At 40.5% G+C, this 72,089-nt stretch overlaps 2 protein-coding genes across 6 annotated transcripts in view; both read right to left on the bottom strand.

Annotated features, from left to right (window-relative positions):
* LOC121727820 (serine protease gd-like) overlaps positions 1-12,971 on the bottom strand; it is a 21,507-nt gene extending 8,536 nt beyond the window's left edge. For 4 of the 5 annotated variants that reach the window (XM_042115834.1, XM_042115836.1, XM_042115835.1 and 1 more), the window contains exons 1-5: positions 12,850-12,971; positions 6,690-6,893; positions 4,981-5,441; positions 3,585-3,686; positions 2,950-3,052 (exon numbers count right to left, since the gene is read on the bottom strand). In XM_042115834.1, coding sequence (XP_041971768.1) covers positions 2,950-3,052; positions 3,585-3,686; positions 4,981-5,441; positions 6,690-6,893; positions 12,850-12,852 — 873 coding nt within the window. In that variant the 5' untranslated portion in view covers positions 12,853-12,971. The remainder of the gene's footprint in view (positions 1-2,949; positions 3,053-3,584; positions 3,687-4,980; positions 5,442-6,689; positions 6,894-12,849) is intronic. The other variant, XM_042115838.1, reaches the window with a different exon arrangement.
* Positions 12,972-36,480: 23,509 nt separating this feature from the next.
* Positions 36,481-57,693, bottom strand: LOC121727830. The gene is made up of 6 exons (XM_042115859.1): positions 57,457-57,693; positions 56,541-56,625; positions 54,058-54,155; positions 45,751-45,841; positions 39,532-39,609; positions 36,481-36,596 (listed from the first exon to the last, which is right to left on the bottom strand). The coding sequence occupies exons 1-6, from the start codon at positions 57,616-57,618 to the stop codon at positions 36,502-36,504; spliced, it is 609 nt and encodes a 202-aa protein (XP_041971793.1). The 5' UTR covers positions 57,619-57,693; the 3' UTR covers positions 36,481-36,501.
* Between the last annotated feature and the right edge of the window lie 14,396 nt (positions 57,694-72,089).

Here is a 72,089-nt window from a genome sequence, read left to right as displayed (position 1 = left end):
CCGTCCGCTCTGTTGTGAATTTTAATACGAATAGAAAATGAAAAGTACGAGTTATGGCCGCAGAGATATCGTGTTATAGCTCCCTGATGCTGAGTTTAAGGGCGAGATATCCTTAATAATGCTTGAGGGGCATATTAAGCACGCAGCCCAAGGCTAACAAAACTTATCTTCATTTAAAGCTAGCCCTACAACATTATGATCAAGAGATTCCCATTAATATGGATAATGACTTCTTATTTTTGATTCTTATCTTGTTGTCGGTGCGAATTGTTTGGATTTCTTAATTCCGAATTGGGATTCTATTAAAATTTAACCATATAAATCGGAAATTTAAGGTTTGCTTGTTTGTACTTTGTCTCTTCTGTCTTAAGACATGAGCCGGTAATCAGATTTGCATGTTTGGTATGGTCTATGGACATTGGACATGCTTTGAAGACAAGTCCCGGAAGTGATAAAAGAATCCAGGCGCAACAAATTTGCGGGACTGACTTGTTAAAATTAGGTACAATATAAAAATACATTACAGCTTTCTAAAGAATAACTGAGTGCTTATTATATAATCTACCTACTGCTGACCAATGTATTGTCATAAAACCATGTATTTTATCGAACAAGAAAAGCAAAACAGTCATAAATGTTGTTTCAAACTCGTTAATACCTAGTAGGTATGATTCCGGGTGAGGTACATAAATATTCAACGAATATTATATTTGAGAAGTCGCATCGTTCAATGACAAATATAATTTGGAATTGATTGTATATAGGTACTTAACTCAGGTTATAAAACCTTTTAAGTTTTATTTTGTAATGAGATATATACTTAATATATAACTCGGATTATAAAACCTTTTATTTTGAGCTGTTGCGAAGACACAAAATAATAAACTATAGTAGGTAAGTATAATTAGTAAGGTTGGTACTTGGTACTGACAAGTGGCAAGTGGGCTTATTGTGAAAAAAGTTTCTCGAGAAATTTAGAGCGACATAGAGAAAGGTATAGAAAAAAGGTACAGCAAGTGAGGGACAAACATTTGGACTAAACTTAAGTCTTATGCCCGGGCCGCACCTGTGTAGTGCTTCTATGATTAAAACGATATCATTGGACGATCTGCGTGTATCGTCCAATGGTATCGTCTCAACTCTCATAGCACGAAGCTTCGTACGATAGACGTATGTGCGGCCGCGGCATAAGTAGATCTAACCCAAAAACCTGGTAAAACTATGTAATGTAGATACCACGGTTTTCGTTTCTTTTAGAGATCAAGAGAAAGCGATTGACGAGAGAAAATCTCTCTGAATCATCGCGTAGATCGCATTATTCTAAAACTTTCCAGAAGCTTGGATTATAAATTGGCTGTATTGGCTCGTTGAGAACAGATTTATTATGTTATTTTACAACTTTTTGCGACATTTATGAAGCCGAAAAGAACTCGTAATTTGAGTTTCGACTTTCAACTCGATTGTCAGAACTCGTATCGTCGGGACTACAAAATCCGTATTCCAGAACGGAATGACAAAATTGAGAACATTGGAAATATAATGTTCTGCTCAAACAATAGAGCTAAAATTAAATACTTAAGTGTCGAATTCTCAGATTTGGTATTGTCATTTGACTTTACACCGATTTCTTTTCTCACTGCTCTGAATTTATCGGGCGGTTGCGATTCCGGAATCCGGATTTTATAGTTTTTTACACTTGGGGATGAAAATCTAATTTAAAGTAAAAAAGAGAAAATACAATTGAAATGAGATACTTACATAGAATCAGACCAGCGTTGCCAGATTTTTTTTGTGCCAAGTCGGAACTTTGGAACTTTTTGAGTGAAAAAGCGGGATTCTTCAGTCAAAAGCGGGACAAAGTAAAAAAAGGTATAAAATCAAAAGTTTTTTGAATTTTTATCTTTTTATTTGTGTTACAATTACGTTTACGTGACAATACATAGCAAAGGTAGCCAAAGAAAATCCACTCCTCTACCTCCCACACTCTTATCTTCATTACGCACCTTTCTTTCTCAGCAGTCAGCACGCTAGTCGCTGCACTTATACGTTCGGGCTTTCCCCGAAAAGCGGGACTGAGCCTGTCCCGCGCGGGACAATTAATTTTGATGAAAAAATCGGGACGTCTGGCAACGCTGAATCAGACATAAGTAGGTATTATAAATTATTTGCTGTAGATTGTGTAATGTGTAATGTCATTAGGGAATGCAATCTCGTTCTCGCGAGATCTCGGCCTTTTTAGTGAGATTGATCTCGAACGAAAAAAAGGCGAGATCTCGCGAGTTTGACGAGATTGCACTTGAGCATAAAAACGTCTTATTTGAACCGCGGATGACACAGACGGAGTTGCGATCACGGAGTCAAAGCAAAGAGGAGCTGGCCTAAACAACTGTGCACTGTGATTCTCAACTAGGTCCTGAATTTTGACTTTTCGTTGTTTTGTTAGTTATAAAAGAACTATTTTATTACTAAAAGATTTGTGTTTGATAGTATGCGCTTTTATAATTCTGGACGTCGCGTTATCGTGGACGCCGGCTGGTTTGATGCATAAAATTCTATTGAAAAAAATCTTGAAAATGAATGTTTATCTTATAAAACTTATAATATTTATTACTGCTTTTTCGTAATTTATTCAAATATTGTGATTATTTGCAAAAAAACCCACTAAACTGCTAATCTCGCGAGATTTCGAAATTGGCGAGATCTCGCGGTATTGTATTCATAAACTCGCGGGATCTCGCTTGAGCCCCAATCTCGCGAGATTTGCATTCCCTAAATGTCATACATTACACAATCTACAGCGAATAATTTATGATACCCGGATTATGAGTTTATCTATTCAAAAGCATTATATTTTGACGTTAGCCAATCAAAAGCGTAGTGAATAAATAAATTTGGTCTTTCAAAAAACGGGCATACCAAGGCGATCAAGTCAATATTGATGTGACTTACCCCAGCGGAGTGGTTGTAGTCAGGGTTGCGGTTCCCCTGGTTGTTGGTGGGCTTGCTGGCGACCAGCAGGTGGCCCCCAGTGAAGTAGTCGTCGGGATCAGCCCTGGTAATCAAACTAAATTAAAGCCCCAATTGATAAGCAATGAGATGATGAATAATAGCTGAGAATATTCTAGATTGCGTCAGATTTTGGATAAAAGAAACTAGATTAACATTTATTCATCTGATCGAAAGATACAACACTATAAACTTATAACTACTTCAGTTTTTCAGGTTAGTTCGGTAGTCTATGACTTTGGTTGGAGTATATTGATCAGTCAAAAACTTAAAAATCAGTACATTATTATCATTTATCAATATTGTATTACTTTGTAGGGAATTGTAGTCTAGAAAAATGTTAATCATGCAAATGACAACTCTGTCTGCGCTGACCCTTAGAACTAACGTCTACATGCACACATGCGTTAATTTGTTTAGGCTTAGACTATATCGGCCGCACTTAGAGGCATTTAATGATTACTCAACTTACATTTGACGAAGAGTTTTACAGATAATGTATGCAGTTTATTGTCAAAATCTTGATTAAACTTAAGTAATCGTTAATCTCTCTGAGTGGCCGTTAGTTGAGTACTTACACGTCGCTGTCATCATCATCATCCCGGATGGGTGTTTTGACGGTGGTGAGCTGGTACTTGTTCCTGTCCGTCACCGCCTGAGCGCCGGGTTGGCCACCACCGCTGTTAACGACCGACGGTTACTACGTTACGTTAGGAGTTAGGACTTAGTGTCGCGACACATCTGCAGAACGTTTGGCGCCCAACGTTCGGCTCAATACGCTTGCAATGTATTTCAAGTTCTCTTGACACATCAGCGTAAATTACGCCGCGTTCAGTTAGCGCGTAACCTTCGGCACCGTAAGTTCGACAGATGTGTCCTAACTCCTACCCCGGCCGCACATTATAAGAATTTCTGATCAGAAACGGATGCCCGCCGGAACGCACTCTGCTCATGTTCTGTTGTGAAACCCGCATACCTGCATCAGAATACTGACGTGTCTGACGTCCGATTCGGATGAGTGTCAAATGCCGTCGATCGGATGGTAGATTTTTTTCTTATCAGAAATTCGGATCGCGCTCTTTCTATATCTATATTTTGTGCTAAACTCGGACTCGCCGGAAGGAAATTTCTGATAGGTGTGCGGTGTGGTGGTCCGGCGAGCATTCGAAGTTTTCTGATCAGAAGTTCTTAAAATGTGCGGCCGGCATGAAACTACTATTAGATTGGAGAATCTAGAGTAGGGAATAGGGATTTAAGAAAGACAAGGGTCAAATAGTGATATTGTACTAGTCTTGGTTAAGTTCGATCGTGAATTAGGTGATCATGGTAATTCTTAGTTCTAAGTATTTATTAAAGCAATTGTGTTTTGATAAAATATGTTTAACAATGATTCAGACTGGCGCAAGTTAAAAGAGCGATAGTTGAAGGATGATCTTACAGCAAATATGAGGGACTGAGAGAGGCGACAACTTATAGAGATAGAGATGGATTAAGATTACAGAAGTAGTTACACTTCTTAATCCATCTCTATCTCTATTATTTTGCGGTAAACTGAGAAGAGCATTATGAGTTTTGAGCATCAATAATATAATTATACCATTGTCAAGTGTTTAAATGTTCATAAGGCGGATCAGTTATTCAACTGGCAGTTAGGATCAAACTTCAGACAGTTATCATGCACTTTCTAATACTTGCATACTAGATCCTAGTCTACTCATTTCATTTTCTAACTCGAAATGTGGATGAGAGTGCAAAATCTTTAAAATGACCTACAGCTACACTAAGAGCTCCCGCTACCATATTATGTGCAATGTGTGCAATACACACGGGCGCCATCCTCTAGGGGCGCCAAATCGCCATCTTTAGGGGCGCCAAAAACTGAGACCCAAAAAATTTGGGTGTATACACTATCTATACATATTTACAAAATCTAATTTAATAATAAGTTAGTGGATTTTAAGGTATAACACTTACATGCTGAACGGACTAACATTTCCCTGCTGTTGGCTACTCGGGCGATACACGGGCCCCTGCTCGGAAGGCCTAGAAGCGGTCGAGGGCTTTTGGCTACCCTGACTGTTTGGTCTACTATCAACGGGCCACGTTTCTGTTGGCCTCTCGTTTGGCCTCGCCACTGGTCTGGTTTCTGGCCTGGTTTCTGGCCTGACTTCGGGCCTCGTCTCCTGGGTGGTTTCTGGGCGTTTTGCGGGCCTCACAGTGACTTCCTCGGGCCTGGAGTTGGCCGGTTGGGGTGTGTTGGCGTTGCAGATCTCTCTACCGTTGAGCTTGATCGCCTGAAGGCGGGGGACCTTGTTCAGAGGATTGTACTGAACGAAGAACCGGACGGCCACCGCCGGCCCCGGTTGGATCTTCATCTTGGTGTTCTCGATCTTGAAGTCGATGTTGTCATTGGTGCTGACGTCTCCAACCCAATTCTAAAAGAAAGAGAAACGATTAAGCCCGCCGCGCAGAGAAACAGTAAGAATGGCCATAATATTTGCACAGACTGTTCAAGAACTGCTCGAGCGTCGAGCGGTCCGTGTATTGCGGATATGAATTTAGTATGAAATTAAAAACTATAGATCGCCGTGCGGCGACCGTATTTTGCAGTCGGTTTCGACTGCAAAATCGGTCCGTCTGTGGCCAGGAACAAGGTAATTTCATACACGATATTCTTAAGACAAAATATTTGATACAAATGTGTGCACATTCATGTGTTTAGTATTGCTGATTGCAATATGTAGTTTGTTTTTAGAATGACGTGTCTCAAGAGAACATGCACCTAAGAGGGCTGATGATGATGAATAAAGCTGATCACACTTTCTGGTACATCAGCTTTCATTAAAAAAATTAGGCTCCTGCGTTTGGGGGATATGATGACACGGACATATTACACACAAGTTCTTTGTGTTCGTGGAGGTTAAAGATTGTTGAAATACGTCAAAGAATAACAGATTATTAGTATGAAAAAAATCTAGCCGATCTTTAGAACAAATAATAGCATCTTATTATTTAATCGCCCGAAGAAACCTGTAGGTTATGAAACAAGAAAGAATGAAGGCTGGTAAAACTGGATGCTATTTACTTGCTGGGTGTCTGACATTTAGACGAAAGACATTTTGTGTTATCTATAGTTCATTTTACCAACTGGTCAATCAACTTACTCCTATAAATCCGTCTTGTTTTTATTCTCTTACACCTAAATGTTCGTACTAATGTACCAACACTAATGTACCAACCTCTGCAAACACCCTCTGATAAGTCTGCTTAGCTTTAACATTTCGGCCAGCACACACGTGACCAAAGAGCATTATGTCATGCGACCTCTGCATGTTGCTAAACGTGTAAAATATAAATCCATACTAATGTTATAAACGCGAAAGTGTGTCTATCTATCTGTCTGTCTGTCACCTCTTCACGCCCAAACTGCTGAACCGATTTTGCTGTAATTTGGTATGGAGAAATTGGAGATATACTTTGAGTTCTGGAAAAGGAAATAGGATACTTTTTATCCCGGAAAAATGCACGATGAACGAATTTTCATCAAGTTGAAAATAGTTCTATCGCGTCGATTTTGCGTAGTGTAGTCAGCGCAATCAAGTCCCAACGAACATGGCGAGTTCATAATGATGAGTGTCTTCAAATTAATTTAAAAAAAAATGTATCTTATTAAACACACTTACCCCCAATATATCCGCCTTGCTGTCCAACACGACATTGAGCCAGAGACTGTGGAGGGTGCTGTCAGTAGAGAGGTTGACGGTGCCGTACCAGCGGCCGGGCTCCGTGCCCGTCTGCTCGTATGTGAACACGTTGGGGCATGGCGACGTTGACTGCTCTAGCGTTGGGGCAAGTAGAGCTGAGAGGAAGAGTAGCGACAGCGCGATCTGTGGAGGAGAATATGGTAGTTAAATGCTAATAGATTACAGAGTTGGGGAAGTAATGAAGAATAAGTAAGTCACATTCAGAAATATATTTTAACGGTTACTTTAATTTAATTTAGAATTTAACAGAAGATGTATGCAGCATATGTCAAAATGCTTATCAGATAAAATTAACTTAAGTGGAAGACATTAATAATATCGAGTAATATTTCTACGATTTAAGCAATAGTCCTGCTTCAAATGGGGTGCTATAAAATTCGTAAGAAGTTGCCATGTGGTATGGAATACGTAGGTACGTTAACTACATTATAGTAGACGCGAATAACAAATATGTAAGTAATAACCATGTAAACAAGCAAAAACTACCGTAACTAATATTTAATTGATGAATGGCAATAGACATCAATTTTGTTTGCGGTTTTAAAGAGTTCGTATCTCTTCCCGGTTTAACGAACGCTCGATGGTCGAGCTTAGGCCTAGGTTTGTCATAGCTATTTCCCCCAAAAAAAGGTTACCGTGTGTGAATAAATATACAGGGTGCAATTAAACCTTCCTGCCAAATTTTGATATACTGATCCTTGTTAAAAATAAAAATACATGTATTTTTTCATTTATAATCGTTCAGTATTAAAATGTTCAGAAATAGCTTCCGAAAGTTATCCTAAAAAACACTACAATTAATGGACACTACAAGTCGCCCGCGCGTGACATGCCCCCCCGCGCTCGCCTCCCCCCCGCGTCACCCCCGCTCATACCCACCGCCGCGAGTGACCGTTCTGCAAAGATTTTAAATGGGATAAAATATGTCATAAAAAATAAAATAACACCCAATTTTTTGGTTTAATGGACTCCTAATGATACCTAAGCCCTGAAAAAAATTTGGTAGTATGATCTGCCAAATTTTTTCACATCACTTTCTTTCTAAAAAACCTATACAGGATGTAACAAAACATTGTGATAATACTATAGGTGTAATTGTGTTCCTTGTGAAAGCAGCAGAGCTGAAAGACCAATTTTTTGTGATTTGTGTGGGCAACCACCCCAGCGTCACGATTTTACCCAAACAAAAGTGAAAAAAATTTTGCTCTTTTAGCGCTGTCACTTTTACAGTGAACTCTACACAAGGGGTCTCAGGTATGAGTATACAGACCCCAAAGTATTGTCTGTTATCACCACATCACTTACTTAGTTTTGTTACGCCCTGTATATTTTCCCTGGACATCCTCAAACATTTCAAGACTAAAATTTTTAGAAGTTTAGCTGTTCTCGAGTTGGAGCGGGACTAACAAGATTGAAAAATATTTTTTATACAGATGTTCCTTCGGAGAATTCCAGTGACGCTGGCGTACAGTATCTTACAGTACTATACCTGCAGCCGGACCTAAAGTCGCCCTGCATAGGAATTGCGGGGAATACCCCCGAGTAAAAGTCAACGATTTGTTAATAAAATATATGCGCAAAGGCGCGTTCTATTATGACGTAGGGAATGGGTCGAGAACCACAAAAAAGTTTGTATGAATAATCAGAAAGATTTTAGTGATAACGGGGTAAGTGGTAACCTACCTTAGAGCTGTTATCGTCACAGACCATTAGTGGAAAAACTGGATTAAATAATTAAAATTGCTGCCTTTGTCTTTACAGACAATATCATCCAAATAGATTAGGCCTTCTAACTTCTTCGTTCATTCAGAAGATCGTAAAAATATCAAAAATTGTGTCTAATGGTAAGCGATTATTGTTACGGATAGCATGTAATTAATGCGTTTCTAATAAATAAGGTTTATTTTCATCATCTTAACACAACAAATAGTGAACATGGCAGTAGCGTCATGCAGCATACTGTTTGTCCCTAAAATATACAGTGTGTAACAAAAATAAGTGATAATACTTAAGGGTGTGTACGTTTTCCTTGTAGAGAGTTCACTGTGAAAGTAACAGCTCTGAAAGACGAAATTTTTTTTTTCACTTTTGTATGGGCAAGGGCCCGAGCGTCACGACTCACGAGTTTCCCCATACAAAAGTGAGAAAATTTTTTGGTCTTTCAGCGCTGCTACTTTCACAGTGAACTCTCTACAAGGAACACGTACACACCCTAAAGTATTATCACTTATTTTTGTTACACCCTGTATTATGTGAGTCTCTAAAACGACGGTGAAGCCACGCCGAGCTACTTGTACTCGTAGATAATCTTATATATAAAATTCTCGTGTCACAATGTTCGTTCCCGTACTCCTCCGAAACGGCTTGACCGATTCTCATGAAATTTTGTGAGCATATTGAGTAGGTCTGGGAATCGGCCAACATTTATTTTTCATACCCCTAAGTAATAAGGGTTATTCACCATTCATAATTTATATGGCAAAACAACGTTTGTCGGGTCAGCTAGTATTATATAAAAGCCTTATATTATGTAGATCAATAAACACCTTTAGGATTATACTTAACAAGTTAAACAGGAAAATAAATAATTAATGCAATAATCATTCTTGTCCAATAGGTATAAAAAGAAATTTTGGAAAATCCCAGGTTCAATGTGTTTTATCTTAGATTTATAAAAACCTGATCAAAGCTTAATAATAGGGAATATTACGCTGCGGTCGGAGCAGAGGGCGCCACTAGCACATACAGTAAATAATCCGACCAAGATCCGACATGTTGCACACGTCATGTCAGAATATGACAGAAACGTTGTCAAACGTTGACCAAAACTTTTTGTTAACTTTCTATGCTAGTGCTGCACTATAGCGTCGAAACATTTCAGGAACATATCCTAGTATTGCTTCTATAGGCTTTTGTCTGCTTTTGTGCTTATAAAGTGCATTTTGTGCTTCTATAGGAAAAAAAAGCCTATAGAAACACAAAATGCACTTGAAGGTGATATAATATTATGGTCGCACGGTAGCGCAGACGCCAAGTTTAGGAGACGTGTAGAGTATTTAGTTAAGTTTTTATGATTAAAATTTTATAATTATTGATATCCAAAATATCACAATTCGCAACAAATACTAGATCAGAATGCAGAATGCAACAAATTTTGTGACGTCACAAGAAACTAGTTGGAAGTACACAGTCCACTGTATTATTAGTACCGAGAAAAATACTACGTGTTTAGATAATTACAAGAATTAAGCACTACATAGTAGGTTACATAACGAACTGTGATTGTCAGTGGTCAGATTAGAGTTGCTGATAAGTGATAACATAAGCTAGAAAATGATATTATTACGTTGTGTACATTCATACTACTTAATATTTATTAAAAAATGCGAAAGTGTTTCCACTCTTTGTCTTTTACCTCTTTATGTACAAACCGCTAAACCGACATTGTTGAAGGTATGGAGATATTTTGAGTCCCGGGAAATAACATAGAATGCTTTTTATCCCGGCAAAATGTACGATTCCCACGCGATAAACTAATTTAGGCGCAACGGAGTTGCGAGAGTCATTTAGTGTTTGGTATAATACAAGTGTGCATAATACAAGCCTGTTTCATCACTTCCTGATAAGTGCTGATTAGGCTATCCACCACTTAACTTGACAGACTATAAAGTATGGCGAATCTGTCAAAAAAGTTGTAAATAGCCTATTCATCAGTCAGAAAATGGTGAAACTGGCCCTTATTATAATATTAATTGTACTATCCAGTCATTAAACTACGTCTTATTTTGACAATATTATTATTATTATAGTGACAATAATAAATATTATAGGGTGCCTATAAAGAATCCACTGATCTACTTCATACGTTAGATCAAAGATTGGGATCTATTTCTCTTTTCTTTGTTACTTTCGTAAGTACAATGAAAATCGTCTAATCTCTGTGACCCATTGCTTATTAGATTCAAAATAAATTTGGCCAGTAGAATATCCCTTGGAATGAAGTAGTTTTGTTATGTCATTATAGCTTTTAATTTTGGCTTGGCATTTACAGATTTATCGTATTTATAGCAACATCAAAACTAAACATTCGAGTTTTGTCTATTGTTATTAATGATTTTATTGTTAGATAATAATTAACTACGAATAATAAAAACTATTTAGGTATTATTCGTGGGTAATTATGATAAGTATTATTTTTAAGTGTCGTCTTGATTTTCAACTTCAATTACTTTTGATAATAACCGCAGTTATGAGTTAAACTGTTTGTTTGGAATTTTATGAGTTTTTTCCATATGTGGTCAACGTGGATTTATTATATTATCTCAAATATTATTATAAAAAGGTTTTCTAATCTTGACTCTTATTATTCTTATTTCGATATGGGTCAAAATAAGTCTTTATTGCTGTAGATTTTGTGAGAAATAAGTATTATGTATTTATTTTTAACTGGAAGCCTGAACCACGACTTACTGTATGTCTCATTACTGAGTATGGGTAATGGGAATAAGTTTGAATCAATAGCATTACGTTATAACTTAACCAGTAAAGATAACTAGAACAGTGGTATTTATTCAAAGCAAAAAGTGAATCATATAGAACATGCCTACCATTAATTAAACTAATAATAGTACCTATAATATTAATATGATGCATCATGTTTAGCATTAAGTATATTGTGTTGTGTTAATCCATCAGTAAAACCCACATTATATAATTATTGTATTAATTAATAAATAAAGACTTTAAATATTTTAAGCACTTATTGGAATTACGAAAACACAAAACACGGAAAAGTAGATTCGAGATTGAATTTCTTGGGATTTTGTTAAATAAGCGTGTTTCCCCCAGTACTTAAGAGGATTCCACATCGCCCTTTTTTCCATACAAACGTTGTCCCCTGTTTCCTCCCTGGATAATGCTAGTAGAGTTATAATTTTTTTCCTGAATATCTACGGCCACTAATACAATGTCCCTATGTTTTCTTTTTTTTCATAATTTAATTATTAAATAAGATATGAACGTTCAAAAACCCAAAAAAATGGCCAGATTTTCCGCTGTGTTCAAACGTCCAGAAAACAGATTTGGCTAGATTATACAAAAAAAGCAAAACATAGGAACACAGCTCAAGCCTTTTTTTAATCTTTAATGAAAAAAGTACTTAAATCGGTTAAGTTTTGGAGAAGGAATCAGGGGACAACGAATCGTTTATTTTCTGGATTTTCTGCAGTTGTCTCTATCGCGTTCTGCGGTATAGGCTTGAGGTAAGGGAGACAGCTATAGATATTACCCGTACTTTTTTTTCATTTCTCTAGCCCCTGTTGTATCCTCTTAATCTTGTTTGTGTGTTCGATTTTAACGAAACTAAAATAATGACGAACTGTCCCATCTGTTAAATGTAATAGATAAAGTGTGTTACGAACATAGATCCACAAAACTAAAAATAATGGAATCATCTAGAATTTTAATAAGACTTCCTTAAGCCCGATGCTTGAATAACTTGACATAATTATATAAGACGTGATTTTCATAACATTTTCTTTGAATTAATAATAATTCAACATCATGCAAAGTAACGTTGACAATACAGCTCATACAACTACCGTAATAATATCTGTATTACATTATAATCAGAAAAACATGTTCGTAGACAGGATAGGTTTAATTGATGCATCGACAAATAATACCATTTCCAAGGGAGCAAGGGACGACGGTTCCTCGATAATAGCAGACGTAGATAACGTAATGTACTTAATACATCGACAATAGGCATCTCGTGTTATCATATAATGTGGGACAATAAGAGTAAAATAGAGGCTTAGATACAAGTTCGCGAAGAAACCGGTACCGAAGCTAAGCCACAACTTGTCTTTTTAGTAACACAAATACACATAGACTCCACAGTGCAACCTGTTCTTCTAATTGCCACGACATTATATGATGAATATACCATTACCTTTTACTCAGTAAAGCGCAAGAGGAAACACTCCGATAGTTAAATTAACTTTAAAACGCGGAAATTTCCTCAAACACAAAATCATCAAGGACGTCGAGATCCACGCGTGCGAATATAGGAACTCACCATTTTACGATACTCCACATTTATTTATATAAACAATACTAACAAACAGACGAACGGACACACGAACACGACCGCTTCGCAGCGTTTACGCGAAATATTAAAAATATGAACTTAAAGGTCAAGATTCAAGATTGTGACAGAGAGAGATAGTGAGTGATAATTATCATATAACAGAAAAAGATAAGTCTACATCGGTCTACTCCTCTTAATGTCATGTGTACACGCAAACTGGTTTGCAATGATCGAGACCATTAATAAAGCATACGCGGACTCGCAAGAGTCAAGAATCAAGATAACTTGGAAATTGCATCTGCGCCAGCGGATTTACTCCGAAGTTTCGTTGACGCAAGTTCGCCAGCGGGAAAACAAAAACACTTTTTTGTTGTAACTTTGAAAACTACACTTTTATCGTGTTCGGAGTTATGAGCAACATTAAAGGTCGTTAGTCAGCTAAAAGGCGTGCGATGTTTGAGTTCCGTGTTTTAATGAACGGCTCGGAGGTGTTGAAGTAACAAATGAACTCCAATCTTTTGTTATGTTAAAAGTTCGGAAAGAACAAAATGACTATAGAATGCTGAATGAAGTTGTGCTTCATTTACACCTACCTGGCTGTGAATGAAGTTATTTTGTAATTTGTCAATACACCTCAAATGCATTATTATTTATTTTAAATACTTGAGTTATGTCAATATTATTATTTTGCATAATTGCCAATTGGATCAAGTCTCTTTTACAATCTTTTGCTTAACTTGCCTAATACTACCATATTACCTGATAATTTATCATTTCTCTAGCAAGTAATTAATTTGATCAAAATGCCTACAGGAATGAAATAGCAACCAGAAATAATCTGTCTTACAATAATATTACTTATATAAAAAAACACGTTTGCAAAATTGAAACGTTTCTTTTAAAGCCGAGAAATAAACAAAAAAGGCTCAAAGTAAATAATAAACTGAGTGTAATATCGAGTAGGCGAGACGACGATTTGTCTGCGGCGTGGTAAGTAATGGCCGCCATTTGTCCACCGCGGCCAACTTCAAGACATTAACGAAAAGGCCGAAAACCTCAACACCTCCTCAGTAAACTGGCGTTTGTAAAACGAGCCATACTAATATTATAATTGCGAAAGTAGGTCTGTCTGTCTGTCTGTTACCTCTTCATGAGCAAACCGCAGATTTTGCTGAAATTTGATATATCAGCCACTTTGAATCCCGGGAAAGAATATAGGGTACTTTTTATCCCAGAAAAATGTACGGTTCCCGCGCGATCACGAATTTTGCCGAAACGGAGTTGCGGACGTCGACTAGTCTAAAAATATCTACCAATTTACACCCACAACAGCTGTTTATTTATAGCAAAATCCTATTAAGACGTTGTTGCCTATTTAGAAATCTAATCTAAGAGCTGTAATTTATAAAATAGGTAATGTCTTAAAATACCTTGATAAAAATATACTTAATATGAAATAGGAAAAAAATACTGAGACTTGGCATTACCGCTACCGAGGGACAATAAAGTTCTATACTTAGGATGTTATAATATGAAATATATAAATTAAAGTTTATTTATTTATTTAAATTAAGGACACCAAACAGTACATACATTAAAACCTTGACACAATAATATTACCTAATTTGTACCGATGCATGTACCTTAACAGGCGACACAGCATTCACGAATATAGCTCTACAAAATATACAATAAAAAAATTTTTGATTTTATAACTAAACACAATTAAATCGTTAAATATGATTATGAATTAAATAAAATTTCATGCAAATAATTATTACTGTGATAACAAACTAAATAACATAATAAAAAATAACTTAAAACTATGACAATACATTTAAATCTTAACTAAGAGCAGTTTAGATGAAATAAAGTTTATTAATATATTTATTTAAATTTAATTATGGTTTGTTAACTGCATTGTATGGTACATATATCATATACTAGATGACGCCCGCAATTCCGTTGCGCCAAAACTCGCTTATCGCGCGGGAACTGTACATTTTCCCGGGACAAAAAGTATCCTATGACTATCCGGGACTCAATACTTGGAGTCCCATATCTCCATGCCAAATTTCAGCAAAATCGGTTCAGCGGTTTGGGCGTGAAGAGGTAACAGACAGACAGACAGACACACTTTCGCATTTATAATATTAGTATGGATTTTGTAGCTCTGTAAACTCAAAATAGTTTTTGAGGAATTACGAAGTAAGCATTAAAATTTAAAATATTATTACATTTCGAGAATCGGGAATTTACGAAATAATAATGAGTTCAATTTGCGTGATCTCGGAATTTCGCTCTTTGATTAAATCCTCCTTGCTCGATGAGGGCTGAAGACTTTTGTTACTTTCAAGATGCTCTACATTTCATTCTAAATTAAACCTTGCTGCAGTGAAATAAAGTTTAAATTTGTCGTGCACTGAACTTGGCAGCAGGACGCCATTGTCTTCAGGGTTTTGTGTAGAATTTTCACCCCATTCTTACCGCAGGAGGATACCAACTGATTGATCTATTTCAATATTTGATGTTATCAAGTACAATGTCATTCTTCATTGAAGTAGTTGCAAGATATTAATAATTAAGTACTGGTTATTCGGTAACTATTTCTGCGATTTTTCAATAACTGAAACATTTTTGCTGCAGGCACTAAGACTCGCGTAATTGTCAACAACGATGTTGCTTACGAGCTTACGACTTCGCTGAGATTAATTTTCTATTGAGTCCTTATCACATTTTTTTTCGAGACAAAAACTTTTCCAGTTGCAAACAAAATCGTCACAGAATTTTGTGCGTTAAAAGTTCGTAAACGGACAGATAGACACACGTTTGCATACATATTTATTAAATTAATAGTATGGATTCCTAAAAAGCAAAGCTTAAAAGCATTATTGTGATTGCTATTAAAGCTCCTGGAAACAAATTAAAATGTTCAAAACGATTTACTACGAATTTTGAACACAAACGAACGACAAAATAGTAATTAAAGACGTGACAAACTAGAAGAGATAAATTAATTTGATAAATTAATTTAGGTATTTGGATAATCCTAATTACAAAGACAATAAATAATAATGAAAGCTACACGTGGCTTCGACTTGACCGATGTAACCTCGAGTCTCGACTTCCGGAGTAAAACAATAATTATTACAAACTTGATTTTGATACATTTTAATCAAACAGCACTTCAATAAAGATAAAGGGAATTGAAGGTTATGAAACAATATATTATTTTAGACTGTTATTTGCTATTATTTCATGTTTTAAAATTTAATCCATGGAAATCTACACCGCTGACTGTTCTAGGCTTTGCGTGGACAGCGAATTGGCACTTTTGTGAGTTTTAAATTTCATCGCGTCTTGGCTAACATTTTCATGAAAAAATATTTTAGTGTGATACTTTTGCCTCGATAAACATAGGCGAATACTAAAAGGTTGGACTTACCATACTACAAATTTAATGTTGTCATACATACAAAAATTGCTCGTTTAAAGATATAAGATTATATAATTAATTTATTACGCACGCACTTGCATACCGAAATCTAGAGTTTAACACTTGTTTCATACAATAATTTTTATTTAAGACATGCGATGATGCCCGCAAAACCGTTGCGCTAAAATTTGTTTATCGCGCGGGAACAGTACATTTTTCCGGGATTAAAAGTATCCTATGACCTTTCCCGGGACTCAAAGTATCTCCATGCAAAATTTTAGCAAAATCGGTTCAGCGGTTTGAGCGTGAAAAGGTAACAAACAAACAGACATACTTCCGCATTTATAATATTAATAGTAAATAGTATGGATATGGGAATGTTCCTTATATAATAGCAAAAACTCAAAAGTCGCTTATAATTAAGTGTAGTGTTAACTGTTAAAGTCTCGAAACACAATAAATGTACATTACAGCTAACGCAGGCTATCGCTCCAATTTCGGCATAGTAAGGGTTTAAGCTGCAATTAAAGTTTTTGGGCCAATAATTAAGAATCAGCATTGACAGCGTCCCCGTCGGCCTTACTCCTAAACGGTTTACACTCCGTGTACATTTTAATTATATCACCCTCGCCTGGACCCCGCGCACATTGACGACTTATCACACTATCGAATGTTTGTTACTTGTGAGTTCGTAATTGTTTGTTACTTCTTCACGTCTAAACGGCTGCGATTAGCGATTGTAATAGACCGTATGGAGTTAGTTTAGTTAGGTATGGAGATAAACTCTGGATTACAATTATTATTAAACACATAGGCTACTTTTTCATGTGGGAAAATATCACAATTTATTTTCGCTAAAAAGCCGCGGGTAGTTTTTAAAAAACGGGACACGAAGTAGAGTAGAATTAATTTTCGTTCACTTCGCTTAATTTGAAGGTAAATTCTGTGTAACTTATCGGTATCTATACGATAATGTTGATTAAAAATGTACTGTTGCAGTTTTAGGTTACTCATTTGCGAATTTTGTCCCTTCCTTCATTTGCAAAGGGTCATTTTTGAAACCTTGAAAATTATTATTTTTTTGTTTCTTCAATTTTTCTTATGAGAATTTGTTACATTTGGTCTCTAAACTCGTCTAGCAAATGAGGACCTTTCATACACTAGTCACTACTGAAGTAGTTTCAAATAGTTGGTGACGTTAATATTTATTTTGACCTTAGATCCTCTTGCTTTGTCTTTATTGAATGTATAACTAGCTATTTGACCGAGCTTTGCTCGGTATTCGATAAAAAACGAATAAAATGACATTTTCTAAAAATGATTCCTAGCTAGATCGATTTATCGCCCCTGAAACCCCCTATATACTAAATTTCATGAAAATCGTTGGAGTCGATTCCGAGATTCCAATTATATTACACCGTACCGAAGTCTGGCAATGCGTCACCGACCAGAGTGGGGGGTGTTAGATTTTTCGTTACGGAATTTCTTAATGCGGTCGCCGTGATCAAGCCCGCGATAAAAGCTATGCAATAGGTTAAAAATTAATTATTCATAACACACATTGTCCATAGTCTGCGCTGGTGCCAACAAAACAAACGTTAGGCTGAGAAGTCCCCGGGCGGGTCGGCATCCATTGTTTAAAATTTCCCTTTGCTTTGTCAACTTTAAATATTTCTGTTGGAATTCCGAGCTCCGACTTTTGATCACGGATCTACCAGATAAACGCTCAAAGACCTAGATCTCTTTCTAAGACCTACTTCGAAGATTAAGGTGCTCTAGATGTTAGTGAGAAAATTCTGCCATAAAGAAATAAAAGTTACTGCCGAATATTCTAACATCTAACAATCTAACTAAAAAATCCATAGTTGTCCATACCAATAGGGCGAATGTTATATTTAAGCGAAAGTTTGTCTGTCTGCTTATGTGACGTAGCCCGCTAAACTGATTGAAATGAAATTCAGTAAGTATAATTTTAGTATTTACCTTTAAATTTGCGAAATTGCGGTATAAAACTATGTACGGTACATAGTTTTATACCAGAGCATGAAATTTCTGCACAAAAAGGTGGTTTGCGACATCTACAGGGTGTAACAAAACTAAGTGATAATACTTTAGGGTGTGAATGTAGAGAGTTCACTGTGAAAGTAGCAGCGCAGAAAGTACCAAAATAATTTTTTTTCACATTTGTATGGGAAAACTCGTGACGCTAGGGCGCTTGCCCATACAAATCACAAAAAAAAATTTTGGACTTTCAGCGCTGCTACTTTCACAGCGAACTCTCTACAAGGAACACATACACACCCTAAAGTATTATCACTTAGTTTTGTTACACTCTTTAGAAATTCATTCTTTACATATATTATAAATGCAAAAGACGTGTCTGTCTACTTGTCTGTTACCTCTTCACGCCCAAACCGCGGAATAGATTTTGCTGAATTTTGGTATAATGATACTTTGAGTCCCGGAAAAGGACGTAGGACTTTTTATCCCGTAAAAATGTACAGTTCCCGCGCAAAAAACGAATTTTTGCACAAGAAGAATATGCTTGCGACGTTAAATTTTTTTATGATCGATAGTAAAATGATGACTGCAGGGATCGGTATTAGTAAAGGATCAGTTTGAACTAGCTAAGCAGTTCGTTACTAATCGACTCAGTGTACCTATACGTGACCGAGAATAATGAGGAAACTGCTCATCGGAGATTACTTACGGTCTTCGACGTATCATATTGTCAGTACAGGTTTTAACATCAGCTTTAAAGGTAGGTACAAAAGTAACCTAAGGGTTAGGTTAACCTTTGAATTGCTACGTGCTTGCGTCCAAACTGAATAAATATTTATTAGCTTTTGCCCGCGGCTCCGCTTGTGTGAAAATACTGATAATATAATATTATGGCATACTTAGGGTGGGTTGCACCAACTTACTTTAACTATAACTGTAACTTTACTATAACTACAATGCAAAATGTCAAATCTTTGGTTAAAGTCAATAATGGACGCCATGTTTAACGATAATCTTGAGCTCGACAAGGCTTTAAATGAACGTGGCGAAAAACTAACGCTGTCATCATACAAAAACGCCATTTTTGACAGTTCTCCTTTACCAGCAGCGCCCCCGCCCACGTTCATTTAAAGCCTCGTCGGATCAGCTGTCATCTGTCAAATTCTGTGGTCAAAGTTAAGGTTAAAGTTAGCCTTAACTATAACCATAACTTTGACCATAACTCGTTTTAATTGACGTGGGAGAGCCATGCTTCGGCACGAATGGGCCGGCTTGACCGGAGAAATACCACCTCCTCACAGAAAATCGGTGTAAAACAGCGCTTCCGCTGTGTTTCGCCGAGTAAGTGAGTTTACCGGAGGCCCAATCCCCTACCCTTTTCCTTTCCGTACCCTCCCCTATTTCCTTCCGTACCCTCCCCTATTCCCTTCCTTACCCTCCCCTACTCCCTTCCCTACCCTCCCCTATTACCCCTTAGAAGGCCGGCAACGCACCTGCAGCTCTTCTGATGCTGCGAGCATGGGCGACGGAAGTTGCTTTCCATCAGGTGACCCGTTTGCTCGTTTGCCCCCTTATTTCATAAAAAAAAAACTAACTATAACCACGCCTCTGGTGCAACCCACTTTTACTAACTTTGATCCCCTATTGAACATCCGCTCCCGCTCTCGCTCTCGCTCTCGCTCTCGCTCTCGCTCCCGCTTCCGCTCCTGCTTTCGCCAAAAAAATCGACTTTTCAGCGTAAAGGAGTCATTTTGTACATCTATCGGGTTAAGCTATAAATATTAGTTCATAATCACAAAATAAAAGCAAAACCGCTCGCGCCGTTACGTTCTTCGACAGTATCATTGAGATTGTTTTGAATATTATCACTAGTGATTTAGTGTTGATGAAAAATGAGTCTTGTGTTAATGTGATAAAGTTGATAAAAGGGTTTATCAACTTTACTTCACAAATTATTCGTTATTGGCTCTTATGAAGCATTTTTTGTTTTTCATAAAATTATACTTACTCAGTGGACTCCACTGAGTGGAGTATTTATTAGTTTTTCAGAACACCGACGATTCAAGTGTTCTTGATTTAAAATTAAATTTTTATTCAAAACTTTTAGATAAGTACCCCGATTCAACAATTTTATTCCGGCATTAATACTTCGTTCCTTTTTTGATTCAGTCCGTTTCTGTTTTTCTTACAAGCGTATATTATGTAGTTTTAGCTATCCGTTATCTATTCAAATGGAATCTGGAAAGTTAAATTTTGACTTGAATATAATGATGACGTGAACGGTGAAACCGACTCACGCTTGACCCATTTGTTAAATTTCTTAATTTTTAGTTAATCTAAATATAAATAAATAATAGGACTTACAATTATGTATGTGGATATTGTATTATATAATATTAAGTTACAAAATTGTAAACTTTATTTTAAAAGATAATTTTTTTTCTCACTTTTTTTGGTAAAAAAGTGGGCCCCGTGCGAGTTTCTTACGCCGGTCCTTCTCGCCGGGTTAGTTCCCGAACCGGTGGTAGGCATCATGTAGGACATTCTGAAAATATTTATTTTAAATTTATTCAGAAATAAAACAATTTTGATTTTTATTTTATAACACACGACCTGTGTGCCAAATTTCATGACGCTAGGACATTTGGAAGTAGCCTCTAAAGTTCGTTATAGATGAGCCTACTCACGCTTGATCGATTTCTTAAATTTCCTAATTTTTTGTTAATCTATGCATAATAAAACACGACCTGTGTGCCAAATTTCATAACACTAGGACAATTGGACACGGCCTAGAGGTTTTGATTACCGGTCAGTGAGTGAGTGCCAAAATTAGCAATTTTACAGGGACATATTTCAGGATCTACCGAAGCTATATATACCTATGAAATTGGGTATACTGCTTTAGTACTAGTATATAATTACGTGGGTATAATTTTATCTTTGCTCTCGCAATAGGCACTGAGCTGTCTGAGATACAGGGGGGTCAAAAGTGCGTCGAAACAGTTCGTGTAAATAGTGCACGGCATGCGCGCGGCCTGCTGGAACTAGGCCTGCGCACTTCCGTGCGCTTTGATGCACCCAAAGTTACAACAATCTCAAAAGTTAAATACTTTTAACTTTAAAGTATTAAGTACTATGCAGTAAGTGGTAGGTGAGTGAGTGGTCTATAAAAGTCCCCGTAATGCAGTGATGTGGACTGGATAAGTGCCCATAACTTACCACTGGTTTTAACTTTACTGCCTTAAGGGTTTCACTGAGCGTAACTTACGTGATGGTTAAATAATTGAGAGCCCACGGATACTCTAAGCTTTGAAATGTAATTTATTATATTTACTCGTATGGGGTACTTAGTAAAATTGTACAGAATATTTGTGACAACTAAAATAAAAGTCAAAATTGTATGGGAATTTTACCGGAAAATAAAAATTTGTACTTTTGTAATTTGACGTAAGTATACAGTTTATGAGTTATAATACTTATAACATTGCGTTATGAAAAATTTTAGATACTAATTACCTTATATAATTTATACTCTAAATGCTAATTTTTCTGGCGAGCTATCGATTGCAATTATTTTTTAAAAGCTTTCTGATAAAATCTATTTAGTATTTTTCAACCAACGTTATTTTACACAGCATTTTCTACACAATATTACTAACTAAACATTACATTTAAATATTTGCCTGTACCAGTCCAGTTACTTTTAAATTTTAGTTATTAATTATAACTCAAATTTATATTCGCCACGAGCGAGATAAAGTGCTGAAATATTCTCTTTCTCGCTTCCTCTTCTCGCTTGATAAATACCGCCATTGCCAAGACAGCAATAAACGTTTCGCGGTGAGGTACTGGCGCCAGTAATTATTTACTGGAACTAATAAAGGAGGTATTGTTAGGGGGTTGTTGTTGCTAATTAGTCCCGCGTTCACTTCCCCGGCGGAATGTGGCGTGGTGCCACTGGTGGCGGGTAGCGGAGCGGAGCGATAAGCGATTAAGCTGTATACTAAATGGGGTATGATAAAGTGTTTTTTTTAATGAAACGACACACACAAACGACAAACGACGGAGGCAACGAGCAAACGGGTCACCCAGGATGGAAAGCAAGTCGCCCATGACACTCGCAGCAGAAGAGCTGCAGGTGCATTGCTGGCTTTTTAAGAGGGAATAGGGTAGGAAAGGGAATAGGGGAGAGTAGTGTTCACTAGGGTTTTAGATATTCCTACCAGCGCCAAGTGATCACGTAGAGTCGTAGACTGTAGCAACGTTTTAAGTTTTACCTGTTATTTTTAATATTATTTATATATTAAATATTATATAATTTAACTTTGTGTGAATTATTCCTAGTATATTTTATAAGATATTTTATATACTCCTAAATGACTAATTTCAAAGCTGAAATATTAGGCAAAATCGCTACATTAGCCGCTGTAACTACCACCACACACATACCCCCCGACCCGCGCACGCACGTTTTTACCCAGACAAGATACATGCTCTTATCCACACGGGTATTTTTTAATTAAATACCCTGCAATCCATTGTTTGGTAAAATGCGGTACAGTTGAAAGAAGTAACAAAATATTAACAATACTTAGGGCCTGTTTCACCACTTCCTGATAAGTGCCGGATAGGCTATCCACAACTTATCTGACAGATGGAGCATACTTTATCTGTCAAATAAGTTGTGGATGGCCTATCCGGAACTTATCAGTAAGTGGTGAATCAGCCTCTTATAATCCGCGCACAACTTTACGATTGTTTGGCGAATCTGGGGGAAACAATAGGAGCATACAATATCTACCAATGACATGTCACATGTCACAGTCTGTTCGCGATCGACCAATAACAACCCGTTTGATCACTGATCTTCCAATAGCGTGTCCCGCGGCCCGGCCCCGCTCACTTCTCGCCCCACCAAAGAGACCTTTAAAATTGGAACAATGCGCCTTTCCCTTGAATAATTTCCGAGCGAACTAAGACAACTTCAAGATGGAGCGGCCCGTAGTTATGGTTTCAGTTCATAACTTTTAAGACATCATTAAGACTTAAATAGGATATGTTATTACGTGGTAGAGCCATGCTTCGGAACGAATGGGCCGGCTTGACCGGAGAAATACCACGGGCTCACAGAAAACCGGCGTGAAACAGCGCTTGCGCTGTGTTTCGCTGAGTGAGTGAGCTTACTGGAGGCTCAATCCCCTACCCTATTTCCTTCCCTACCCTTCCCTATCCCCTTCCTTACCCTGCCCTATTCCCTCTTAACAGGCCGACAACGCACCTGCAGCTCTTCTGTTGTTGCGAGTGTCCATTGGCGACGGAAGCTGCTTTCCATCAGGTGACCCGTTTGCTCGTTTGCCCCCCTTATTTCATAAAAAAAAGTGTTTCCACGCTGGAGGCAGCTGCACTAGCATGGAAACGTCAACGTTTTTGTCAATATTCTGATATGACGGGTCGGATTTTGGTCAGATGGTATATGCAATATGCATAGTAGCGTCCTCTGCTTTGACTATAGATTTTTACTATACAAAAAAGATTAACGTTTTAATGCAGAATGTGCCTAGAGCTGTAAAACGTCGCGCTTATCTTGCAATGAATCGTAAATTTTTCGAATTCGATTTAATGTTGGAACTCTTACCGTAACACTTCTATGAGCTCTTAAATAAAACGGTAAGGAACATCTGCAGATAACTGCCACTCGGTCGTAAACTGGTATAACTCGGGAATTACGATAAAATCCGTTTTACAACTTGCCCAGCCATTTCAGTGGGCACCTGACTACTTGTTGCTGTCGTACGTGACCATTTTTGTGGCCATAATGTAAAAGTTTGACTAAAGTTCAAGACTAACATCCATAGTATGCAGTAGAGCAGGGTTTCTCAAACTTTCGGCTCCGCGAACCCCTGTTAAATTTCCAGGTGAGAGCGAACCCCTTACTTATATTGAACCCCCCCCCCCCTCCCTTTTAGGAAGGGGAATTCACCGCTTTGCGTGAGAGTTCGAAATACTCTGCCTGTCTAGCTGCCCAAAAATCTATCAAAGACATCCTTTTGAAATCAGCTTGAAGAGTTTCATTAACGGACATAATTATTATCTAACAATGACTCCTGTTGCTATAATTACGTAAATCTTGTCGCGAACCCCCTGCTGTCGAATGGCGAACCCCTAGGGGTTCGCGTACCCTACTTTGAGAAACCCAATAGCAAATCATCAAGCAGCTTAGGCAACGATGTTTAGGCCTATACAGGGTGTAACAAAACTAAGTGATAATACTTTAGGGTGTGTATGTGTTCATTTTATAGAGTTTAGTGGGAAAGTGGCAGCGCTGAAAGAGCAATTTTTTATGATTTGTATGGGCAAGCGGCCCAGCGCCATGAATTCGCCAATACAGATCACACACAAACACACGATCTACAGTATTATCACTTAGTTTTGTTACACCTGCAGCCTGCTTAGGCCTAAACATCGTTTCCTAGGCAGCATGATGCTTTGCCGCTGCAGTTTCACCCCTTGCGGGTCCAGCGGCCCAGCAACAAGCGGAGGAGGAGGCACCGGTGGGTTTTAGTGGGTAACCCTGGGTGCTCTTCCTTACCGCAGCACCTGGGGAGGCCCACATATCCCGGCGGCCTTTCCCCTGGGCTGCCGGGAATGCGTTATACATTTCCCACTGTTACAAAAAAAAGGTCATCATGATGCTTTGCTGTAATAGCTCTACTACATTGCAATAGTGCCGATGAAAGATGAAGTTTTGGCAGCATATTAGGTGAAAAATCAAAATAAATCATCACTTACCCAAATGTTGCCATCACCCAAATTCCCTTCGCCGGTCAGGCACGACAAAATTCCCGGACATTTGGCCAAAATGTGGTTATTTCCCCGGACACCTCTTAAACAGTATTCACGATAATTTTTGCTTTTCCAACAAGAATTTGTAAAAATCTGACTAACTCACGTCCGTGCAAGAAACCGTGTGTATGCTTAGCGAGTTTTTATCTTTCGTTTATTGCTGCATGACTTAAAAATTAAATTTCTCTCATCAAAAGTGTCTGGATTTCAACCGGACACTTTTCAAAAACCCGGCCGGACGCACCCCGGACGCCCTTTAAAGTAGGACAAATCCGGGGAAATCCGAACGGATGGCAACCCTACTTACACTAGGCCTCTATCGGAGCAAAGGACTCGTTTCCAGCTCCCAATAAATAAAAAAAAAATAGGCCTCTAGTGACTCTACGTAGTACGTACTTATATTATAATTAACCGATTTTGATGGATATGGAGATAGTACTTTTAGTCCCAGGAAAGGAATAATATAGCTTTTAGTCCTGGGAAAGATACTTTTTATCCCGGAAAAATTTACGATTCACGCGCTTTAAGCGGCTTTAAATTTTTGGTGCAACTGAGTTGTGGCCGTCATCCAGTTTATTATAATTTATAAGTAAAGATTTGCATAGCTATAGTCTTTTTTAAAACTGTCTATGTATCATGTGGTGTCTCAAGTCAGCGCTGGCCCTAACCTACTCCAAGAGTAAGTTTTCGCGTTTCCTTATTCATGTGCTTTTACAGTATCAGCTGACACGACTCCGCCATTACCGCCCGCCATGTTTATGACGTCATCATACATGCAGGACTGCCATAGACAATAGACTAAGATTTTCTATTGCTGGTTAAATATTGGGATTTCCTGGACTTAGCCAAAACTGTTCTCTCGACTTGACTGTAAATCTAGGTGGAAATAGTGCTTATGTTTTTTGCCATGCTAGAAGTCCCAAATTTATAACTAATAATAATAATAATATCTATGGACGCTTCACACCACGTCAGTCTGGCCCCGTGCTAAGTACCTAAAGGACTTGCGTTACAGGTACCAGACAACGGAAATATATTTAATACTTTTATACTATACTTATATTTAAGATTTTTATTATATCATACACATATTTAATACACATCCAGACCCGGGAACATTGAAAACTTTTTGTTCCGTCGGCGGGATTCGAACCCGCGACCCCCGGCTTGAGCTACCGACGCGCTCACCACTGAGCCACAGAGGTCGTCACTAATAAACCGCTCTTACTGCTACGCGTGATAATCGAGGTCACGCTTAGGATGCTGTAAAACAGTATCGATCGTAAGATTCGCGGTTTGCTTATAATAAATTAACTCGGCACCAAAGCTGTCTAACTGCTACTTGAGAGGCTCTTTCTTCAGCGCTACACATTAATGACACTAGCTCAAGCATTTAAGAGCATCTTATGATGCTGAGAGCGTATAAGCCAACATTAGTATTAAGGACCGCTCTATCCCTTCTCACATCTACGGGTTTAGTTTAAAAGCTGTCTCAAAACGAAACAATAGTAAATGGATACAAATAGTAAAATTATAAGTGACACTTTCTTGTTGCTCTATGGGCAACGTCTTGTAAAACTTGACGCCAGCAAATCAATTGCACACAATTTCGTTTATCGCGCAAAATCAGTACATTTTTCTGAAAAAAAAAAAAGTTTCTTATGTCCTTTCCCGGAACTCAAAGTTTATACATACTTACACACAAATTTCAGCAAAATCGGTCCAGACGTTTGGGCGTGAAGAGGTAACAGACAGATAGACACTTTCGCGTTTATAATATTAGTTAAGTAATTAGTATGGATTTACCACTGAAATGCCGCAACAGCCTCTATTACGTCAACTTAGAAGTTTTATTTCTTCACAGCCCAGGGACCTTAGACATAAATATAATACAGCTCTAAACTTAGCTTGATATTTCCACGTATCCCGAAATAAAGGGTCTTGACACGGACGGTCAGACGGACAGATAGACTATTGAATATAGTAACCTTTTAAAAGGATATTGATATATTTATATCCATTTTCTGAGGTTGATGACGTTTCTTGTCAGAAGTTTAATATCTACTCATCAGTGTTGTTAATTGGTTAACGTTTTGACGTTATGGTCAAAAAGCCAGCGACAGCCAGACTTTCGTCATTTTATAAAAGCTGAAAGTATACCTTTATGACCTCTATAAAGGTAAGAACGACCAGCAACTATTGAGTTTCTGTCGCGGTTACTTTGGGAGACATCCAGGTCTGAAGGTCTACTTAACTTTTCGACTTTCGACCAAGAGTAAAGCTCAATATTTTTAACCCCCGACAAAAAAGAGGGGTCTGTCTGTCTGTCTGTCTGTCTGTCTGTCTGTCTGTCTGTCTGTCTGTCTGTCTGTCTGTCTGTCTGTCTGTCTGTCTGTCTGTCTGTCTGTCTGTCTGTCTGTCTGTCTGTCTGTCTGTCTGTCTGTCTGTCTGTCTGTCTGTCTGTCTGTCTGTCTGTCTGTCTGTCTGTCTGTCTGTCTGTCTGTCTGTCTGTCTGTCTGTCTGTCTGTCTGTCTGTCTGTCTGTATGTCTGTCTGTCTGTCTGTCTGTCTGTCTGTCTGTCTGTCTGTCTGTCTGTCTGTCTGTCTGTCTGTCTGTCTGTCTGTCTGTCTGTCTGTCTGTCTGTCTGTCTGTCTGTCTGTCTGTCTGTCTGTCTGTCTGTCTGTCTGTCTGTCTGTCTGTCTGTCTGTCTGTCTGTCTGTCTGTCTGTCTGTCTGTCTGTCTGTCTGTCTGTCTGTCTGTCTGTCTGTCTGTCTGTCTGTCTGTCTGTCTCTCTGTCTGTCTGTCTGTCTGTCTGTCTGTCTGTCTGTCTGTCTGTCTGTCTGTCTGTCTGTCTGTCTGTCTGTCTGTCTGTCTGTCTGTCTGTCTGTCTGTCTGTCTGTCTGTCTGTCTGTCTGTCTGTCTGTCTGTCTGTCTGTCTGTCTGTCTGTCTGTCTGTCTGTCTGTCTGTCTGTCTGTCTGTCTGTCTGTCTGTCTGTCTGTCTGTCTGTCTGTCTGTCTGTCTGTCTGTCTGTCTGTCTGTCTGTCTGTCTGTCTGTCTGTCTGTCTGTCTGTCTGTCTGTCTGTCTGTCTGTCTGTCTGTCTGTCTGTCTGTCTGTCTGTCTGTCTGTCTGTCTGTCTGTCTGTCTGTCTGTCTGTCTGTCTGTCTGTCTGTCTGTCTGTCTGTCTGTCTGTCTGTCTGTCTGTCTGTCTGTCTGTCTGTCTGTCTGTCTGTCTGTCTGTCTGTCTGTCTGTCTGTCTGTCTGTCTGTCTGTCTGTCTGTCTGTCTGTCTGTCTGTCTGTCTGTCTGTCTGTCTGTCTGTCTGTCTGTCTGTCTGTCTGTCTGTCTGTCTGTCTGTCTGTCTGTCTGTCTGTCTGTCTGTCTGTCTGTCTGTCTGTCTGTCTGTCTGTCTGTCTGTCTGTCTGTCTGTCTGTCTGTCTGTCTGTCTGTCTGTCTGTCTGTCTGTCTGTCTGTCTGTCTGTCTGTCTGTCTGTCTGTCTGTCTGTCTGTCTGTCTGTCTGTCTGTCTGTCTGTCTGTCTGTCTGTCTGTCTGTCTGTCTGTCTGTCTGTCTGTCTGTCTGTCTGTCTGTCTGTCTGTCTGTCTGTCTGTCTGTCTGTCTGTCTGTCTGTCTGTCTGTCTGTCTGTCTGTCTGTCTGTCTGTCTGTCTGTCTGTCTGTCTGTCTGTCTGTCTGTCTGTCTGTCTGTCTGTCTGTCTGTCTGTCTGTCTGTCTGTCTGTCTGTCTGTCTGTCTGTCTGTCTGTCTGTCTGTCTGTCTGTCTGTCTGTCTGTCTGTCTGTCTGTCTGTCTGTCTGTCTGTCTGTCTGTCTGTCTGTCTGTCTGTCTGTCTGTCTGTCTGTCTGTCTGTCTGTCTGTCTGTCTGTCTGTCTGTCTGTCTGTCTGTCTGTCTGTCTGTCTGTCTGTCTGTCTGTCTGTCTGTCTGTCTGTCTGTCTGTCTGTCTGTCTGTCTGTCTGTCTGTCTGTCTGTCTGTCTGTCTGTCTGTCTGTCTGTCTGTCTGTCTGTCTGTCTGTCTGTCTGTCTGTCTGTCTGTCTGTCTGTCTGTCTGTCTGTCTGTCTGTCTGTCTGTCTGTCTGTCTGTCTGTCTGTCTGTCTGTCTGTCTGTCTGTCTGTCTGTCTGTCTGTCTGTCTGTCTGTCTGTCTGTCTGTCTGTCTGTCTGTCTGTCTGTCTGTCTGTCTGTCTGTCTGTCTGTCTGTCTGTCTGTCTGTCTGTCTGTCTGTCTGTCTGTCTGTCTGTCTGTCTGTCTGTCTGTCTGTCTGTCTGTCTGTCTGTCTGTCTGTCTGTCTGTCTGTCTGTCTGTCTGTCTGTCTGTCTGTCTGTCTGTCTGTCTGTCTGTCTGTCTGTCTGTCTGTCTGTCTGTCTGTCTGTCTGTCTGTCTGTCTGTCTGTCTGTCTGTCTGTCTGTCTGTCTGTCTGTCTGTCTGTCTGTCTGTCTGTCTGTCTGTCTGTCTGTCCGTGGCATCGTAGCATCCAAACGGGTGGACCGATTTTGATTGAAAGCTGTTTGAGTTTTTTTTTGTTCTTAGCTATAATTCATTATCATCAGCCTCCTCAGTGCTGGACAATCAGGGTTTATCTGGTTCATGAAAGGCCGTTAGCAACTTGTAGTCGTTTGATGGGTTTTATATTTCATTCCAGTTCGTGAGTGAGTGAGTGAGATACAATATACGTATACACATAATAATGGAAAGTTGACCTGGTGCTGCAGCATCACCTGGTAATCAATAGGATATCCAATTCCTCGCCAACTTAGAGCAGAGGTTTCGTGTTTGGGCTCATTTTAATTGCGACAACCAGTAAGAAGTAGATAAAGTATAAACAGTAAATATTTACATGCTGCTGCTGCCGCATCACCTGGATTCTATAGGAACCGAGCTTCGTATGAACCCAAAGTGGAGGTTTCATGTTTGGGCTCACATTAACGGCCTCATCGAAAAGGACATTGATAGATGGTAATCATGAGAAAATGATTCTGTTGGTAGGAATTATTCTGCACTATAACCAACACAAGTTTAATAAGTATGAAATAAAATTAAATTAAGAAATTAAAAAAAACCCCGCCAAACAACTTATAAAAGTAATGAAATAATATTTACTGCCTTTAAGTTCAAATAATTCCTAACTTGTGTAAAGTAATATTTTAGTCCATAATTGTTGTCAAGGTGTGTCGGGGGACCGCTAATGTAGATGTTTGATTTCACATAACAAGTTTAAGGATCAATTCACAGCGATCTGAATCGAGATAGGTAACCAGCGACTTGGCGGTTGTAGGTTGTAGTTTACTTGGCGGTCCCCCGACACACCGTGACAACAATTATGGCTAAAATATTACTTTACACAAGTTAGGAATTATTTGAACTGAAAGGCAGTAAATATTATTTCATTACTTTTTAAAGTTGTTTTGGCGGGGGTTTTTTAAAATTTCTTAATTTAATTTTTTCTTATTTTCTTCGTCAAAATTAAACATATTTTATTTTACGTTTTTGTATTCTAAGTTTGACTCACAAGTACAGTACAAGGAATCAATAAGCTTGTGTAAGGAGTGGTAAAAACGCAATTTATATTTTGTTGCTTTGTAGTTACTTATTTAACACAAAAATTACACACTTTCACTTATGTTGTTATATCAAATAGTAGTGATAAAATTAAAGGGAACAAAGGGACATGAGGGGAAAAAGCGACTTTGTTTTATAATATTATAGTGTATAGAAGTGCATAATAATTATGTTGTAAACACTTGAGCATTAATCTTAAAATGTACCAAGTAACAATATACAAGAATTCGACATGCCATGAAAAGCGTATTGGTCCTATGTGGTCCAATTTTTATCGCAATGATTAATGTTAGCATCGCCGAGACTTCTAGTTTTAGTACTAGGTGCACGATTCTCGTACTACGAATTGCACTTCGAGAGCATGCTGCCCCACTCACGTGTAAGGCAGCATGTGTGCGTTCGTTCGAGCAAGACTGTCAGCGCTCGAAGTGACTTTCGAGGTATGAGAATCAGACCTCAGACTCGATGGCCGATTTATCAACGTTCTATTGCTAGAACTTTTAAACTACCCAACTTTTACTTGATTTTTTGCGTCAAACTCGAAGCTAAGTTTTTCCGATACACCTTTTTAAATTCGTTAATCTATTAATCTACACTACTATTATAAAGAGGAAAGATTTGATTTTTTGTTTGTTTGTTTGTTTGTTTGTTTGTTTGTTTGAGTCGAATAGGCTCCGAAACTACTGGACCGATTTGAAAAATTCTTTTACCATTGGAATCCTGCATTATTTCTGCTGAACATAGGCTAATTTTTATTTTGGAAAAATATAAGGTTCCGTAAGATATTTGGGATTTTCGGACGCAAGGTTTAAAAAATCAACCAGAAAAGTTACTTATTTTGCGTACGCTGCCTAAACTATAAAAGATAGAGGCATAAAATGTTCTAAGTAATTATAGATCTTTTAAATATCTACAAAAAAGTCCGCGACACACTATACCTATCTATGTTGAGTGAGGCACAATAACCATTTTTTTATTAAAAAATCTAGAATTTTTTTTGGACTATATTTAAATGCGTTTATTTAAATCATGCTATTGACCCTTATCAAAATAAATTATTTCACAACTAAGTACAGTTAATGTAGATAATATTTGGTCTTTGAATGATTAAAATTGGACGTTTGGTTTTAATGTTATGGCGAAATTAAAATATTACGATTTCTGCTGCACGTTGCGAATTGGGCGTCAAGGCGTGATGCGCGGGTGTGCGTGCGGTAGGGGAGAGATTTAATTATCAGTGCCACAGACTCGCCCGGAGAGTCCACGTAAATATTACCTCGATCGTGGGAATCGCAGATACAATAGATTTTCAATAGTTATGCGACAGCCGGGTGCTGCTTTATTGATTTGATATAGACTATCGTGCTTCATTATTATAATCCTAATTTCAAAAAAGCTTTAAAAGTTATGACTACGAAAGTAATATTTTTAGAACTTTTTAAAATAAGTTTTGAATGACTATTATTTTTGATTGCTATTATAATTAATTAATTTCTTTAACTATAAATCTCCAATAGCGGCAGCCGGCTGCCAGCATAACAATTGAAGATCTATTGTGTCTGCGATACCCACGATGCCGATGCACGATGGAAGTATTAATGCATATTTTTTAATCCACACTATTTCTGCTGAATATAGGCTATATTTAATGAGAGAAAAAAGGGAACCGTATTAAGTGTTAATAATTGTGTGAAAAATCTACCAAAATATTCCTTCTTGCTTATCTCTAAATAGTATAAAACAAAGTCGCTTTCCGCTGTCTGTATGTGTGTATGTATGCTTAGATCTTTAAAACTACTCAACGGATTTTGATGCGGTTTTTTTTAATAGATTGAGTGTTTCAAGAGGAAGGTTTATATGTATAACATATGCATAATATGGTAGAGAAACACTGATAATTTTAGAGGTTTCTAATGTTATGTCGTAAATAAATTCATTTTTTTGCGTTTATATTGCAAACGCTGGCTAAACCCTACGAGATAGATCAAAATAATGTACTACAGTATTGTACACCTTAATTAGGTAAACAAAAAAGTCCGCGATGGTATATGTCTATTTCTTAGGGATAACTCACAATAGCCATTTTTGTTCTTTACTTTTTACGAAAAATAATGGCTTATTTACGAAGCGATTTTAACAATTTACAACATTAACCCTTATCCAAATAAACATGTTTGGAAGCTAAGACATTAAATGTAGATTATAATTGTCTTTTACACTATACAATTTCGATCAATACTTTAGAAGTTTTCAAACGTATAAACTTACGCGGAATCAAAAAATATGTCGCGCGGCGGCGGCCGAGGGACATAGCGGTTACGGCAGAACCGGCCGGGGGCTCTCATAAGCTTCGGGCTTATGTTATTGTAGTAGATAGTGTATTTCGTCATTGTGTGGTTGTGCAGACGGTAACGCAGAGGAGCAACCACAGCGCTTTCTTTCAGATATTCATTGTTTCTGGTTCTTTGGTTTCTGAATTGTCGATAAAAATATATTTGACTTGCGTTAGAAAAACGGACTTTTGTTTTTGCTTTGCGATTGGGTTATTTGTTGCTTAGGTCGTAGTACAGTGAATGCCAAAAGAGCACGTTCAGCAAGAGATGAAGAATCGTCAACGGAACGTGAGACTCGCCTCAGCCAGAATAGTGATAGAAATCGGATACAGAGAGAAAGAGAATCGTCTGTAGAGCGTGAGGCTCGCCTCAGTCGGAAAAATGATAGAATTCGGATACAGAGAGAAAGAGAATCGTCTGTAGAGCGTGAGGCTCGCCTCAGTCGGAAAAATGATAGAATTCGGATACAGAGAGAAAGAGAATCATCTGTAGAGCGTGAGGCTCGCCTCAGCCAGAATAGGGATAGGCATCGAATACAGAGAGCAAGAAAATCATCCGCACAGACACATAGCAACACCGAACAAAACGAACAACCAAACAGCCACAGACCCGAGAGAGTAACTAATTCATGGGTAAATAAAGAAAATTCTGCCAATTTTTGCGAAACTTTTATCGTTTACGCAGCACAATAGGAAAAATCACCCGATTTTGAAACATTCTTCATTGGTGCTCCGCTTCTATTGGTCTTAGCGTGATAATATATTATAGGCTACATCCTACTAATATTATAAAGGCGAAAGTTTGTTTGGATGTATGGATGTGTGGATGTATGGATGTTTGTTACTCTTTCACGCAAAAACTATTGAACGGATTTTAATGAAACTTTACAATAATATGGCTTATACATCAGAATAACACATAGGCTACAATTTTAACCGACTTTCAAAATGGGGGAGGTGTTATGTTCGTTTTCTTATATTCAACGATTACTCCGCCGTATGTTACCCGATTTTTATATTCACAAAAGTGGTGATCTGATGAAGGATCCATAAGTAATCGAGGGAACTCCTCAAAACTTATAGGGAAACGTGTGGTGACTTCGGTTACGTGAGAAGTATTCTAAGCATATGCTACCAACAAGTAAGATTTTGCACCGAGATATACCTGGTATACCGTGGTTCGGAAGGTGCTGAGAGAACTCTTGATTCTTTATAGATACAAGTTTGGGAGTTTCGGCGTTGTTTTAAGAACAGGAACCATATGCTACTATGCAAATTACATTCATCATCATCATCATCATCATCATCATCATCACTACCATATTATACCATTTCATAGTCTTTTAGATCGAGACTCGAGTTTGTCAAGCGATAATTAAAAAAAATCTTTATTTTATGTCTAAAAATAGTTTGACGACCTCTGTGGCTCAGTGGTGAGCGCGTTGGTAGCTCAAGCCGGAGGTTGCGGGTTCAAATCCCGCCGACGGAACAAAAAGTTTTCAAAGTTCCTGGGTCATGGATGTGTATTAAATATGTGCATCATATAATAAAAATCTTAAATATATGTATAGTATAAAAGTATTAAATATATTTCCGTTGTCTGGTACCTGTAACACAAGTCCATCAGGTACTTACTAATATAACAACATTGAAGAGTATGTTTGCTTGAACGCGTCAATCTCAGGAACTACAGGTCCGATTTAAAAACTTATCTCAGTGTTAGATTGATCATTTATCGAGTAAGACTATAGGCTATATTATAAAATATATTATCACGCTAAGACTAATACGACCGAAGAAACTCAGGAAAATGCGGGAAAAACGGGGAAAATATTTTTTTATGGGAAAATGTACGGTTTCTGTAAAATTCCTAATTTACGCGGGCGAAGCCGCGCGGGACATCTAGTGCTTTATAAATTATAGACTATACTTACTTAATGCAAAGTGATGTACTATAGTCTTATAGAGGACATTAATATCAACGTAAAAGTCCGCGATATCGTATGTCTGACTACTACAATTATTATTATCTTACAATAACTACTTTTTAATCTAAAAATATGCAATAGTAACGTTGCGCTGGTACAAACCATGCCAAACCACTTATCAGCAGGTATTAGTACTTACCAGATTTAATAATCTATACTTAATATTATAAATGCGAAAGTATCTCTGTCTGTCTGTCTGTCTGTCTGTCTGTCTGTCTGTCTCGCTTTCACGCCAAAACTACCGAACCGATTGTAATGAAATTTTGTATACAGATAGTCTAAAGCCTGAGAAAGGACATAGGCTACTTTTTTACTGGAAAAAAAGGTTGTAAGGGGGTGAAAATACGAAAATTTGTTCAAATTAAGTTAGTTCCAAAAATTCATACTAGATGGCGCCGTGCGTCTTTTACATCGCGCTAACGCTTGACTAACATCTTTCTATAAGAGGTGGTATCATCATACCTTCGAGTCCCGATTTTTTTTCGATTGTTATTTCTTTTCTACGTTATTTAATAAGTCAGTACTTAATATTATAATATACATTATACAGTGACGTAACCTTAAACCTATCAATGATAAATAGTTTATGGGTAAAGTTAAGGGGGCTAAATAAGCTTTAAAATTTGGCATAATATATAAAGTTTAATTTAAAAAAAATGAAATATTATGTGCACACTGCACAGCTGTTTTGATTTAAGGGGTACCAGGGTTTTTTTTATAAAAGCTTTTGACACAAATTTTGTTGACATCGTGCGCTATAAACTGAAGTCCACGCGGACGAAGTCGCGGGCAACAGCTAGTAGAATTATAAAAGAAACAAAAAGAAAACTTCAAGACACTTTTAAAATTCTCTATCTGTCTTTAATTAAAACGAAATAGTGCTAATTTGTTTTATTCAGAGCTTTCTGTAGAACTTATTTATTTCTTTGTTGAAGGTAAATTCAGATGGTATCTCGTATCGTGCGAAGTCAGAACCATATTGAGGCATCTTTACATTGGCCAATGGACCAATACAATGCCACTACGAACATGTAGAGTCATGGGCAGCTGCCCCCCCCCCCCCTGGATCATGTTGACGTTCCTACTAAGTATATTATCTAGTACTTTTATCTATAAAAATTAAAAATTAAGAACGAATTTTTGCCATTTGTTTGCAATACAATATTTTTACAACTAAAAATTATTAATTTTTTATTCTTTATAAACACCTAGCTTATGAAAAGACAGCTTCGCAATCATGCCTCAACAGGCTTTGGGATTACCAGTAGAATTGACATATATATGTTACTAGTGCCGCAACTAGATCCAAGATCTTGACTTAGATTTTTAAGAAAAAATATTCTGTTACCTACTAAACTTTTCCTACCTCTATCTATACAATCCACAAGTTTCAGGACTTTAGTCAAAAAAAAAGATATTAATCTCCAAATAATACTTTAATCACAAAAACAAACAACTAACTATTAAGGTTCAGTCACACTCGGCCTCGTGCAGCAGTATCGCGCGGCGGACGTAGCGGAAGTGGTAGAAGCTGAACACCACCAGCAGCGAGAAGAAGTACAGCACTGGAACAGAGAGATGAGCTTTACTATCTTACTTAGAACTTCTTACTTAGAATTATAAATGTGATGGTAGGCATCAATGTAGTTTCGACGCTCAAAAAAAATTCATAATACCTATTTTGAATAAAAATATATTTTATTTTATAATGCATGGATGTAATTGCATCAATCGATGAAGGCTACATTCACAACAAACTAATTATCAGCCATTGAAAGTGTGCGTTATGCAATTTAGACTTCTACTAGCTAGCCGAGCTTTGCTTGGTATTCCATAAAAATGAAAATGTCATTTTTTTTAAATGATTCCTAGCTAGATGGATTTATCGCCCCCGAAACCCCCCCCGAAAATATACTAAATTTCATGAAAATCGTTGGAGCCGATTCCGAGATTCCAATTATATAGGTACATATACTTACAAGAATTGCTCGTTTATAGATATAAGATTTAAACTGAGTTTAAATAGAAGTCTTTGGCGTTAATCGTTAGGCAGTTTATGGTATTTTTAGGCATATAAATATCGTTTACCAAAGTTCTTACTGACAATATAGTATTAAGCATGTATGAGCTAGTGAGTTTGATCACAGTAAGCAGCTCTAAGTCAGTCTGGTGTGCATACAGCCGAAAACTTACTACAAACAAGGTAAAAGTTAAAACGAATAACCTGTCAGTATTCACTCGATCGGAGGCACGTATACGAGTACAAACTACAAGTGTAATGTTATTAAGAGGATACACCAGGGGCTAGAGAAATGAAAAAAAAGTACGTGTAATATCTATAGCTGTCTCCCTTACCTCGAGCCTCTACCGCAGAACGCGATAGAGACAACTGCAGAAAATCCAGAAAATCAACGATTCGTTGTCCCCTGATTCCTTCTCCAAAACTTAACCGATCTAAGTACTTTTTTCATTAAAGATTAAAAAAAGGCTTGAGCTGTGTTCCTATGTTTTGCTTTTTTTGTATAATCTAGCCAAATCTGTTTTCTGGACGTTTGAACACAACGGAAAATCTGGCCATTTTTTTGGGTTTTTGAACGTTCATATCTTATTTAATAATTAAATTATGAAAAAAAAGAAAACATAGGGACATTGTATTAGTGGTCGTAGATATTCAGGAAAAAAATATAACTCTACTAGCATTATCCAGGGAGGAAACAGGGGACAACGTTTGTATGGAAAAAAGGGCGGTGTGGACTCCTCTTAAAAGTGTCAGTACCATGTACCCTGTGCAATCCCCCGCGGCACCGCCACATTACGCGATTGGCGACATCCGCGTAAATTGGCGGCCGATCTATCCCATTTGTAATTTGGCGGACGGCGTGTGCATTTCGTAATTGGCTGCACAGGCTTAATGAGCTGGAGATTTAAGTTAAACCAATAGTATTACCCGTATTTGTCAAATAAACTGCGTACTTTCTACTCTTACGTGAAAAAAATGTATTGGAAAATGGGAACGTTTCTATACGATGTTGGCCTATGATGGGCAAATACGCGATTCATACAACTTACAAGTAGAGTAGAGAAGAATTTAAGCATGAAGGCGTTGTAGATAGACAGATTTTTCGCATTTAAAACATTAGACATCGCTGCCGCAATTTATTTTTCAATATTAGTTTCAAATTCAGGACAGAAATGTCCCATTTAGAACACAATTCGCCCACACAACCACAAAACCTACGCAACACTTATTAATTTTCCATCGTGTTTAGCTAGTACCCGCACGGCCGCAAGTGTACCGCAAATACGGCGGGCGACGGAGGGGGTGCGGGGGGGGGGGGGGGGGCGGAAATGGTTCCACTGGGATTCACGCCCGCAACTCCGTTGCGCCAAAATATGTTTTTTGCGCGGGAACCGTGCATTTACCGGGATTAAAATAATATATATACAATGTCCTTTCTGAGGACTCAAATCTTTATAAATATTATATTATCTATGGACTCAAAGTAGGTTCAGTGTTTTCAGGTACAGTGGTTTCGGAGTGAAGAGGTAACATACATATACATACAGGCATTTTCGGATTATAATAATTATTACTAGCGACCCGCCCCGGCGTCGCACGGATATAAAATATATAGCCACTGAAAAAATTATTAAAATCGATAGCCTATGATCCTTCACGTGGTCTACTTATTATCTGTGCCAAATAACATAAAAATTGCTCCAGTACTTCGCGAGATAAGCCTTTTTAAATAATTTTCCCCGTTTTTTTCACTATCTCCTAGTAACTTTAACAGTCGTTGGTGAAATTGGGGCTTAGACCCAATTTCACCAACGACTGTTAAAGTTAACGCTCGAATTAGTATCACGTTACCTCTTTCATTTTTCTTATGAATGAAAGAGAAGACATGACATTTAAACAAGCTGTTAACACTAACATACGTTGGTGAAATTGGAGCTTAGCGTGATAACATAATATAGCCTTCCTCAATAAATGGGCTATCTAACACTGAAATAAGTTTTAATCGGACCAGTTAGTTCCTGATATTAGCGCGTTCAAGTCAGCCCTTTCAAATAATTTTCCCCGTTTTTATCCACATTTTCCTCTATTTCTTCGCTCCTATTAGTCTTAGCGTGATATAATATAGCCTATAGCAGTGTTTCGCCACCTGTGGTCCGCGGACCCCTGGGGGTCCGCGAGTATATGTTTGGGGTCCGCGGTGTCATCTCTGGACCATACGTAATCCGATTTTTTTTGCTGTTTATTTTATTAAGGGGGTCCGTGAAAACTGTGCTTTACTTCCTGGGGGTCCGTGGCTGAAAAAGTTTGGGAAACACTGGCCTATAGCCTTCCTCGATAAATGGGCTATCTAACACTGAAATAATCATCAATCATCATGCGTAGTTTTAAAGATTAAAGGGAACAAAGGGACATGAGGGAAAATAAAGCGACTTTGTTTTATAATATGTATGGATATAGATAGGTAAAGACTATGTACTCACCAGCTCCGAAGAAAGTCATGAGTCCGCTGACGCAGGCCAAGTTCGCGATCTTGTGCTGCTCATCCTTCACTTTTGGTGCTGAAATATTAAATAAAATGAAGCTTCTTTATAAGTACTGACGAATAAAGGTAAAGTCTGCTCATAGCTTTAAGAGCGCTCGGCAAAACTCCAGAATCCTGAAAACATTAAATAATCATCAATAAAGCACAATTATAACATGTTTTGTTTATGAAATAACGCAAACGAGCAAACGGGTCACCTGATGGAAAGCAACTACCGTCGCCCATGGACACTCGCAGCATCAGAAGAGCTGCAGGTGCGTTGCCGGCCTTTTAAAATTTGCCGGTCAATCTACCAAAAGCGTCTGCCTTAATCACTCCTTGGTGAGGCCAAAGAGACCTAAAAATAGAGCACGGCGCAATCCTCCTTTATTTTTGCTTGAAGGTCCTAAAACCATGCGCAGCCTACAAGCTACGAAGCTGTTAATGATACTCAATTCAAAGCTAGCAATTAACTCAATTAAAACGGCTTTAATACTCCATTTTGAATATTAATTAAACGCGTGCACAAAGCGAGAGCCTGTGGACGTGTGACACACTTGCCTTTACCGCACATTCGCCTTTTACCAGATTTGTCATTGGCGAAATTATATTTAGACTTTTCTAAGCTTAATTAAAATTTAATTCACCTTTTTACCTTTTTTAGAATTATTCGAATGCATTTTTTTTATTATTGCACTGTCGTTGGCTCTTAACACGTATGCGAAGATTCGAATTAGACTCTGTAGCCTTAACACGGCCACTAGTAGAAATGCGAAAGTATGGACAAACTGTGGAGATAAACTTAAGGTAGCGTTGCGAATTTTTTTCGTTCCCAAAAAATCAATTAAAATGCCACTTTATGACAGACTATAGTCCTAAAAATTCAAATAATATCCTACTCTATGACATATATTATAGTCCGTCATAAAGTGGCATTTTAATTGAATTTTAGTCGGTCGCGATTGGCCGCGGTAAAGATTTTTTTGTCTATACTTTCGCATTTCTACTGGTGGCCGTGCTAGGGCTACAGGAGTCTGGAGATAGGTAAAAAATCATGCTCAAAGATTCCGTTACATACATACAGCCCTGCAAGCTTACAAAAGAGTGTTAAAACGTGTGCTCATTCAGAAACTTTTACGATTTGTTTTCTAGCTATTTGGTATTTTAGACCATACCACAGAATACATATTAGTAACAAACCATACGCGTGCGCCGAATATGGAACTAAAGCTGCCTGTAACTTCTTTGCGTTGAGAGGGATTAAAAGGGTCGCTCGGTAATCGTACATTTTGCCGGGATAAAAGCTAGATCCTTTCCAGGCGTTCAAACGTGAACTGGTGAAATCGGACTACAACTTTAGATTTGTATCGGTCACTCATGTAATAGTGAATTATCTCCATGCAAAAGTTTTGAGAAATTAAGAGTTTTGTTAATTAACGCGTAGAAAAAAAACTACAAATTTTTATTCAATGCTTTATATTTTTTATTGTAGATATCAAATGAAATATCATAACAGTATAATATTATAGTTACTTAAAAATAAGACGAAGTTATTTTATAGAAACGAATTATAAAAATAAAATCTTTTTTATATTATGGAGTTACACCACTATTAAAATGACCAACACATATTTTATAGCAAGTAGTTAAATGAAAGTTTAAACTAATGTTTCGAAAGTTAACTTGGCTTTAGCAACTTCCTGTAACTAATTGAACTAAGCACTGAATTGTAAGTGCTGACGGGCGGAAAGTCCTAAGTACGAAAACCTTTCCAGTAATTAGTCTTCATAATCCTAATTACTAAGGTATAACGTTCTGGACCTTACCTTTCTCTAAGGACTGAAGATATTATAATCTCTCTTTTTGGAAGTTGGTTAATTTGTCAATATTATGAATACGTTGTAACTTGTAAGCAATAAGCATAGTTTCGGTGTCGATTACTTTAGAGACCGAGCTAACGCAGAAGCACATTTTAAAGTGCCCGAGTGTGAACGCAGTACACAAGGAGTTCCTTTACTTTCATAGGTTGGCCGTGGTTGGCCGTATGACGAATACGTTCTGAAATCGAGTCAGATCAATAAATTCTAAGGCTTTGTCCACATTTGTACCATTTTCGCGTATCAGATCTCCATTGCGTCGCTTTCATCGCGATGCTACGCGACGGAGATCTGATACGCGAAAATAATATAAATGTGGACACAGCCTTAGGTTTTTGACCGGAGATTATCTTTTCAACAACATTGATGATTAACATTCTTACCTCCTTAATAGGGTTTATATGCAGGTAAAAGTTTCCGCATTTAAAAAATGAGGAATGTCTTGTTGTCCCTGGCTATTACTCTATTAACGTCTACCTACTTAAATTATTCCTCTGCAAATAATATTTTGTCCTACTTACATAAGTATTTAAATTGATGGCTATACTATATTATAATCGCTGTGTAAGTGCGTCAATGTTCTTAGCGCTAATTACTCCCTTCAAACTTACCGCGAAACTATAATCCATACTTCCATACTAATATTATAAATGCGAAAGTATCTCTGTCTGTCTGTCTCGCTTTCACGCCAAAACTACTGAACCGATTGTAATGAAACTTTGTACACAGATAGTCTAAAGCCTGAGAAAGGACATAGGCTACTTTTTAACTGGAAAAAGGGGTTGTAAATGGGTGTTTATACGTAAATTTGTTCAAATTAATCTTAATATTAAAAAAAAATTCAAAAATTCATAATAGATGACGCTGTGCGTCGTCCTACATCGCACAAGCGCTTACTCAAACGTGTTTATATAAGAGGTGGTAAGGATAACGAAAGTTTTTCGCGAGTTTATTTGAAGTTATATAGAGATTTTTACCCGACTGCCGGGCGGGTTGTGTTTTTTTTTTTTTTTTTATGAAATATGGGGGCAAACGAGCAAACGGGTCACCTGATGGAAAGCAACTTCCGTCGCCCATGGACACTCGCAGCATCAGAAGAGCTGCAAGTGCGTTGCCGGCCTTTTAAGAGGGAATAGGGTAATAGGGGAGGGTAGGGAAGGGAAGGGAATAGTTGAGGGTAGGGAAGGGAATAGGGTAGGGGTAAGGGGATTGGGTCTCCGGTAAACTCACTCACTCGGCGAAACACAGCGCAAGCGCTGTTTCACGCCGGTTTTCTGTGAGAACGTGGTATTTATCCGGTCGAGCCGGCTCATTCGTGCCGAAGCATGGCTCTCCCACGTATAAAGCGCGTATATTTAGCGCGTATCTTGTATGTTTATAATATTCTTTATTATTGATGTTTGAAATAATCGTACCGCGGAAGCATTTCTGTAGTCTACATGGAAACGGGAACTACCGCACGCTACAAGCTGAAGTCCACGCGGACGGAGTCGCGGGCAACAGCTAGTTACTTATAACCCCTAGATAACTTTTTGTATCCCTGTTATATTTCATTATTAGAACAACACGATACGGTTTCATAAATAGTAAATCGCGCTCAGATTGAGACGGCAGCCGCCGGAGCCTCGCCGCCCCCGGGGTTCTACTTCATTCATCATACTTTTCATCTTTAAATACCTTACGACGTTTTTATTAACCTGTACGGTTAATATAAGTAACCTATAAATAATATATTTTTCCAGTGCCTTCTTTTAAAACAAAGTGACGCAAGAACTGTAAATAATCGGCCAAGCGCGAGTCGGACTCGCGCACGAAGGGTTCCGTACCGGTATAGAGCGAAAGTAGACAAAAAATGTGTTTGTATGGGAGCCCCCCTTAAATATTAACTTTATTTTAATTTTATTATTATTTATTAAAATAAAAATATAATTAACAATTTTGTGAAAATTTCAAGTGCCTAGCTGTTACCATTATTGATTACGACCTTTGGCCTTTTTAGGCTAAAAAAAATTACGTTTCTTGTATGGCAGCGCAATCTGTAAAAATTTCAGAAGTAGAAGAAGGTATATCCGTTCTTGAGTTACAGCCTGGAGATAGACAGACAGACAGACAGACAGACAGACAGACGGACAGACAACGAAGTCTCAGTAATAGGGTCCCGTTTTTACCCTTTGGGTACGGAACCCTAAAAACTATAGCACTCTGTATGCTCTATACCTACTGTATATCTATTAGTGACCAATGTATTGTTAATTTGTTACCGAATAAAAGTTAAATATTGTTTACCTACCTATATATTAATCATTCTACATGTATTATGGCTCATTTTCATTGGTCGTTAACTCGTTCGTTATACAGCATGCGGGCAGTCCCCGCAGCCGAGATAACGACCAATGAAAGTTACAAGTCGATACGTGTTCGTTACACCGCCTGCGGGGATTGCCCGCATGCTTTATACTGACCGTGATATCGACCAATGAAATTCATCGGTCGATATACAGCTTGCGGGACGCGAGTTGCCACGTTTCCGACAGTTCCCAATGGCCGCCATACTACTGTAAAGGAGATTTTTTTTTATTTGTACCACCATGAAACTTTTTTTAACAGGTCCCTGTGATCATAGATAGAAGTCTGATAATGCCATACCTGTGGGAGGTCGTGAATGTGAACAATATTTTTTCAAAATCCTAAGATTTCATTCGTAATTCGAACGATTTGTAACAGTATGGCACTAATTTTTCTGTAAGTTTGAGGTTTAACAAAATATATAAATACAAAGTTTCAAACACCTAGGGTGGCGGCAATCTTGTCAAAGCAGATGTTATGTTATATAAAATTCTCCCACCGCTCGAAAGATTTCTCAAGATGTCTTCCACCCCATAGTTATAGTATGGTTACATACTTTTTTTAAAGTTGAATTTTATCTAAATGAACCGAATACAATGATAACTAACTGATTAGTTCAAATAAGTCATTAGATAATCTAAAAAAATTATCATGATACAGTAGTATCACACTCCAAATGCAATTGTAACTCCTTACACAATGTTTCTGACGCGCCATGCCTGTTTCTATCTTTCCATGTGTTCCATGGCAAGAACGTCTGTAACTGGCGACGAACACAGAGGTTCTCCCCAGCCCTGCGGGCCCTATCGACAAATGAAAACGGTTCCCCGAATGCGGGCCCTGTGGCACGCGTTCCAGAAATCTCCCGCACCCCGCATGCGGGCCCTATCGACCAATGAAAATGAGCCATTAGAATCTTTTCAATGCAAACGCACACACAAAAATCTTTCTTCTGTTTGTATAGATAATTTTTTATAATTTTGCATATCTTCCTATAATAAGTTTTACAACAAACTTGCAAAAAATACATGATTTTTACTTTAAATAAAGTACGTGTTTTAGTAGAATACCGCTTTATGGTGCAGCAGATATTACACCTTTAATTTGACTGGCAATAATAATAATAATCGTTCAATGTAATTTGAAATCATGAAAATAAACGTTTTTGTATCTCGCTGTTAAAATTTAAATTATATAGGCCTGTTTGTACTTCTAGGTAACAACGTATATTTTATTGCCAGCTTGCCAGCCTTTGTTGACGTCTCTGCGCAACTGCAGTAACCCACGGGACTGCTGTATTTTTCGGTATGAAAAGATGCTTTTTGTTAAATCAGAGCCTTCACTACCATGAATTAAATTTGAGTGGGTAGAAGCTGCGCCCATTTAGGTATCTCGCGGACGCAACAGAGTGCCCACTGCCCGCACCTTATATTTAATGTTTCTGCCAAAAATATCAAAGCACGCTAGCCCCACCTACACAACCCGCTATCCTCCAACCGTGATAACTGATAATATAATGATACCATGAATCGTGCTCCCGAGAATGCTATTAAACTTTGCGCTGCAGCTAATAGTGAACAATATCGCGTAATAACGGTTCCCGCATTATAGCACGAAAGTAAAGGTCGTAAGTCCCAAAAATATTTTTGATGATTACTTTAAAATGAAATACAATACTAATATTTCCTTTAGCCATTATTTTATAAAGTGTGTGATTGTAGTGCAAGTTATTTAATTTGTTGAAAAGCCCAGAAAGATTCATGATTTCGAAAAATAAAACATCGAGTCAAAATAAGTGAAATTGTGTTTTCCGTTAAGCAAATATCAGATAAATATACAATGATTAATTAAATCATCAATCGTCTTCCGGAATCGTAATACTTATTAGAAAACACAACAAAATTTGGCAGCCCGCTTTTAAAAGACGATGAGGAAATTCCTCATCCATATCTTACCATCATAAAAACGTGAGCATCCTCTTCCGATCTTGACCAGAGACAGCGAAGTCAGCGCCACGAAGATCAGCGTTGCCACCATCAGGTATATCTGTAAAAGTATCGCATCTTTAAACAGTCTGTCCAATTACTTGAAAACCTATTTACTGGCTTCAAGCCGGTGAATAGTAAATACGGGCAGCCTTTATTAGGCTTATTCACGACCTCTGTGATTCAGTTGGTGGGCTGTTGGTAGCTCAAGCCGGGAGTCGCGGGTTCGAATCCCGCCTAGGGAACAAAAAGTTTTCAACGCCGGCAGTAAACAGGCTCATCACTGGCAGCACACACAGACACTACAGTACAGTCAGTACTCACGAGCATCGCGCGGCAGTTCTCCGTGAGCGCGACGGCGACCAGCAGCAGCCCCGCGCCCGTCACGCCGCTCAGCACGCCGCCAGTCAACAGGCTCATCACTGGCAGGACACACAAACACTACAGTACAGTCCGTACTCACGAGCATCGCGCGGCAGTTCTCCGTGAGCGCGACGGCGACCAGCAGCAGCCCCGCGCCCGTCACGCCGCTCAGCACGCCGCCAGTCAACAGGCTCATCACTGGCAGGACACACAGACACTACAGTACAGTCAGTACTCACGAGCATCGCGCGGCAGTTCTCCGTGAGCGCGACGGCGACCAGCAGCAGCCCCGCGCCCGTCACGCCGCTCAGCACGCCGCCAGTCAACAGGCTCATCACTGGCAGGACACACAAACACTACAGTACAGTCCGTACTCACGAGCATCGCGCGGCAGTTCTCCGTGAGCGCGACGGCGACCAGCAGCAGCCCCGCGCCCGTCACGCCGCTCAGCACGCCGCCAGTCAACAGGCTCATCACTGGCAGGACACACAAACACTACAGTACAGTCCGTACTCACGAGCATCGCGCGGCAGTTCTCCGTGAGCGCGACGGCGACCAGCAGCAGCCCCGCGCCCGTCACGCCGCTCAGCACGCCGCCAGTCAACAGGCTCATCACTGGCAGGACACACAGACACTACAGTACAGTCAGTACTCACAAGCATCGCGCGGCAGTTCTCCGTGAGCGCGACGGCGACCAGCAGCAGCCCCGCGCCCGTCACGCCGCTCAGCACGCCGCCAGTCAACAGGCTCATCACTGGCAGGACACACAAACACTACAGTACAGTCCGTACTCACGAGCATCGCGCGGCAGTTCTCCGTGAGCGCGACGGCGACCAGCAGCAGCCCCGCGCCCGTCACGCCGCTCAGCACGCCGCCAGTCAACAGGCTCATCACTGGCAGGACACACAGACATTACAGTACAGTCAGTACTCACGAGCATCGCGCGGCAGTTCTCCGTGAGCGCGACGGCGACCAGCAGCAGCCCCGCGCCCGTCACGCCGCTCAGCACGCCGCCAGTCAACAGGCTCATCACTGGCAGGACACACAGACATTACAGTACAGTCAGTACTCACGAGCATCGCGCGGCAGTTCTCCGTGAGCGCGACGGCGACCAGCAGCAGCCCCGCGCCCGTCACGCCGCTCAGCACGCCGCCAGTCAACAGGCTCATCACTGGCAGGACACACAGACACTACAGTACAGTCAGTACTCACGAGCATCGCGCGGCAGTTCTCCGTGAGCGCGACGGCGACCAGCAGCAGCCCCGCGCCCGTCACGCCGCTCAGCACGCCGCCAGTCAACAGGCTCATCACTGGCAGGACACACAAACACTACAGTACAGTCCGTACTCACGAGCATCGCGCGGCAGTTCTCCGTGAGCGCGACGGCGACCAGCAGCAGCCCCGCGCCCGTCACGCCGCTCAGCACGCCGCCAGTCAACAGGCTCATCACTGGCAGGACACACAGACATTACAGTACAGTCAGTACTCACGAGCATCGCGCGGCAGTTCTCCGTGAGCGCGACGGCGACCAGCAGCAGCCCCGCGCCCGTCACGCCGCTCAGCACGCCGCCAGTCAACAGGCTCATCACTGGCAGGACACACAGACATTACAGTACAGTCAGTACTCACGAGCATCGCGCGGCAGTTCTCCGTGAGCGCGACGGCGACCAGCAGCAGCCCCGCGCCCGTCACGCCGCTCAGCACGCCGCCAGTCAACAGGCTCATCACTGGCAGGACACACAGACATTACAGTACAGTCAGTACTCACGAGCATCGCGCGGCAGTTCTCCGTGAGCGCGACGGCGACCAGCAGCAGCCCCGCGCCCGTCACGCCGCTCAGCACGCCGCCAGTCAACAGGCTCATCACTGGCAGGACACACAGACATTACAGTACAGTCAGTACTCACGAGCATCGCGCGGCAGTTCTCCGTGAGCGCGACGGCGACCAGCAGCAGCCCCGCGCCCGTCACGCCGCTCAGCACGCCGCCAGTCAACAGGCTCATCACTGGCAGGACACACAGACATTACAGTACAGTCAGTATAACTCACGAGCATCGCGCGGCAGTTCTCCGTGAGCGCGACGGCGACCAGCAGCAGCCCCGCGCCCGTCACGCCGCTCAGCACGCCGCCAGTCAACAGGCTCATCACTGGCAGGACACACAGACATTACAGTACAGTCAGTACTCACGAGCATCGCGCGGCAGTTCTCCGTGAGCGCGACGGCGACCAGCAGCAGCCCCGCGCCCGTCACGCCGCTCAGCACGCCGCCAGTCAACAGGCTCATCACTGGCAGGACACACAGACATTACAGTACAGTCAGTACTCACGAGCATCGCGCGGCAGTTCTCCGTGAGCGCGACGGCGACCAGCAGCAGCCCCGCGCCCGTCACGCCGCTCAGCACGCCGCCAGTCAACAGGCTCATCACTGGCAGCACACACAGACATTACAGTACAGTCAGTATAACTCACGAGCATCGCGCGGCAGTTCTCCGTGAGCGCGACGGCGACCAGCAGCAGCCCCGCGCCCGTCACGCCGCTCAGCACGCCGCCAGTCAACAGGCTCATCACTGGCAGGACACACAGACATTACAGTACAGTCAGTACTCACGAGCATCGCGCGGCAGTTCTCCGTGAGCGCGACGGCGACCAGCAGCAGCCCCGCGCCCGTCACGCCGCTCAGCACGCCGCCAGTCAACAGGCTCATCACTGGCAGGACACACAGACATTACAGTACAGTCAGTACTCACGAGCATCGCGCGGCAGTTCTCCGTGAGCGCGACGGCGACCAGCAGCAGCCCCGCGCCCGTCACGCCGCTCAGCACGCCGCCAGTCAACAGGCTCATCACTGGCAGGACACACAGACATTACAGTACAGTCAGTACTCACGAGCATCGCGCGGCAGTTCTCCGTGAGCGCGACGGCGACCAGCAGCAGCCCCGCGCCCGTCACGCCGCTCAGCACGCCGCCAGTCAACAGGCTCATCACTGGCAGGACACACAGACATTACAGTACAGTCAGTACTCACGAGCATCGCGCGGCAGTTCTCCGTGAGCGCGACGGCGACCAGCAGCAGCCCCGCGCCCGTCACGCCGCTCAGCACGCCGCCAGTCAACAGGCTCATCACTGGCAGGACACACAGACATTACAGTACAGTCAGTACTCACGAGCATCGCGCGGCAGTTCTCCGTGAGCGCGACGGCGACCAGCAGCAGCCCCGCGCCCGTCACGCCGCTCAGCACGCCGCCAGTCAACAGGCTCATCACTGGCAGGACACACAGACATTACAGTACAGTCAGTACTCACGAGCATCGCGCGGCAGTTCTCCGTGAGCGCGACGGCGACCAGCAGCAGCCCCGCGCCCGTCACGCCGCTCAGCACGCCGCCAGTCAACAGGCTCATCACTGGCAGGACACACAGACATTACAGTACAGTCAGTACTCACGAGCATCGCGCGGCAGTTCTCCGTGAGCGCGACGGCGACCAGCAGCAGCCCCGCGCCCGTCACGCCGCTCAGCACGCCGCCAGTCAACAGGCTCATCACTGGCAGGACACACAGACATTACAGTACAGTCAGTACTCACGAGCATCGCGCGGCAGTTCTCCGTGAGCGCGACGGCGACCAGCAGCAGCCCCGCGCCCGTCACGCCGCTCAGCACGCCGCCAGTCAACAGGCTCATCACTGGCAGCACACACAGACATTACAGTACAGTCAGTATAACTCACGAGCATCGCGCGGCAGTTCTCCGTGAGCGCGACGGCGACCAGCAGCAGCCCCGCGCCCGTCACGCCGCTCAGCACGCCGCCAGTCAACAGGCTCATCACTGGCAGGACACACAGACATTACAGTACAGTCAGTACTCACGAGCATCGCGCGGCAGTTCTCCGTGAGCGCGACGGCGACCAGCAGCAGCCCCGCGCCCGTCACGCCGCTCAGCACGCCGCCAGTCAACAGGCTCATCACTGGCAGGACACACAGACATTACAGTACAGTCAGTACTCACGAGCATCGCGCGGCAGTTCTCCGTGAGCGCGACGGCGACCAGCAGCAGCCCCGCGCCCGTCACGCCGCTCAGCACGCCGCCAGTCAACAGGCTCATCACTGGCAGCACACACAGACATTACAGTACAGTCAGTATAACTCACGAGCATCGCGCGGCAGTTCTCCGTGAGCGCGACGGCGACCAGCAGCAGCCCCGCGCCCGTCACGCCGCTCAGCACGCCGCCAGTCAACAGGCTCATCACTGGCAGGACACACAGACATTACAGTACAGTCAGTACTCACGAGCATCGCGCGGCAGTTCTCCGTGAGCGCGACGGCGACCAGCAGCAGCCCCGCGCCCGTCACGCCGCTCAGCACGCCGCCAGTCAACAGGCTCATCACTGGCAGGACACACAGACATTACAGTACAGTCAGTACTCACGAGCATCGCGCGGCAGTTCTCCGTGAGCGCGACGGCGACCAGCAGCAGCCCCGCGCCCGTCACGCCGCTCAGCACGCCGCCAGTCAACAGGCTCATCACTGGCAGGACACACAGACATTACAGTACAGTCAGTACTCACGAGCATCGCGCGGCAGTTCTCCGTGAGCGCGACGGCGACCAGCAGCAGCCCCGCGCCCGTCACGCCGCTCAGCACGCCGCCAGTCAACAGGCTCATCACTGGCAGGACACACAGACATTACAGTACAGTCAGTACTCACGAGCATCGCGCGGCAGTTCTCCGTGAGCGCGACGGCGACCAGCAGCAGCCCCGCGCCCGTCACGCCGCTCAGCACGCCGCCAGTCAACAGGCTCATCACTGGCAGGACACACAGACATTACAGTACAGTCAGTACTCACGAGCATCGCGCGGCAGTTCTCCGTGAGCGCGACGGCGACCAGCAGCAGCCCCGCGCCCGTCACGCCGCTCAGCACGCCGCCAGTCAACAGGCTCATCACTGGCAGGACACACAGACATTACAGTACAGTCAGTACTCACGAGCATCGCGCGGCAGTTCTCCGTGAGCGCGACGGCGACCAGCAGCAGCCCCGCGCCCGTCACGCCGCTCAGCACGCCGCCAGTCAACAGGCTCATCACTGGCAGCACACACAGACATTACAGTACAGTCAGTATAACTCACGAGCATCGCGCGGCAGTTCTCCGTGAGCGCGACGGCGACCAGCAGCAGCCCCGCGCCCGTCACGCCGCTCAGCACGCCGCCAGTCAACAGGCTCATCACTGGCAGGACACACAGACATTACAGTACAGTCAGTACTCACGAGCATCGCGCGGCAGTTCTCCGTGAGCGCGACGGCGACCAGCAGCAGCCCCGCGCCCGTCACGCCGCTCAGCACGCCGCCAGTCAACAGGCTCATCACTGGCAGGACACACAGACATTACAGTACAGTCAGTACTCACGAGCATCGCGCGGCAGTTCTCCGTGAGCGCGACGGCGACCAGCAGCAGCCCCGCGCCCGTCACGCCGCTCAGCACGCCGCCAGTCAACAGGCTCATCACTGGCAGCACACACAGACATTACAGTACAGTCAGTATAACTCACGAGCATCGCGCGGCAGTTCTCCGTGAGCGCGACGGCGACCAGCAGCAGCCCCGCGCCCGTCACGCCGCTCGGCACGCCGCCAGTCAACAGGCTCATCACTGGCAGGACACACAGACATTACAGTACAGTCAGTACTCACGAGCATCGCGCGGCAGTTCTCCGTGAGCGCGACGGCGACCAGCAGCAGCCCCGCGCCCGTCACGCCGCTCAGCACGCCGCCAGTCAACAGGCTCATCACTGGCAGGACACACAGACATTACAGTACAGTCAGTACTCACGAGCATCGCGCGGCAGTTCTCCGTGAGCGCGACGGCGACCAGCAGCAGCCCCGCGCCCGTCACGCCGCTCAGCACGCCGCCAGTCAACAGGCTCATCACTGGCAGCACACACAGACATTACAGTACAGTCAGTATAACTCACGAGCATCGCGCGGCAGTTCTCCGTGAGCGCGACGGCGACCAGCAGCAGCCCCGCGCCCGTCACGCCGCTCAGCACGCCGCCAGTCAACAGGCTCATCACTGGCAGGACACACAAACACTACAGTACAGTCCGTACTCACGAGCATCGCGCGGCAGTTCTCCGTGAGCGCGACGGCGACCAGCAGCAGCCCCGCGCCCGTCACGCCGCTCAGCACGCCGCCAGTCAACAGGCTCATCACTGGCAGGACACACAGACACTACAGTACAGTCAGTACTCACGAGCATCGCGCGGCAGTTCTCCGTGAGCGCGACGGCGACCAGCAGCAGCCCCGCGCCCGTCACGCCGCTCAGCACGCCGCCAGTCAACAGGCTCATCACTGGCAGGACACACAAACACTACAGTACAGTCCGTACTCACGAGCATCGCGCGGCAGTTCTCCGTGAGCGCGACGGCGACCAGCAGCAGCCCCGCGCCCGTCACGCCGCTCAGCACGCCGCCAGTCAACAGGCTCATCACTGGCAGCACACACAGACATTACAGTACAGTCAGTACTCACGAGCATCGCGCGGCAGTTCTCCGTGAGCGCGACGGCGACCAGCAGCAGCCCCGCGCCCGTCACGCCGCTCAGCACGCCGCCAGTCAACAGGCTCATCACTGGCAGCACACACAGACATTACAGTACAGTCAGTACTCACGAGCATCGCGCGGCAGTTCTCCGTGAGCGCGACGGCGACCAGCAGCAGCCCCGCGCCCGTCACGCCGCTCAGCACGCCGCCAGTCAACAGGCTCATCACTGGCAGGACACACAGACATTACAGTACAGTCAGTACTCACGAGCATCGCGCGGCAGTTCTCCGTGAGCGCGACGGCGACCAGCAGCAGCCCCGCGCCCGTCACGCCGCTCAGCACGCCGCCAGTCAACAGGCTCATCACTGGCAGCACACACAGACATTACAGTACAGTCAGTATAACTCACGAGCATCGCGCGGCAGTTCTCCGTGAGCGCGACGGCGACCAGCAGCAGCCCCGCGCCCGTCACGCCGCTCAGCACGCCGCCAGTCAACAGGCTCATCACTGGCAGGACACACAGACATTACAGTACAGTCAGTACTCACGAGCATCGCGCGGCAGTTCTCCGTGAGCGCGACGGCGACCAGCAGCAGCCCCGCGCCCGTCACGCCGCTCAGCACGCCGCCAGTCAACAGGCTCATCACTGGCAGGACACACAGACATTACAGTACAGTCAGTACTCACGAGCATCGCGCGGCAGTTCTCCGTGAGCGCGACGGCGACCAGCAGCAGCCCCGCGCCCGTCACGCCGCTCAGCACGCCGCCAGTCAACAGGCTCATCACTGGCAGCACACACAGACATTACAGTACAGTCAGTATAACTCACGAGCATCGCGCGGCAGTTCTCCGTGAGCGCGACGGCGACCAGCAGCAGCCCCGCGCCCGTCACGCCGCTCAGCACGCCGCCAGTCAACAGGCTCATCACTGGCAGGACACACAGACATTACAGTACAGTCAGTACTCACGAGCATCGCGCGGCAGTTCTCCGTGAGCGCGACGGCGACCAGCAGCAGCCCCGCGCCCGTCACGCCGCTCAGCACGCCGCCAGTCAACAGGCTCATCACTGGCAGCACACACAGACATTACAGTACAGTCAGTATAACTCACGAGCATCGCGCGGCAGTTCTCCGTGAGCGCGACGGCGACCAGCAGCAGCCCCGCGCCCGTCACGCCGCTCAGCACGCCGCCAGTCAACAGGCTCATCACTGGCAGGACACACAAACACTACAGTACAGTCCGTACTCACGAGCATCGCGCGGCAGTTCTCCGTGAGCGCGACGGCGACCAGCAGCAGCCCCGCGCCCGTCACGCCGCTCAGCACGCCGCCAGTCAACAGGCTCATCACTGGCAGGACACACAAACACTACAGTACAGTCCGTACTCACGAGCATCGCGCGGCAGTTCTCCGTGAGCGCGACGGCGACCAGCAGCAGCCCCGCGCCCGTCACGCCGCTCAGCACGCCGCCAGTCAACAGGCTCATCACTGGCAGGACACACAGACATTACAGTACAGTCAGTACTCACGAGCATCGCGCGGCAGTTCTCCGTGAGCGCGACGGCGACCAGCAGCAGCCCCGCGCCCGTCACGCCGCTCAGCACGCCGCCAGTCAACAGGCTTATTACTGGAAAAATACAAAGTTTACGCAGGTCGACGTTATTTAGGGCTCCCGACGCAGGCTTGCCCACTAGTCATCAAATGACAGTCGCTATAAAATATCGAAGCTGCTGCCTTACTCCCGAGTCCCGACAGATCAGCATCGAATCAGCTCGATCTCAAATATTTTGCTTCTTCCGACATTTTATATCTAGCGCAAAATCGTGCTGCGGCTCAATTTGGAACTAATTTGATCTCAACGGCTTTTCCCACTCTTGACAGCTAAGTAGCTGACTAGCGCACGATCTTTCTAGTTTCTGCAGCTCAATTTGAAACTACTCAGACTCGTAAATCAAAATTGTATCAGTTTTCGAGGGTAGGACTACTGCTCCCAATTGGCTTAATATGACTAAAAAAATATCCAGGAGTAGAACTCGGTGGCGTAGGTCTTAGAAGATTTCTACCATAGGGGAAAATAATAAATGGGGTAATTTCTACCTTACAATTTTTTCAGGTTATTTGTTCAATCGTATACCATGTATAACAAACATCTCTGCTTCATAATTTTAACTTTTAAAGCATTCCTCAATGTACACTCAACGTAACCCTAAAAAAAACGTTTTCGTTTGTGGAAATATTGATATTTCGCTGTGTCCGCAACAAAATGCCTGCGTGCGATATTGTAGCTTACGCCTTAGGCAAATACGACGGGAGCAGGAAAATGTATCGCGAACACGGCACTTTTTGAAGGGGTTTGGAATGTTTTTTTCTATAAAGACAAATAATATATTTATCATGATAAAATTATTATGATATGTAACTAAATACTGTTTGTCGTTTATATAATCTATACTTTGTACCATCGAATAAATTGATTCCTAGGCAGCTGGTAGATCTACGTCATTTGGTCGAATTATGTATTTAAGCTCTAAAAAAATATATATTTTAAGGTGGTATCTACATCACGGACAGTAAAGGAAATATTTAAAAAAAAAATTTAGCTCCACCTTAGGTGTTGAAAAGCTCTCCAGACCATCTGTCTCGGAGATAGATTATATCTAGATCCGTTTGGACGCGTCATGATACAACGGATGTGAAATTGAGACAACAATACAAAACTCGTTGTTAGCATGCCAAGAATTTGTTTCTTACATAATATAAGATTCATAATACATAATATTTGTTTTATACTATTCTGCGCGCAAGCTCAGGCTTAGGGCATCGCATCGCAAATGTCTACGACAAAATTCATGCGGTGCTTAGCGAATTCGCAGTTTTATGTGGGAGTCGTTAACACGACGATTTTCATTTTTGCGACTCGATTTTGAAATCATGCTGATAATATATAGATGACTTTTGCTCTTGAACCATGAATTTCGAACAAGTCGCTGGACTTTAATTTACTACTTCGGAGGACACAAGGTCAAAGATTAGCAAATTTTGTTAATAAAATAAAGAAATCACGGTTAAAAATAAGTGTATCCAAAATTTCAGCTTGATAGCATTTGTATTTTTTTTGTTATGCGCCTCCAAAGTTAGATAATCAAGTCGATTTTTTTTTTCAATTAAATTTCTTAATATTTTTATACAATTCAAAGCAACTAAAAGCAACTTTTGTTATGAAACCACTTTCATAAACGCAATATTTAATATACCTGTCGAACAAAGTTGTCTCCCGATGCGTACAAACTACGAAAGACTGACGTCATACTTTCGTAGCACTTTGTATGGAGCGTTTCGGGCAGGTCTTTTTTATGAGATATTTGAATTGTCATATCTTGGTGAATTTTTAAGCTATCAGAGTCATTCTTTCAATGATGTTTCTATTTTTACCGATTAATTACCGATAAGAAAAAATAATAGTAATATTGTGTAAGAAACTCGCTGGTCACTACTTCTTTACGTTTGTTTATCGCGCTTAATATAACATACAATACAATAATGTTGCGAGGGTATTGCGGTGTACTTACACTCCTCAGTCTGAGGACTGAAGTGTGTATATACACCGCACGACTAGCTGAGCTGAGGAGCTGAGGCCCGTTTCCCAGAAGCTCGTGCGTTGCAACTATGTAGTATATTATTTACACATAACACAAGTAATAAGTATGTACTTGGAGCAGGTAAAATATTATATTTATGAGTCCTATAATATATTGCTTTCGTGCAGATATCGCATACCTGTTGAAAGAGATAGCAAATTAGCAATATATCCGTGCTCGAATGTACGAATATCTCCCTGCTCCACGACTGTTCTTTAGCAGGTAGTTGACTTACTCTGTGAGTTGGGTGTCTGATGCATCTCGTCGTACTCCTTGCCGTTAGTCAGCAGCAGCGTCAGAAGCACCGAACCCACCAGCACCTGACAGAAAATGTTCAAGCATAGAAGAGAATACAACAATCCATATTAATATTATAAATGAGAAAGTGTATCTGTCTGTCTGTTACCTCTTTACGCCCAAATCCGATTTCGCCGAAATTTAGTCTTGGGATACTTGTCGTTAGAATCACAGATAAGCTACTAATTATTACTAATACTCCAATAACACATTTTATACAATATATAGTTTCCGGGCGATGTTGAAGACTTACAGTAAAGACTCCAAGTGAAGACTTGGGATTCGATATCAGCGCAAACTGTAAGATATACGGTTTCAAGCCAAAACAGTAGCCCCAGGCAGTATCTGAATTCTGAATTCTCCTTTATAAACAGAATATTTCACACTTCATTACATAGTGCATAACAATACTTACCACAAGATGTCGCCTGCAAATCCGTTGCGCAAATATTCTTTTATCGCGCCGGGACTGTACATTTTTCTGGGATAAAAAGTATCCTATGTCCATTCCTGAGACTCAAAGTATCTCCATACCAAATTTCAGCAAAACTGGTTCAGCGGTTTGGGCAGAAAGAGGTAACAGACAGACAGACAAACAGACAGACACACTTTCGCATCTAATAATTAGTATAAATTGGAGTGTTAAATATTAATAATTATTAGTAGCCTATGTATAGCCAGCCCTTACTCCATGTTTTAATATACAATATACATCTTTCATCTTTATTATAATCAGTTCAGTAGTTTAGGCGTAATTACTTCTACATTCATAATGTACGAATGTAGAATGAATGTAGAAGTCGTCTCATTGAACCAAAAAAATTGGGGTAGGTTTGTAAACCTTTATCGAATACCTGGCAGAAAGCAATAAGCAGCACTCCTGGGAACAGGTTGCAGATGCCGCAGCAGCTCTCCAGGTGGTAGCCAGTCTTGTGCGTCGCGAAGTGAAAGGGTAAGGTAGAGCGACTGGTGCTTCTCGCTCTATCGCTCTTAGTATCGGTGGAACTTTTACCCATACTAAAATATCTTTTGATCTTGTATTTATTTAAATCGAGCGAATATTTTTCAAGTCGAACTAAAATCGAAGAGCGAAATTGCTTATGTATTCCGAATTTGAAAACTGTTGACAGCGTAGTTGAAAGTCATGTCAAAGTTTTTTTTCATTCGAAATTTCTTTCGGCAAATACAAAGTGCTGCAAATCCCCATCCACGATGAAATGCATCGGCTCGGAGATTAGTCTAGCAAAACTTTAGTTTTTAAATCTGTAGTAGCTTTTATTTGCAAATCGAATATTTTTTAAGCTATTGCATACCTTCGCGGGTTTTGAGTGCAGCAACCGAAAAAAAAATAGCAACGAAAAATACCTAACACATCCCACCCGTGATGCGGCGTTGCCAGACTTCGGCACGGAGTTTGTGTGCGCGTGACTAGACGTATGCGAATTATAATTATTGCATAAGTTGATAAAAAAATGTTATGCGGTAGCTTTACCACGGCAGTTCCCGAAGGCCACACTATATTATTTTTTTATTGCACAAAGTTACAAAGATACATTTAAATGTTATAATAATGCATTTTAGAACTTCTGTTAATCATTAATATAATATTATCATCTAATATCTTCTACTAGATACTAGATGACGCCCGCAAGTCCGTTGCGCCAAAACGCGTTTATTGCGCTGAAACCGTACATTTTTCCGGGACAAAAAGTAGCCTATGTCCTTTCCCGGGACTCAAAGTATTTCCATACCAAATTTCAGCAAAATCGGTTCAGCGGTTGGGGTGAGAAGAGGTAACAGGCAGACAGACAGACAGACACACTTTCGCATTTATAATATTAGTATGGATAAGTACTTATATTATAGTATAGTACCTGGATGACCGAGCTTTGCTCGGTATAGCAAACACTCATTGACTTCGTGTTACTTAACAACGCCATCTCCTGGAATAGCTTTAGCTGTTGTTGTGTCGTTAAAGCAATTAGTTGCTCACGAAATAGTATTATTATTCGCCAATAGTGTCAGGAAGAGTCACATTTTTCAGTTTATCATTTATCGATAAAACAGGAATAAAAATACATTTTCTAAAAATGATTCCTAGCTAGATCGATTTATCGCCCCCGAAAACCCCTATATACTAAACTTCATGAAAATCGTTGGAGCCGATTCCGAGATTCCAATTATATATATATATATATATATATATATATATATATATATATACAAGAATTGCTCGTTTAAAGATATAAGATATAGTATGGAGCTTCCTCTATTAGCAGAAGTACATTTTTGTAACTTTTAATGCAATTTTAGCAATATACAACAACGCAGTATAGAAACAGATGTACATAATTTCACCTGGAAAGTACCGCATTACAAGTATTACAATAACCTGATGTGTGGCCTGATTGTATGTATTGTATGTATTATGCATGCCGGGGACAGGCGGGGACAAGCGGGGACAGGAGGGACAGGGGCAAAGTTAGCGACCCTCACCGCGTGGCCGGCTAATTTAAATCACCATACATTTTGTATGGCTCCATTACGTCTGACTTCCTGAAAGATTGGACGAATACATTTCATGCCTGGTGAATCGGATTATAAATAGATTGTATTGTTTGACGAAATGCGTTGTATTTGTATTATTTTCTTAGTAGAAATATAAAACTAATAAGAATCCATCCGTCCCATCCAAAATCGGTTACATTACAACATAAGACACACTTTCGCATTTATAATATTTATAATGTAACTAGCTGTCCCGGCAACTGTTGTTTTGCCGTATAAAGTATTTCGATTTTCGCCCATATTATTTAATTGAAGTGACTAAGTATGAAAGTATGTCACCATGGCAACGTATGGACGTTGCCATGGTGATATACTTTCATACAACGCTATCCCGTTGCACAAGCAATGGTTGCCGTCAGTCTCGAGTTGTAATAATTTACTGTGAATTTACTATTATTTATTCAAAAAATGCACTTATCAATATAAAAAGTACCCAGTAGCCGATCCTCAGACCTACTGAATATGCATATAAAATTTGGTAAAAATCAGTAAAGCCGTTTCGGAGGAGTACGGTAACTTACGGACACGAGAATTTTAAATATAAGATGAGGATTCTTTCTATCAAAATCAGGTAAAAACATAACATAATAATAAAACATAACATCCCAGTATATTTTCGTCCATACCTGTGACAGAATGGGCGGCGGAGTAATGAGATTGGAATCCCTTAATTTAAAACTCGCTCAAAGCCCGCCATGATACGTCTGGCCGAATCCGAACGTTCGATTTCAACAGATTAGTTCTTGATTATTTTGCATTTCCTCTCTAAAATGGAAACGTTTTTGATAAAGCTTATGTGTGAAACATTTTCACATGTGCTAATGATTTTATATAGTCGGAACTGTTGGAGGTTGCGGACAAAACGCGCAGTTGGCAAATAAAAACGATGGTAATGATTATGATTCTAAGGGCCTGTTTCACCTAGTTTCACCACTTCCTGATAAGTGTCTTTAAAACTTGACAGATAGAGTATAGAGCATCTGACAAATAAGGTGTGGATAGCTTGTCCGGCACCTTATCAGGAAGTGGTATATAATCTTAAAATTAATATTATATTCCGCTAGGTATATTAGCTTTATGGGTATAATAGGCCCTAAATATTTTAAATACATAATAGGTACGTTGGTACTTCTTAATTTGGTTATGAAAACAAAATTTTTCACAACTGAAAGTCTACGAGGCAATCTGTGGCTACGCCGTAACCCGCTGCTAGGAAGTGCTACGAAATATACTTATGGCGCATCCACACATGCCGCCGGCTTCGGTGGCAAGGCAGTCTGAAAGCCGGTGACAAAAAATAAAAAATAAACTCAAAGGTGTCTGACTGACATGGTTATCTATCAACGTACAGCCCAAACCACTGGATCGATCGGACTGAAATTTGGCATGCAGGTAGATATTATGATGTAGGCATCCGCTAAGAAAGGATTTTGATCAATTCCACCTCCAAGGGGTTAAAAATTAAAATAGGGATGAAAGTTTGTATATAATAATCACGGACGTAAAAAAAAAATAATATTACGCGAGCGAAGCCGCGGGCAAAAGCTCGTAATTTATAAAGTTTTTAAAACAAAATATACTTAATATTTATAATTATAATATAACGCACTTACGATTATTATTTTTAACAAAAAATTAAAACCGACTTCCAAGGTAAAAACAATAATAACATCCTTATAATATGAACTAAAAAGTATCAAATAATTTTTCCTATCTAATAGTGCCTTTTTCCGAATTCGGCTAAAACTCAACTATTTCTGTACTCAATCTTCATCATTTTGAAGTCGGTACCAGATATACTTAGCTGAATCTTCAGTCTGCCAGATTATTTGAAACTTCTTTAACTGGCACCGACTTCAAAATTAGGAAGATTGAGTACAGAAACACGGACTTAAAACAGAAATAGTTGAGTTTTTATAGAATTTAGAAAAAATATTTAATACTTTTTAGTTCATATTATAAGGATGTTATTATTGTTTTTACCTTGGAAGTCGGTTTTAATTTTTTGTTAAAAATAATAATTTAACTCTTTTTAGTTACTTAGTAAACTATCGCGTACTATACGTAGAAAAATACACCTGTATATTATTCTACGTATCTTCTTACAAGCTCACCGGTGAGCGAGACACAATAGAATAACAATAGATTAAACATAGGTCCCACTCGTTCGACTCGAGCGATCTTTGCACGAAATATTTTTAATGTGAAGTTTTGAGAATACACAAACTGTGTTACGCTCGTAAAAATCTCATAATTCGGTATTTTATTCGAAGACGAACTTTTCTCACATCCTGAGAATTGGGCCCCAGGTGCGCGTGGTCTATGGTGGTTGCATACTAAGGTATATCTATAACTATGTCTATAAGTAATGTCAAATGTGTGCCTTACCCTCTGGAGTTAAGGTTGAATTTGTTATGTTCAATTTTGGTGACATTGGTGACCCTGACGTGGTAATGATGATGATGATGATGAATGTAATTCGCATAGTAGCATATGCTTTCAGTTCTTAAAACAATGCCTTAGCTCCCAAATTTGTATTTATAAGGAATCCGGAGTTCTCTTAGTATCTTCGGAACCATAGTATACCTCGGTGCAAAATCTTGCGTTTTGGTAGCATATGCTTAGGATGCTTCTTATAAAACCAAAATCACCATATGTTTCCATATAAATTTCGAGGAGTTCCTTCGATTACTCATGGATCCCATCATCAAGTCACCACTTTGTGAACATGGTACCAAATTGGAGTGAAACCTAATACAACAAAACAAAAATTTTGAAAATCAGTTGACAAACGGCGGAGCAATCGTTGAACATACAAAAAAAAAAAAAACCACAGCCGAATGAATATATAACCTCCTCGTTTTTTGGAAGTCGGTTAAAAAGAGAGGGGCCTTTTGACTGGAGTTTACATGCTGAAAATGCTAATTAAAATTTAACAGATCTTTAACACTAATAAAAGATTCCCTTGTTTTCCTATTGAAAACCTCAATATCCAGGGCATAAGACAAACAATCGCCACAATAAGATTAGTTCTTGTTAGGACAAAAGTTGTTTACCAATAATCACAGGGATTTACGCATACCAAGTATTTCTGCTCAAAGATTTCAAAACTCGTTATGAGCTCCAACTTTATGGCATTTAGGTGCGACTGCAAACAAAAGTTTCGTTTATTAGTTTAAATTCAGGTACGTCGATAAGAGTTCGCCTGGCGAGTGTTTGTGTAACAATTTGGCCTTCGCGAGCAGCGGGGTGTTAAGTAGTGATGAACTTTGCCTTCATTAGCACGATAAATAAATAGGGATGCGCCTGTGTCATATCGACTGAGCATACTGAGCATCGATTTCGCAAGTGTATCGATGTCGATATAATAGCTGACTTTAGTTGCGTAGAAAGATTAAAAGATAGATAAAATAAAATAGAAGATAAAATTGACAACTTTTATACAAGGTTTTCATAAAACTGAGTGATAATACTTTAGTCTGTACATGTGTCCCCTATAGGTTCGCTGTGAAAGTGGCAGCGCTGAAAGAGTAACTTTTTAACTTTTAGGAAAATTAATGACGCTGCCTTCATGAAAATTCCTTGCTCATACAAATCACAAAAAAATATCTTTCATCGCTGCTACTTTCACAGTGAACTCTATACAAGGGACAGATACATATTATTAAGTATTATCACTTAGTTTTGTTACACCTCGTTTATTATCATGTGCTCGAGTGTGTATCCCTTCCGGCCTTTTATTATTTTTAAAATCATTTCAGACCTTATTTTATATATTAGCTCTCAATATGCTATGTGTGATGATTTCTAAACATATATTTATTACAAACAGTGTTAATGTAAGAAGAACATTTTTATTTACTAAGATGAAAGTACAACTAAATTTATGTACTTATTCCTGTGATTCTGTTTGCTATTTTTTCAGTTTAATTTTTTAAGAAGAAAAACTTTACTTAAGATGCTGGTCAAGTAATAGAGTTAATAATAAATATTAATCATAAAAGTGTTTCTTCTCTCGGTCGACCTTACTAGAGAGTACAGCTACGTCAGATGAATTTTAATTTATTAATAAATTACTGAGGAAAACATGAAGTGAACTATAAATGTTTATATTCCTTCCTTCCATTTTAGCCCCGCTGAATTATATTTAAGGATAGGATATCCTTAAATATAATTCAGCGGGGCTAAAATGGTCACATTTAGCAATTCCTCTCAATCGATTCACAAAATGAATTGTCAAAACTGTCAAAGTCACGAATGTCAAATTAATACGAATTTAGACACCTGAATTGCAATTTATAGTGTCAATTTTGCGATTTTAAAAAAATGAATCATTTTATGATTCATAATAATATGATTCCCCAAAGCGACCATTTTAGCCCCGCTGAACTCTACATACTTTGCAACATACATCCTCAACGTTATTATTCATAAAGGTGTAAAAATATAGTCATAAAAATTAGGCTGCGTTAAGTGAGAGTTAATTGTTTCCCTTATATTCTTTTTGATATTGTCTAATATATAAAATTCTCGTGTCACAATGTTAGGCCGCGTACTCCTCCGAAACGGATTTACTGATTTTAATCAAATTTTATATGCATATTCAGTGGGTCTGAGAATCGGCTACTGGGTACTTTTTATATTGATAAGTGCATTTGTTGAATAAATAATAATTAATAGTAAATTATTACAACTCGAGACTGACGGCGACCATTGTTTGTGCGGCGGGATAGCGATGGACGTTGCCATGGTGACATACTTATTTAGTCACTTCAATAAAATAATTAGGGCGAAATACTTTATATGGCAAAGAAACGTTTGCTGGGACAGCTAGTGTTTCTATAATAATAATCAACGTCTTGAATTTTCTTATACAATACTGTAATAAAATTACTAATTCAGCGCTGCTACTTTCAAAGTGAACTCTATACTTAATATATGTTATAAGGGACGCATACACTGTACACACCCTAATTTATTATCACTTTGTTTTATTACACGTAGGTAAAAGTATGTAAGTATTGCTTGTTACTTTTGTAAATTAATTAAAATATTTCAATTTAATTAATTAATTTTCACAATTTTAGCGAGAATTTAAACAAAAACATGTCTGTTTACGGTTAAAATGTGTTTTTTTAATCCTCACCTTTTTAAAAATATTCGTATGTGGTGCCGGCGGCATTTTCCGGGCCCTGACGAGGAGAATAAAATATTTACAGGATGAAAGGACGAAAATTCTTCAAATATTTTTCAATTCTTTTATAATGGCGTAAAACAGAATTTAAAGTTTCAAGTATGAATGTAATTTAGCTGAGTTATTTATAAACAAAGATAGAAGGACTCATTTCCTATGGCATGTATGGCATGCTACAATATTGTATGTTGTTGTCATTAGAAAAGCCATACTTTTTATAGAGCCCATAACCCGGCATGAAATTCATTATATGTATTTAAATTTCATTAAAATATTTTATTGAAAAAAATAATATTAAAAAATCGGTTACTGATTATTATCCAACGTGTCTCCCTAAACATATTGTATTTTAGACTAGCTGTCCCGGTGAACTTCGTGTCACTTTAAAACCTTCCCTGGACTCCTACGAATATTTGAAGACTAAAATTAGCCTAATCCGTTTTGCCGTTTTCGAGTTTTAGCGTTACTAACACAATTGAAAATCAATTTTTATATATATAGATATTCCATAGAAATACTTTCATTGCTTATAATATTACAAAACTTACTAAATGGTAAGTAAGTCTCAGCCCCTCTTTACGTTGGGACATAATAGATAACCATCAATTGCCACTATGTTTGTACATATTTTGTCTACACTGACGTCAATAATGGCCAATTTAGATTCGTAATTGTCGGTATTTGACATTATGGGCCAATGTACAAAGGCCGCATTAGACACAATCCCCGCGTTCCATTTAGCATTAAAAACGATCAAAACACTCAAAATGCCTCCTGTTTTGAGCTAAATGGAACGCGGTGCAATGGAATATGGATAAAGCCATTTCACAGACAACAGAAAATGTTCGTTTATTATAATAACATCCAGACATAAAAAGATGATAAATGCTATTCCTTATTAGGTATTTATTTGTCTGTCTTCCTGTGTTACTATTGTTTGTAGTTGTAATTTGTATTATATAGATAAGTACATACTTAATACAATTGTGGTCAAATCAACATCCATTAAGAAAAACATAGGTAATAATATTAATTAAGGTATAACTTGTTAAAATAGTCTTACTGTCACCACTTTGTTACTTATTTGTTAATAAGTCTTATCTTACACCTAATATTCCAAAGTAAGTAATTGTTATCTGTGGAGGCTTGTAATTGGCTTTTCTTTTCTATCTCCAATCATATTATAATATTGTTAGCTGTAAGCCACCCAAAGAAAATAAAATAAAAATAAAATTATAAAAGCAGTGAAAGTTTAAACTCATAAGCTCTTGCCGTGTTGAATCAACGAATTCGAGAGAATCGAATTCCTATTGATGTATGTAGGTTTCTGTTTGATCGGAGCAGGCGAATCTTAACCCAGTTGTTTTGTTTGGATTTGAACTGGAACACACCATCGACAAAGCTATATGTTTTAATATGTTCGATAAGGTATTTGATAGTGTTAGATTTAAGCGTAAGTGTCAAACACACTAGTACAAACTATAGGCCAAAAAACGCTTCCGAAGTTCGGCATGATTACACCTGCAATGCTGATGTGATGACACACCATGCCGGAATTACGTCGTGTAATATTGTATGCGTAGCGTCATCATGCTGAACGTTAGCCGCGTATTTTCGGCCTATTGTGTTTAGACACTAAATAAGCGGAAAAAAATGCTGCACACTTTTAAACAATTACTTTTTATAAAGAAAAGCCATACTGCCTAGTATTGTTGTGCGACGAAAATGTTCGTCTATGTAAATGACAGATGTACGAAAAATAATGACGAGCATTTTTAGCCGGATAACCATTCCAAAATAACTGTTATCGATAAACTTTTTTAACTTAGTCTCCTCACTATTAATTTTTATCGGTTTAAGCCCGGCCGCACATTGTACGACATTTCTGATCAGAAACAGTTGAACGTCCGCGCTGTCTCTTACATTTTGTACTGAGCCGAGTGAGCTCGAACTCGCCGGAAGGATATTTCGGATAGTGTGCGGGGTGGCGGTCCGGCGAAATTCAACTGTTTTTGATCAGAATTCGGACAATGTGCGGCCGGGCTAAACCATAAAGTTAATATACTTACCTCTAGGTATATTAACTTTATGGTTTAAACTTTAAGCGAACAGGAAGTTCAACTTTTGATTTGACAGACAGAGATATTAGGAATACTTACAACATTTCTTGAACATAACGATTAAGTACAGTTATACCTCTAACCTAATAATTAATCTTATATCCATCACATAGGGATCATTTTCGTAGAACACGGGGTAAAATAATTTTGTCTGTCATATAGTTCGTTTAAGCAACGTTTATGAAAACTACTTCAAAGGTAAGTAAATATAATATGAAATCGTCGAGTTGACTGAGTTATTCAGAGTTACATGAGGCTTAAGGGTGAAGTCAAACGAGCGTTATTTGTGAGATGTGAGTCGCAGAATTTCGGTTCGGCAGAATTATGCTGCATTCAGTTTCATACAAAAGTCCTGTTTGATTCACACGAGCCTTTTTTTATAATAGAATATCATAGCACACGAGCGTAATTTGTGAGTTATGATTTAAGTATGAAAAGATATACGCCCGCAACCCCGTTGCGCCATAATTCGTTTATTGAGCGGAAACCGTACATTTTTCCGGGACAAACGAAATGTCATTTCCCGGGACTCAAAGTATCTCCATACCAAATTTCAGCAAAATCGGTTCAGCGGTCTGGGTGTGATGAGGGAACAGACAGAAACGGACAGACAGACAGACATACTTTCGCATTTATAATATTAGTATGGACTTACAGCTTAAATTAAAATAATAGGATATCATATTATTATTACAACAATGTTTAAACGCTATAGAGGCAGCACCAGTATAGACAGTAAATAAAAAAATTTGGCCAATTGACTATATTTGTCAATATTTCTGTCCAGATATTTTTATGTCATGAGTTTATGACGTGTGCAATATGTCGGATTTTGGTCGGAATCCGCCCAAGATCGTAGATAGTGAGATCGTAGGCCAAGATACCGTACGGCTATGACTTTATCACATACAATTTATGAGGCATTTGGTCAGTTAAGTATTTAATGAAATCGTCTTGGCTTAGGGCACTGCTACTTAATTTATTACATTTTATAGGCTTTTTGGGTGTTTTAAACATAGCTGTAATTTATTGACGCTTTCAAGTAGGGTTGTTGAGGAAGTGATTATGAGGAAGAGGAGGAGGAAGAGGAATTTTCACGCGCAAATTTAGAGGATGCGGATGAGGAAGAGGATATTTTTTGAGGAAGAGGATGCGGATGAGGAAGCGGAAGAGGAAGCGGATGAGGAAGAGGATGATAGGAAATTATAAATACTAGCGGACCCAACCCAAAAGTCTTTGTCCTGTCTGTACATAACTAGGTACATAGGTACATTACACAAAAATTAATTAAAAGGGCATTTTCCAGTGGACCAAACTATGAATCTAAATCATTCTCAAAACACACACACTAAAGAATCATCAAAATCCGTCCCACAATTAAGGAGGAGTTCAGTAACTAGTCTAAGAAAATTAGTTTCAAAATCGACGATCAGACCGAATAATTCGTCTAGTTTTGAAAGTTGGTACAGTTGTTCCTAAAGGTGTCCAGATGAATATACTAAAAGTCCCCGAGGGTGGGACAAGAGCCGGCGGTGGGGAAGGGGGGGAAAGGTCTCTTTTTCAAGGTTTTTGCTTGTGACTCGAAAATTATTTAAAATATCTCTTTAGTGACTTCGACCTTAATTATCTACATTACTATAAATTACGTCCAAACTGTACGATCAAACAATCATTACTTTAGGAAATACAGAGTATTAAAAGGGTACGCTCGCACTGTTTTTCCATACAAACGTATTCCTCAATTTACTCCCTGGACAATGCGTTTAGACAAATGATTTTTATACAATAAGTACTATGATCTGCTAAAGCTACGTTAGATTTTTTCTAAATTTACTAATAAATAAAAAATAATGCCCCGTACCCCGCCAATCGATCGACCATAAAATAAATTTGAAAGATGTTTACGATAAAATAAAAACGTAGTGGTATAGACTCATTCTTCCTGAAGATATTTAAAAAGAATAAATTTAGATAGGATCAACTTTGAAGAAAGAATCACGGGAATACGTTACCTCGATTAACTGTACCTAGAGACAGATACAGTAAATCGGCGTAACGTAGTCCTCTGATTCCATCGCGCGCCGGCTCTTGTCCCACCCTCGGAGACTTTTAGTATATTCATCTGGACACCTTTAGGAACAACTGTACCAACTTTCAAAACTACACGAATTATTCGGTCTGAATTCCTTTATTTTCCCAAGCTAAACATACACAACAACGCACACAAAAAAAAAGATGAGTGAATGATACAATTCTCTGGCTCTGGCGTGTGCGTTGCCATGATTGGATTCGCGACGCGCATGCGCAGTGAAATTCCTCATAAATTCCTCTTAAATTTTGGGGAAGCGATAGCGGAAGAGGATTTTTTAATTTTTATTTATGAGGATGCGGTAGCGGTTGAGGAACCCAAAATATTGCGGAACTTCCTCATTATGAGGAAGCGGAAGAGGAATCCTCAGCAACCCTACTTTCAAGTACTTACTTACTTATCACAAAAAACTTTTGCTTAGCCGTCCAATAATAAGTCAAACTCTCGACTTACGCATTTTATTTAGATTATCATTATCTCCAAAAAGTTTGCAATTTGATTATAATTACAGATAATTTATACTTTATTCTATACCCAAGCTTCTTTAAGTTCGATATAACATTCTAATTGCACTTTAAGCCTTATGAACATATACTTAGGGACGTTTATAGCTTGACCGAGGCGATATAATTTTGCAAATCATATTCAAATGCATTTTCCCGCCCACCGCCATCTTGGATCTTTTATTTATACATTTTATGCTAAATCCTCATTATATTTTGTTTTATTTGAGCCGAGATAGCTTTTTGATGTCGAAAGAATAATGTATTTTAGATATCTATACATATATTAATACGTGAGCCAAAAACTTTGTATCCCTTTTGACGAAAAATGGGGAAACGTATATGAATGAAATTTTGCACAGTTATAGTTTATATGGTGAAGGAGTGCATCGAGCTAATATTATTTTGAAATTATGCTTTTATCATACATTTTTTTAACAAATAAAACATTACACACACTACAACACACACACTAGGAAAATGACAGATTTTTGAGTGACAAGCCTATACATACGTGATACGAATTATACTCTTTTATTTATGGTTGAAGTCTGTTGACAACAAGGTGACAAATTGAAAATGGATTATAGTTTTATATTACTTTAATTACTGTTTTAAAATACAATTTTAAAGGCCTGCTTCACCGCTTCCTGATAAGTGACGAAAAGGGCAAAGGCTATCCACCAATTAACTTGACAGATCAAGTATGGAGAATCAGTCAAAGAATTTGTGAATAGCCTATTCGGCACTTTATCAGAATGTGGTGAAACAGGCCCTAAATGAACAAATTTTTTTTTGCATCGTCGGGTCTAAGGCAGGCAGGCGCTCTGATTTAAGCGAAGAGAGAGCAATGTCTAAGGCCTTAGCTATCATTTGCCCCTATGTTACGTTTAATGAGTACTTAAACAGTAATCAGTATAATATTATTTTACAGACATAATCAGTAATGTACCACTTTTAGTTTAGTCCCTATTGTCATAGCAATAAAGACTAAAACGCGACCAAAATTTCAGTCATTTCATAATTACCGTACCTAATCAGTAATCAGTCTCGCCTGATGGCTACAAATATTCTCCCGTCTCCGCAGTAAATCTATGTAGCCTGTAGCCTGTAGCCCTGAGCCAGTTATGGCATGAGGCCAAATGGCCTGGACATGTCCAATGAATATGGTTTTTTCTAGCCTTAAAAAGAGCCCGTAGTATGGACGTAGGGTAGCAATAAAAATATAATCATAACTAGTATGATGTCCGCAACTCTGTTCGCTAAAATTTGTTTATCGCACGGACACCGTACATTTTTCCGGGATCAAAACTATCATCCTTTCCCGGCACTCAAAATATCCTCACACCTTGAGTGTGAGCCATAGTGTTTCAAATAGCTTGTACCCCTCGGAATTACGCCGAGATGTAGCTTCACTCTGCATCCTCTATCGGTTGTATCACGGGGAGTGCTCTGACGAATTGTTCGGAATCAACCTGCAACTTTTCGCCATCGTCCCACGCGAAAAACATACCATCCTCATCACCTTGATGAGTGGCAGTCTTCCACCGTGCGTTTCTCGCGTAACTTTCGCGCACTGTAAAACTCTGGAACGAACTGTCATCAGCAATATTTCCGGACCTATACTACCGGCAAACCTTCGAGAAGAGAGCGTATTCCTCTTAAAAGGCCGGCAACGCACCTGCAGCTGCAGCTCTTCTGACGTCGCGACGGTAGTTGCTTACCATCAGGTCACCCGTTTGCTCGTTTGCCCCCTTATATTTAAAAAAAATTACAAAATTTCAGCAAAATCGCTTCAGCGGTCTAGGCGTGAAAAGTGACAAATAGACAGAAAGACATTTTTTTAGGAGCCCATACTGTCCCACTGCTGTCCCAGAAAGACATAAATGGATAAATCCGAGACTGGTCAGCACATTAAGTATAATATCCTACTTCTATATTCAGATCATATTTTACCCGCGGAATTTTCCACCCTATATCGTCCATATAAAGGTGATATACGCGTAAATTATATCTGAACATTCAGAATATTTCACACGGAGTTTTCAACTCTATGTCGTCCATATAAAGATTATGTCGAAGGTGTAATATCTCTGAACAGCCGTAAAGGCACTATCGGTGCAGTTAATCGAATGTTCCCGCGGTTCGTCGCTCGCTAGTGAAGTCAGGCGCGCACCGCCGCTCACCAGAGCGAAGTCAGCCGCGCGTGGCGTGTGCATCTGTCATTCAATCAGCCTAGTGATGGGAAACATCGATAGCTCCATTTACATAACTGTATTCAGTATTTCGAAATTGAACATGACATCATCTGAATTTCAAGCTGTTTACTCGTGATATTTGGTATTCTTACTACATTTCTGTAAAAAGAAAAAACCGAAAGTGTGTCCATCTTTCTGTTGTCTCTATCATTGGTGTCTCTATGTAACTTCACGCTTGAACTACTGAACCGAATTTCATGATATTAATTGGTATGAAGAATTACGAGGCGAGAAAAGAAATAGGATAGTTTTTGTTGCGAAAAATGCAGGTACAGTTTCCACGCGGTATTATTTAGTTTATGATAATAAATAACAAGATAGTTTCTATTGTTTTATCCTTTCCCAAAAGATCGGACCTCACAAAAGTTTCAGTTCAATAATAAATTTAGTTCGTAGTCTGTAGTTTAGGTACTTGTATAAAATTTTCATCCTGAAACTTGCGACCGCAACTTTCACAAATGTTTTCACAAAACCCATTGCGTTTTGTTCAAAATTGATCTATGATGTTTATTGATTGTTAAGATTTTCTTATTTTCTTAGGTTATATTATTAAATATTAAGATTACCTAATTAAACTTCATTAACGCCTCTAAGTATTAATTTACTCGTAAATATTGTGCATTTAATTTCATCAATTAAAAAAAACGAGAAAAATCCATATGGAATATTTTATAATACGCGTTGCCGTTGATATTGATACTAAACATATCAAATAATCTGTTCTTACAATACGTTTCCATTTTATAGGTGGGCAC

Source organism: Aricia agestis, chromosome 6 (assembly GCF_905147365.1).
Source record: "Aricia agestis chromosome 6, ilAriAges1.1, whole genome shotgun sequence".
NCBI classification, from domain to species: Eukaryota; Metazoa; Arthropoda; class Insecta; order Lepidoptera; family Lycaenidae; genus Aricia; species Aricia agestis.
The sequence above is the reverse complement of the archived record's forward strand: the minus strand, read 5'-3'. Positions and strand labels throughout refer to the sequence as shown.

Coding starts and splice junctions, on each gene's coding strand:
- LOC121727830 (XM_042115859.1), bottom strand. CDS start 57,618: ATGGGTAAAAGTTCCACCGATACTAAGAGCGATAGAGCGAGAAGCACC. Junction 56,626..57,456: donor TGCTTATTGCTTTCTGCCAG/GTATTCGATAAA, acceptor ATTTTCTGTCAG/GTGCTGGTGGGTTCGGTGCT. Junction 45,842..54,057: donor AGAACTGCCGCGCGATGCTC/GTGAGTACGGAC, acceptor ATACTTTTACAG/ATATACCTGATGGTGGCAAC.